At 33.0% G+C, this 72,089-nt stretch overlaps 3 protein-coding genes, 1 long non-coding RNA gene, 1 other non-coding gene and 1 pseudogene across 6 annotated transcripts; 4 read left to right on the top strand and 2 right to left on the bottom strand.

Moving 5' to 3' along the window:
* The first annotated feature begins 7,997 nt into the window (after window positions 1-7,997).
* On the top strand, window positions 7,998-8,969 carry LOC120118765. The gene is made up of 3 exons (XR_005515781.1): window positions 7,998-8,438; window positions 8,626-8,754; window positions 8,855-8,969. It is a non-coding gene; the product is annotated as an uncharacterized LOC120118765 (long non-coding RNA).
* Window positions 8,970-36,842: 27,873 nt separating this feature from the next.
* Window positions 36,843-39,069, top strand: LOC120118475 (reticulon-like protein B16). 2 transcript variants are annotated; one of them, XM_039138506.1, is made up of 5 exons: window positions 36,843-37,517; window positions 37,932-38,112; window positions 38,200-38,344; window positions 38,428-38,497; window positions 38,785-39,069. In XM_039138506.1, the coding sequence occupies exons 1-5, from the start codon at window positions 37,379-37,381 to the stop codon at window positions 38,937-38,939; spliced, it is 690 nt and encodes a 229-aa protein (XP_038994437.1). In that variant the 5' UTR covers window positions 36,843-37,378; the 3' UTR covers window positions 38,940-39,069. The 2 variants fall into 2 exon arrangements, with proteins under 2 accessions (XP_038994437.1, XP_038994438.1); XM_039138507.1 differs by having other exon boundaries at window positions 36,848-37,517; window positions 38,203-38,344.
* A 312-nt stretch (window positions 39,070-39,381) lies between these two features.
* On the bottom strand, window positions 39,382-39,786 carry LOC120118858 (expansin-A8-like). Its single transcript, XM_039138802.1, has 2 exons — window positions 39,727-39,786; window positions 39,382-39,675 (listed from the first exon to the last, which is right to left on the bottom strand). The coding sequence occupies exons 1-2, from the start codon at window positions 39,784-39,786 to the stop codon at window positions 39,382-39,384; spliced, it is 354 nt and encodes a 117-aa protein (XP_038994733.1).
* A 1,464-nt stretch (window positions 39,787-41,250) lies between these two features.
* Window positions 41,251-41,322, top strand: TRNAI-UAU. The gene has a single exon. It is a non-coding gene; the product is annotated as a tRNA-Ile (tRNA).
* Window positions 41,323-41,983: 661 nt separating this feature from the next.
* On the top strand, window positions 41,984-43,019 carry LOC120118857 (annotated as a pseudogene).
* Window positions 43,020-45,084: 2,065 nt separating this feature from the next.
* On the bottom strand, window positions 45,085-46,401 carry LOC120118856 (nuclear transport factor 2-like). Its single transcript, XM_039138801.1, has one exon. The coding sequence runs from the start codon at window positions 46,399-46,401 to the stop codon at window positions 45,085-45,087; it is 1,317 nt and encodes a 438-aa protein (XP_038994732.1).
* Window positions 46,402-72,089: the final 25,688 nt, after the last annotated feature.

The raw sequence follows: 72,089 nt of genomic DNA, 5'->3' as shown, positions 1-72,089 counted from the left end.
CAACAGTGGCCAAATAAAGTTATCATGGCTGGAATATATTTTTCAAGAGTTGAACGAAAATTATTTCAAGGATGAGGCAAAAGCATTTACCCATGCATATATATTACGAATCATAGGATGGATCTTTATGCCTGACAAATCTCATAACCAAGTTCATTGTATATGGTTTCTTCACCTCATTGATTTTGAAGTAGTTGGCTCATTGAGTTAGGGCTCCGCAGTTTTGGGACATTTGTTTAAAGAAATGTGGCGGATAACGAATTATAGTAAAACTGATGTTGGTGATTATCTCCTTCTTCTACAATCATGGCGTGGTATCTCATGCCTTTTTTTATGTCCGGTCGTGAATGAGTCATTTGTCTTTCCATTATTATTAGTAAAATTTCAATATTGAATTTATTTATAAATAATTTTTTGACTATAGAATGAAATATATTTTTTATATTAAATAGGTGGTCATCAACAAGAAAAAATCATCGTGATAGCCCTGATGAATTAAAAGATATTTGATTACTCGTTGATCAAAATTTTGGTTTTGAGGTACACTTTTAAAATTTAGTTTTTTATTTAATTATCTTTATATAATTTGAATTTTCTTTTAATTTTAATAAGAAATATATATTTTTGTTTTAGTTCCAATGGTTTTCTATTTGAACGATGAAATGAGGGCTTGTATCCCACCTCACTTGAGCGGGCAATTGGACGTATAACTGGTGGTTATGCACTTTATCTATTATGTTATTGTTGAATGACATCCGATTATCTGTGTGCTTTGTTAGTTTGATTTTACCCATTATATTTATGAAGCACCTATAAATCTTGACAATATGCAAAACATTGATAGACGAGGCAAAAAGATGTTAATTGGGTGGTAAAGCACAGAGGCTAGATAGTGATGTAGGAGAGTCAATATCAATGCATACCATCGATAGTATATTTTGGAAACTGGTTCCTCAGTTTCAGATGACTATATTGAATGATTCAGGGAAAATGAGAAGTCGTACATACTTTTTGAGGAAATATGGGGGCAATTCATCATTGCCGAAAAAATATTCATTGTCACAATATCATCGTCCCCCGACTCGTATAATACCAGTATCATGTGCGAGGTTTACTCTAAGCGATGATGTCGACCTTGCTAGTATGATTAAGACATACTACTCTCATTCTATATCTAACATGGATTTGTTTATAGAGTTAGATTATGTCGACCTTGTTGGTATGCTTGAGGATATTGCTTCCAGTTCAAATACTAAACCAATTAAGATAAATGATGAAGAAACAAAGATAGATGATAGAGGCCTAGAAACATGGTTCTAATTTATACATGAATGACAACAAGATAAAGCATGGAGAATTGAATAACTGAATAATACTTCTGATGAGTTTACTGATTATGAGGATTAAAACTTTCAGAGAATGATGGTTTGTTTATGATTTTATTTAATGTTTAAGGCTTGTGTAAGGTTTATTGTTTCATCTCCTTAACATAATGTGTAAGGTCTTTTGTTTTTATCTCCTTAATATAATGTGTAAGGTTCGTTATTTTTATCTCTTTATTATAATATGTGATATGATAATATATGATAAGTGTGAAACATTAAGGTAATGTGATATTAAAATCAATAAAAAAAACTATTTTATGTATTTTTATTTTATATTTTATCATATAAATATTATTAATGATTATATATATGTAACACCCCAAATTTTGGGCTAGCAGTTTCGGGTTTACCCGAGAGGCAAGTGGATCCCACAAAATTTATAATTCAAGTCGTTGGGCTTAATTGATTTGGTCTTGGGCCCAATTAGTCATAAAGATGGGTTTTTTCATAGTAGGAAGATTAGGAGGAACCAACAGTGTACTTACCCCATTTTTTAGATGAGACCTTTTATATTCTCTCATTTCATTTTTTCCTCTCATTTTCCATTTTCTTATTCTTCCTCCTCAAGCTCCTTTAGCCAATAAGGGTTCATTGAACCATTTCTTACCTTTTTCAAGTTTAATTCTCGTTCTTAACCCTTAAAACAACATAGATTTAACCATTCGAGCCATGGGTTATTAGTTTGCAAGAAAAAGTTGAGGGTTTTATCATCCAAGCCATGGTGGGGGTTAATTTCTAGCTAAAGGAGCTCAATTTTGGAATTTAATCAACAAGGTAGTGTTAAGAAAATGTTTTTATGACACCTAAGGACCCTAAATAACTCCCTAGAACTTCAGAATCAGTTTAGGAACTAACCCAAGTCATTAATGACGATTTTGGGTTTTTTTTAGTCTAAAATATTAAATTCAAAGTTTGAATATCAATACCGGGATTAACAGTATCGATACTGGTTAAATTGAGACTAAAATTAGCATTTCCATAGGGGAGTATCGATATTTCTAGGGTGATTATCGATATTGTCCATGTAGTATCGATACTCAGGGTAGCAATATTGATATTAATGCCCCAATTTCACAGCATAATGCATTTTTGGTACCGATATCCATAGGGGTATTGATACTTGACCCTAAGGTATCGATACTACCCACTTTAGATGAACAGATTCAACTGGATTAAGGTACGTAAGATCTTGGGATGGTCCACAAGGATAAATCTTAGTCCTAGAGGGGCATAGATGGCCAAAGAGGCCCAGAGACACTCATATGAGTTAGTTACAACCAATGTAACCATAGTAGGAGTAATGAGTCCAAGTATCTTCAGTTAGCATATAAAAAATATTTATAGATCAAGGATTAATGCACAGGGTGTACTGACGAGAGGTACAACCAAGTAATAAGATTATGAGATAGTAATGGTGTATACCGCAAGAACGACCGAGAGTGTTGGACGCACATTTATTCTTTTAATTCAAGGGTGAATTGAGGGAAAGTGTATGATTAGCGATTAGAGCATCGCTACCTAGAAACGAACCCGAGTCAAATACTAGACCAATCAAAACCCTAGTCAGTAATCAGTAAATGCAGTAATCGTCGTGAAGTTTCAAAACGAGTAAATACTTCCCCAGAGTCGGAGAATGACTAAAATATCCTTGAGAAGTGTATAACCAAATCAGTACAGATTGACATAAATAATAGATTGGTAATTCCTAGCATAACATTCTAGATTAGAGAAAGAGCAAGTTAACAACTAGGGTGAATAGTAAACGAGATCAGTAATAACTCAAAACAGATAGAAATAGTAACAGTAAAATCTAGAAACAATAATAGCTAGGATGTCATAAAACTAGTTTTTGAGTGACACTCAGGAAACAACAAGGACACCCGAGTTACTTTAGCAATAAGGCGATTGTTTTGTTGTTAGTATGTCCAGGTACGAGTTAGTGCCAATGCACTTATTTTTCCAGTTGGGCGTAGATGCCCTGAGACTCGATGGGGTAAGTTGATGGGGTGTAGGTTTCCAATGCAACTCTGGATCTCACCTCATATATCTTAGGGGCTAGATGTACGTTTTCGATGTAATTTCAGATCTCTCTCAGGTACCGAGGATATTCCAGCAAGATAAAGAGGTGCATGAGCACTGAGATACATCCCCTCAGCCTCACCATAATGTCTGCCATAGCTTCATATTTTTTGTTTTATATCATATATTAGTACATGGTAGGATAAAAGGGTGTGTGAGCTCCGAGATGCAGCCCCTAAGTTGCACTATAATGCCTACCTCGGCTAATGTATGAGTCACAACAAAGTCAATATTGTATTCAGATAATGCACAATAATCAATATTACATTTAGATAATGCATATCAGAGTTGCCACAACATTCAGATGATGCACAGTAGAACTGATATCGCATTTAGATATTGCGTAGTAGATGTAAACATTAAGGTTAGAGATCCTTTAGCAACATGCTCATGGCTAAACCCTTAGCAGAGTATTTAGGGAAGCATGAGATCCCTACTTCAGAGATAAAACAAATAAGCTTTAAGTAGGTAGCACTTGATCTAGATCATGCATGAACCTACTGCTTAGAGCCACATCTTTAGCATGCTTGCTTTTATGAAATTCTTATGATGCTTTAGATTAGGGATTATACTATTGTGCTTTGTAAGCTCTGTCTTTGGATGTTTTCCATTGGCATGTTAGTAGTATGAGCAGTTCGTGGAGCACCGTCGCAACAGGACTTCCAACATCTCCTTCAGAGTACTATATCGTAGTTTAGTGGGCATATGTATTCATAATACCTTAATTATGTATTCATATTATTAAACTCAGAGTTGTATTATTTTTATTTTAAATTATGTGTCATAGAGCTCTGGTTTTGTAAATTGATTTTTATGACAATATGTATGTTTTATTTATGGTACAATTCAGTATGTTTGAAAAGAAAACAAATAAGATTAGAAAATCAGGGTTGCCTCGGTAGTCCAATATGGCATTTTAGGCCCAATCGGGTGTAGGGTATTACAATATACATAATATATATAAACATCATTAAGGTTTATATTCTACGGTTTATGTATATATGGTTTATAAATTATGATTTTCATTTTAATGTTGAATGATTACATTTTATGTAGAACTTTTTTATGATTAATGATTTACAATTTACAAGGTTTAACGTCTACGATTAAGGGTTTATAATTTAATGTTTAGGGTTCATTATTTTTGATTTAAGGTTTCGTTCTTGTGATTAATTTTTCTAATTTTAACCTAACCGTAAACCATTATAACAAAAAAAAACCATAAATTATCTTAACCAAAAAACCCTAAATTGCAAAAAAAAAAAAACAGTGCTAAATAACTCATTCATACATGAACTATACCAAATTCTCAGTTTCATACATATTGTTTAAAAATTCTTGATTTCATACATGATGTTTTCTGCCGTTAATAGATTCACCACTTCCGTCACGGAAGGTCGCGTGGAACCCTACAACCATTGACATGTGGCACTTGAAAAAAAAGTAGTCACTAAAATGACATGTGTCGTGATCGTAGGGTTCTACGTCACATTTTGTGAAGTAAGTGGGTAAATCTGTTAGTGACAGAAAATATCATGTATGAAATCGATAATTTTTAAACAATATGTATGAAACTGAGAATTTGGTATAGTTCTTGTATGAATGGTGTATTTATCCCAAAACCCCAAAGTGCTCAACCAATCTAACCCTAAATCAAAGTCAAAGGTATAGCCCTTGCAGCGCGCTTTCAAAAGCGCTTCCCCTGCAACACGCCTTCCACCGTGGTCGCTAAATCAGCAAAAACCTTGGAAAACGCCCCCTGAAGCGCACCTTTTTTCCATATCAGAAAGGGTGATAGTTTGGTACATATTCGAGAAAAATATGTTAATTTGATACCTTTTATTTTTTGGGTGATTTTCGGATAAAATTACTTAAGTACAAATACTTCATATAACTTTGTGATGAGAATGTAGAGTGCTGAAATTAGAATAGGACTTCCCAAACGTAGGAGTGTTCAAAATTTTGGTTAACTGATAAAACCGATCGAAAAGAAAAAAAATTTCGGTTAATCGGTCGATTAATTTTAAGTTTAGTCAATTAATGATTAATGATTTTTTCAAAGTTCAATTATTAGTTAATTTGGTTTAAAATCGGTTAATTAACCAAAATTTTTAAATTTTTAATATTTTATTTATATTATTTATATATTAATAGCTTTAGGAGTGTTTAAATTTTGGTTTTCACCGAATTAATTAAAATTTTGATTAATTTAGTTAACCGATCAATTAACCAAAATTTGTTCGTTTCGATTAATTATTTTTTGAAAAAAAATTAATTTAATTAATGGTTAAAACAAAAAAATCAATTAATAAATTTTTTAAAGTTTGATTTAGTTGGTTAATCGAACCGATTAATTGAACATCCTATCCAAATGTAAACAAAAGGTAGCCTAGAGAATGGGACAGTGAAGAAAAGAAAATAAAAAGTATGTAAAGAGGACAAAATTACAACAGTGGAAGATTACGGAAGTGACAAATTCAAAGATAAATGCATCTTCATATCGATGCAATACTGAAATCGACATGAATTGAAATATCTACAAAAATTTTAAAATATCAAAGGAAGTAGCTGAGATTCTCTCAACAATGTAAACAACTCATTGATTTGTGCCCTCTGCTCAGCATCAAGAGTGTGATGTATACAGGGGAAAAAATTAGGATTACATTATGAGGGGTAAGTTATTTAATTTTAAAATAAATAGGGTGTAAAAAATAGCTAAATCATAAAAGTTAAGTGATCAAGGTTTAATTTCACTAATTTTAAAATTTAAAGATCTTAGGAAGTAATTAAACCAGACAAATTTAAGGTCTTGTTAATTTAAAAACTGATAGCCTCCTAAAAATAATTATATCAAAAAATTTTGAAAGAAAAAAAAATAATTGTAATAATTTCAAAATTATCAATGACTTAAAAAAATTATATCATCAAAGTTAGGGAAGACATTGTTCCTTCCACCTATAATATAGTTATGTCTCTGAAATTTTTAATTGAACCGAATAAAGTTCAGTTAATCGAAATTTTAATCAAATTAACAAAAATTTATAAATAATATACATTATATATTTAATATTTTTAGTTAATTCGATTAAAACCGAAGTTTAGACACTACTAAGACTATGTGATATATAAATAATATATAATATGTGATATTAATTTAATTAATTAATCAATTTCGAACTGAATTAAACAATAACCAAAATTTAAAAAATTCTTAATTGTTAATGTTGAAACGATTTTTCTTTAAAAGTGAGATTTTGAAAACCACACATTTTAATTCATTCTCTTTTGGTTAATTTTTAATTTAAAAAAAATATGATTTAAAAAAACCTCTCGTTTCGAAAAATTTAGGATTCTTTTTACGATAAATTAAACGGTTCGAAGAGTCGCCACCAATATTTGATTAGGGATAAAAATTAATTTTAATTAAAATGACAAATTGAGGTATGCGTTGCCAAAAATTATTTCGAGAGTCGGTTATGTGTGGGGAAGGATTAGCACCCCCACAGCGCCCTAAATCGGTACCTAGTCAATTAATTAACGTCTTTGCAATGAACTTTAAAAATTCAAACTTAATTTGATTTTTGATCTCATAAAACAAAGATGTGAATTTAATAATATTCAAAAGCACCCAAATAAATTAAATTAAAATTATCAAGTCGTTTTAGAAAGATAAAGAATGTTCGATTATTTAAAAATATCGAGACCAGATCTTAGATGAGTTGTAACAATCTTTTCTAGAAACAATTAAATAACCGAACATTTCCTTTTCTTTCATTTCCAAATTTTAAGTGATGAATCAATTTTTTAGGTTTCACTTTCGGGACACACCTTTAATTTAAAATCGTCAAAATGGCCCTCTAATGAGTTAAGACGAGCAACTCAAGAAAATTTTAAATTAAAAGGGTATTATCATTAGTCTGATTATGTATTTATAAGTCAAGTTATGCACATGAGGATCTCATACAAATTGTGCAAAAAGGATGTCATTCCAAAATTAATTAAACAAAATTAAAAAAATCATACAACGTGACATACAAAAAATTTATACATGTATTTTTTAATTAAAAAAATTATAAACCATGCATATTAACATATATTGTATACATGTGACTTAAATATAAAATATAAAAACATGATATGCTAAACTAAAAATTTTAAAAAGGTATGTATATACATATTAAAAAAATGACCAAATTTAAATGTACGTAAAATTAAACATATGAAATTGGAAATAAACTAGCGACTTAAACAAAAATACACATGAATCTAGAGGGTTTTATATACAATTTATCCTATTTGGTTTAAATTAAGATAATATGCCAAATAGCATAAATAATACATGCACATTTGAAACGAAACAAGAAAGGCACTGCTTTGTAAAAGAAAGCATAAATTGTGAGGGCCTAAACTCTAGTTTACCCAAATCATCATGGTGACTAAACTCTAATTTACCTGAAACTATTAATATAAAACCTAACTAAATAATTAAACCTAAACTAATCCTATGCAACCCCACCAGCCGCTCCTCATCTCTCAACCCCTTTCTCTGAAGCTCACATGAACGCACCGAGAGTCCCCATTGTTCCACGCTCGCCCGGCCACCATCAACAGTGGGTTTGACTCCGATCGCCCTAAAATCTCGCGTATTTCTTCTTCTAATCTAGATATGGTCCCTAAAAGCTTAGAAGCAAACCTTAATTCCCTTTTTTCTCTTTCAATGGACACTCTTAAAATCCTATCAATGCCGAAAATTAACCCTTCAACCCCAACTTCGACCACCACAACAACCTCCTCTGTCCATCGTCCACCGTAACCTAACCGCGAAACTCATTCCTCAACCACTTCAAAACCTATCGATCGAACCCAAAACCGAGCCTACATGCAAAACATAATATGGTTCGAAGGGACCTCGACTCTACTCTTTCCGATGACCTCAAGAGACCTCGACTCCGACAATGGACATCCACATTTAAGGTAAACGACCCCCACTTTTCTTAATACTCTGTTTTGATTTCAGAAAAAAAATGTGAGAAAAGGGTTGTTTGAGGTTCGAAAGAAAGTTAAAAAAAATTAGAAACTTCTTATGTTTGTACTGTTTAATTTTCCGAATATGAAAGAAAAACTCTAACATGGATCGTTTTTTTTTTGAATAATCGGGAAGGTCACATGGGTTCTGTTTGTAAATTCTCTCTCGATTTCCTCTACCTCAGATGACCCCGGACGAACAATCTTTATTCCAGACGACAAGACTCGACTCCCCTACCCCAATGGAGACCCGATGCAGAACTAGGTAAAGAAAAGCTAATTTCTATCCTTTCTCGTTCTTTACTGCTTGATTCAAAAAGTGTTATTTACTAAGACTAACATCGATCCCTTTTCTTTGACAACAGAACCCGACGGTGATGAAACAAAGTCAACGAGACTCCCTACTTTCGCATAATCCAAGTGAATTCCTAATCCCTCTCTATTTTCAGTTGAATAATAATAGCATAAAAAAACAGATTGGAAATAAAAAATAAATGGAAGAAAAATACCTCGAGAAAGTGTGTATTTTAATTGCTTTCTCTGTTTTTTTTTTTTGAATTCTGAGATTACACCTCGTTTTTCTTTTGTATTCCTTTACACTATGAGGTTGTTGATATCTAACAGGGTCCTCGGCTCCTAGTCCTTTTTTTTCTGAAATACTTTCCTTCGTTTATGGTTCTCTATCCGTTTCTTGTGTGTGTTCTCCGGTTCTTATCGTCGATCGTCCCCTTTTTTCTTTCTGGTGGTTTGCCGATATATCTCCCATCCTTTCCCCGCTTGTTAACCCCCCCCACTATCTAGTTATTTAACTGCTAAAAACCGACCTCAATTTTTCTTTCTCTTTTTTGCATGCAGCTGCTGATGACCATTGGGCTTGAGATAGACCTTCAATTGGTTTGGGTCAGGGAATAATAGGTCTTGTAACATAGCTTGGGATTTAGACCCAAATTAGGTATTATTTGTAATAGCATACAAAATAATAAAATAATAAAGGGGACAAAACGGGTGTCTACAGTTAATTGATAAAAAAATTAACCGAGAAAAACATCGGTTCAATTGATTAGTTCAATTAAAGTCAAACTTTGAACACCCCTATATATGGCCCACGTTATGGATGCCAATTTGGAAAACAGCACCTTTCATAGCATCGGTGGAATTGAAAATTTTTCAATATTTATTTTAGCATCTCCTTTACCAAATTCCCCAAGAGGTCCAAGCCCATCTGAAATGCCCAAACTTTTTATTTTACATGGCATTGCGAGGTGGCAGTATGATATCCAACATGGAGAAAAAATTATGAAAAATGCACTTCAAACTTGTAGTTGATTGAATACATTTAAATAATTAGATAATTCGATTGACAAAAATTCAAAAATAATAGTCAAAATGAAAATGATCTATAATTAAGTGGTCACTCGTATAATTTACCCATTCTATAATATTCACAACATATATTCTCACAATTTTTATGTGACATGACATAAACCATTAATGTAAAGAAAACGAATAAAATTACAAATATCATGATAAAATGAGCACAAGCCCAATCTCAAATAAAATTGAATTGAGGAAAAGTAATTAAAGAAGAATATAATTAATTAAGTCAATGAAGCAGAGCGTAAACTTGCATTTTTCTAACTGTTTGATGACTTTTAAATTAAATAGCAACTGAACTGAGTTTGTCAAATCCACTGCCACAGACAACGATTTCCTTCGATCAACCCACCTCCCCCTCTTTGATTCATCCAAACCCAACAACCTCTCACTAATGGCGTCCTCCAACAAAACCCAGAAATCTTCTCAACTTGTCTACTTCTTCTTCTCATCTATTTCTCTTTCCTCAGCTAGGCTTCCCAATGGTCATCAGTCAGCTACACGACCAACCTCGAACCTTGCCCTTCCTGTTGCCGTCGACTGCTCCAATAAACCGGAACTAGATCATAAATCGACAGCTCTCCCGTGTGACCATATGGTTCTGAGGTCGCCGACTCAAAAACTGGCCGGAAAGTATGGGCCAGTTTTTCTCAGCATGCTTCCCAAGGGCGGAAATGTGTCGTCGTCTGGACCTAGCAAAAGAAGCAACGACATCAAAACCTAGGTCAACCAAGGAAAATTAAATCCCATGTTTCTCCTTTTTTTGTTTTTCTCGAGTGTGTAAAGAATTATTACAGAATATAGGATTTTATAAACAGTTTCTTTTATCCATCTATATATATAATTGTGACATCAGAAGCCTTTGGAGCATCTGCTCCTCCAATGCCGTAAGCGAACGAGCTTGGTTTACGAATCCTTACAGGCTACTGTGCTCGGCTATCGTGTTACCCCAATTTTTTTCATGCTACTCTTACCATGGACTCGTTTACAGAACCTCGAGGCAAGCTACCAAAGAAGAGGTGATACAACGGTCGGTGTGTAAAAATCTGCATCATTTTAGTAATTATCTGATGTTTTTATATTAATGATGGGGTTTATGGTTTTAGTAATTGTCCTTGCAATACCTAGAATGTGTACCATTGTTCAAAACATTCAATTTAACAAATAAATTCCATTCTCATGTTATTTGATGCCTACACGACATATAGAAATAAAATATTTATCTATCATTCAATCCTTTGATACTTGCACAGCATATTACTAATAAAAACACATGCTACAAGAAACTAGTATTCCCAAACACTCGGCTTCTGGATTTAACAATGTGCTGAGCCCAATTGAGCTTCAACCAATAAGAAAGAAAAAATAGATTATTGATCGCTTTTGAGATTGTTTCTCTCGAAACAAGGGGTCGTCTCGCTTGAGACTAATTTACTCAAAACAAAGTTTTGTCTCTCTTGAGAAATTTTCTCTTGAAACAAATTTTGTCTCTCTTGAGACAGTTTCCCTCGAAACAAATTTTGTCTCTCTTGAGACAGTTTCCCTTGAAACAAAATCTTTGAATATGTTTTCATTTAAACAAATTTCGTCTCCCTTGAGACAGTTTCTTTTGGAACTAAGTTTTGTCTCTCTTGAGACAGTTTCTCTTGAAACAAATTTTGTCTCTCTTGATGCATTTTCCCTTGAAACAAAGTTTTGTCTCTTTAGAGACAATTTCTCTTGAAACAAAAAAAAACCCTTTGAGAATGTTTCTCTTGAAACACCAAACTTTCGAGTTCGATTACATTCAACTCAGAGGCAAATCAAATTTACAGCATAGTTTAAGGCGAGAAGGGTTATCTGTCAACAAAAACTGACGAGTTCGATTTCATTCAGCACGATGACAGCGATGAACTACTTTCTAGAAGAATTTTCAAGTCGAAATCTTTAAACCGAGAAGAAGACAAATGCCCAATTCCAGGAAGCCCAATCACATTTGAGAGGACCAGACAAAAACTGATTGTCTTTTTTCGTCTTTGCCCTATTCTTGTTAACACAAAAATGTGCAAAGAGGGACAGTTGCAGACACCTGTTTTTATCCGGGTTTACAAAAAATTATTATATTATATATATATTATTATTATTATTATTATTATTATTATTGTAGGTTTTTTGTTCAACCCTCATTTCCATTGACTTTTTCTCACCATTATCTCAACCCCGTTCATATCACCACCCACCTCTCCATAATTCTTGGCCCCATGTTTAACCACTTTCATAAATTTTAAAAGCCTACTCCTAAATATTAACAGGGACGAGGAATCATTGGAGGGGGAGAACAAAGCATCAAAAAGGAACCAAGAGGGAGGGGGACATGAGACTTGGGAAATCTGGCAATAAGATAATCCAACAGAGAAAGACAGATCTAAGAAACCAGAGATTCTGGGCAAAGGGAAAGTCACTCCGGTTCAAGTCGCATTCATCGTTGATCGCTATCTTTCCGAAAATAACTACTCCGAGACTCGTTCCACTTTCAGGAACGAAGTTTCTTCTCTCATCTCCAAATCCCTGGTTCGAGAGGCACCGACTCGGATGTTTATCGTTGCAAAATTTGCTCAAACAAGCTGACGACCCACTCCATGGCTTTCTAGTCCTCATCTTCAGACATCTTTCTCGACTCTTTTTGGAAAGGCTCATTCAGTTACCTATAGACGCGATTCTTCTTCTCCTTATGCGAAGCATTTTGCATTCAACTTGGCAAGAAGCGGTTGGAATGTTGTTGTAAGCAACCATCGTGGGCTGGGAGGTGTATCACCCACATCTAATTGCTTCTATAACGCTGGATGGACAGAAGATCTGCGGAAAATTATTGACCATATTCATTGTGAATATCCTGAAGCTCCTTTATTTGCTGTTGGAACTAGCATTGGCGCCAATATTTTGGTAAATTAATTTTTCCAGTCCTTTGGTTATTATGTTAATGGCCATCATAAAATTAGTTAAGTCTTGGAACTTGATTCTCATTTTCAAAAGTTTCATTGGAAGTGAATGCATTTAATCATAATTTCGCTAACCTAACTGCTCCAATTTTGAGCATCTATGCAGTTAAGCAGAATTGACATAAACTTTTACATTAATGTTAACCTTTTTGTTGGTGTGCTCCCAGTAGGTTCGATAAAAGAAATACTCTGCTTTTAAAACATTTAATTTGTTGAAAGCCTTTGCTCCATGCTTTTTAGTCTCTGCTTTTGTTTGTATTGTTTAATTTGTTGGGTTAAGCTTTGTGATTGATGGGTATTTGCCATGAGAGGAATTTGAAAGCATGTAACTTGCTCTTCGTTTTAGTACTCTTATTCCCTTGAATAGTTTTCAATTCTAAGCATGCGAGTATTACATTGAAAGCCAAGAGAACTGTCACTCCATTTTATTCATTTTTTTTATTTTTTTTATTTTTTCCCTTTAATTTATTTAATATTTATTTATTATTTCTTATCTAATATTTTCGATTAGGGATACTTTCAACTAATCAAAGATCAGTAATTCGAATCGAGTTTTTAATTTTTAATTTAATTTTTTAATTTTCGCAATTAAGACAACCGATAAATTAAATGGTACCGAAAGGTTAGTTCAAGGGTGCTAACCCTTCCTTGACTGTAACCGACTCCCGAATCCGACACATCTTTAGAAAGACGCAGATTAGGTAAGAAATAAGGTATCCGGTCAACCTATTTGTTTTAAAATAAATGATCGGTGGCGACTCCAAATCATTTTTCCTAAGTCGAAGCCCAATTCCGGACCCAACCGAAAGATGGTTCCGACACATCAATAAGACTGAACGTACATCATCTCGTATTCATCTTATTACTCTGTTTGTCATTGCCAACTAATAAAGTGCCTCTTAATTCTCTACATCAAGCTCAAGCACTTTCTTTCTCATACGCTCCACTTGCACAGTTCCAATTGATGACCTTCCATATGTTCTTCAGGTAATCCGGTCTAACATTCTTGTACTGCACCATAAAAACATAAATCATTATTAAAAAATGTACACCAAGAAATCAAAGGGACGAATATTCACAACACAGATGTGGTCTTTACAACAGAGCAATGAATAAGCTAAATTCTAGAATTTTTTTCAACCCCTTCCTTCTGTGCGTGGTAATTATATAGAAAGCAACCCTGATACTCTCTTAACAGGAAACAGGATATATGATACACTTATAAGCTTGTTTATGCAAATGAATAAAGTGAACACAATATCACTTTGAAACTCCTCCTCTTCACCCCAATCACCAGGATGTAAGAGGGCAAAATTTTCAGTTTATATATATATGTAACTAAAAACGGTAAAAATTCTTTAAATCAAACCAGATAAGCATTGAAGTAACAATGCTACTTTGGCATTGTCTGGATCTCCAATATAAATATACTCAAATCATTGAAGTAACAATGCTACTTTGGCATTGTCTGGATCTCCAATATACATATACTCACCTTTGATGTGTATATATATAACAGAAAAGTTCAAAAATTTACCTGTAAATAATATGCATGCTCCCAAACATCTATCCCAAGCAAAGGAACTAAATGTGGCCCTTTAGTCACAAGTGGATCCTGCAGCAAAGGTTTCATAATTATATTAACATATGTCAGAATCTTCTCAACTTGTAGCTTTTATGATTACAGCAACTCCTAAGAGGGAATCTAAACTTGATAAGACTCCAAGCTTACAGAAACAAAGTACAACTGATCTCTCTTAAAAAACTCACATCATTGACCTCTACAGTAATGGACAACACTTTTACATGGTGTATCTTCAAAAGGCCACAACTCATATACGATAATCTCAGTTATTAAGTCTACCACCAGAGCAGAATAAGCAGGGGCATAAAAATAAGTAGATTCACATCCAAGTGAACATGATTTCTACTATGGTTTAGGAGCATGTGGCTCAAATTTAGTAAAAAAAGGGATTTAAAATAAATGACGAATTGAAGAAATAAGGAGATTATGAAAAATTGAAGGAATAAATTAAAAAAAATATTGTTATCATAAAGAAGAATCGAAAGTACACATGTATTCTACTATGATTGAGAGCATCTGGTTCAAATTTGGTAAAAATAGACTTAAAATGAAGGAGGAATTGCAAAAATAATGAAATTAGGGACTAAATCGTAGAACTATCAAAGTATCAGGTCCAATTTTTTATTTTTGGAGTAACTCGAAAATTCAAAATTTCAATTTGACTCGAACTCGAAAACCGAATTTATAATTCAAGTTGACTCGAATAACTCCATAACTCGACTCGAATAACTCAAAATTGAAAAAATACGATTTTTCGAGTCGAGTAGAGTTTTGCTCACCCCTATGTATAAGACTTGATTAAAAGAAGATGTTAAATTATAACTATGACTACTTAATTATTGTTCATTTTCATTTTAACCATCAATATTTCAATTTTGTGAATCAAATCACTTAACTACTTAGATGATACAAATCAAGTCGCCTGTCGTTAACATTTGAAGGGAGTACAATCTACAAATGCCACAGTTAATAAAATTAGTATAATTATATATTTATTTTATAATATTTATATATTTTATCAATTTATTTTTTTTAAAATTTAATTCAATAAATTTAATCATCTAATTAAATGGTGACATGTGTGATTATCTATTTTGATAAAAAAAAACAAAGTTTAAATATATACGTTAGGAGGCATTAGGGTATTTAAAAACCCAAGTCTTGAGGAGGAGAATACACGTCTCAGCCACTAAGCCGTTAACATCAACAATTAGGTTATGTTTTACATGATTACATAAATCATAAGTTCATTTTTTTTAAAAAAATTAAAATATTTTTTGTATTTTTAAATTTGTTAACAATTTAATTTTTGTTTTTGGTATTTTTTATATTTACTTTTTAAAAAAGATTATATTTTAAATTTTGAATTACAATTTTTAAAAAAAATTATGTAAGTCCTTAAATTTTCAAAAAAATCAATTTGACTTTTGAACTTGACCAAAAAATCAATTTAGTCCATCTATTGTATCATTTGCCACCGTGGACCACCACATCAGCACTGTGAATTGTCATGTCTACATCGTAACGATCAACGTAAAAATTGTTTATCAAATGACCATATTAGATTTTTTTTTGAGTTTGACGATCACCTTGGGTGAAAAAATAGTTAGAGGTTCACGTTGGTGTTTTTTTGGAAAAATAGATTTTTTTTCGGGTACAAAGAAGAATGTAGCCTAAGGATTAGGAAATGGGTTGGCTTTGAACCACCTAGATCCATAGGAGATTACATGAACCAACCAAGCTTCTTAGAGTGGTATCTTCTTGTGGTGGTTTGTACTTGCTATGTGAACACTCTGAATGCCAAAAGGCTGAACATCCAAACTATAATAGAATTAAAAGAATATATCATTTGGTACCTGATGCTATGCTACCTAAATGCTTAGCTTAATTCCGAGTCTGTCCAAAGTAACCTTTGTTTTTATTAGAGCATCGTGCTTCGCACTTCCCCGAAAGACAAATTGTCTAAAATTCTGGATGTTTTGTTGTTTACGTTGTTCCCTTATGTTTTCATTTTCAGTGCAATGGATTCCACCTTCTACCGCTATACTTACAAGTTCCAGAAAACTAAGAACCTGAGTAAACTATGTTCGATATCGAAAAGGACAAAAACAATTTGAAAAGATTAAGGTCCCTCAATCAAATCTACATCTACCATGCATGTTTTATTATAAACTTAGGGAAGTAATTTGCTTGATAGGCTGTTTTTCTCCTCTTCATCATTTATGGTAAGTCCAATTTTCCACCATATCAAGCAAGCGATTATTTGTTCCACCTTTCTTTTGCCTTGGTATTTCACATTCCAATCAATTACTTCCTTGAAATATATCTGGACTTGGGGGTTAAAGGAGTTGCTCTGGCCTCTGCTTTGCAACACTTTAAAATAAATTTGGCCTTGTTACTTGTGAGTATAATTTTTCCACACAGAAAAAGCAATAAAACCTTGGGATGGTCAAATGGTAACCAGATTGTATCGAGATTGGCACTCACTAGTGTCACTCATGATTCCAACCGTAGCATCTATATGTTTAGAATGGTGATGCTTTGGGGCTTAATCAATAATCCAACGAAAAATATGGCTGCAATGGGGATTCTTATACAAACAACAACACTTTTATATGTCACACCCCAAATTTAGGGGGTCAAATTATTAGTTTTCGAAACTTATAGACATATTTAGAAAGTGAGGGAAATTCAGGGACCCAATCCTGAATTTACCCATTTTTGCTAGACAGAGAAAAATAAACCCCTTCCCCGGTGAAATCCCTTAAACCCAAAATATTTCCACCAATTTCCCCCAATTGAGCAACCCCGTCGCCGGCCCGATTCCCCACTGTTCGACCTCACCAGCCTGCGTCGCTACCCCCATTCGACTCCCTATCGGCCGGCGACCAAAGCCTGAACCTTATCATGCCGTGAAATGCCTCCCTCCGCCGTGAATCGAAGCCCAAATCACGGCCGAGAACCTCAGCCCGACTTTCGATTTTTCATGATTTTCAGTCACACCGATGGTTCGTTCGTCTCACCGCCGTTACCAACGTGTTTCCCGGTCGGTTCCAATCAAAACCCGACATGTGGGTCGCGTCAACGCTGTCGATTTCCATCCGTCACTGGCGTGGGTAAGTTATGAATATTTTCGATTATTTTAGCTTGGTTGGTTGATGTTTTTGGATTGATTGTTGGTTTGATTGTTGTTTAGCTGCCCAAGGAGTATTCGGCCGACCACCACGAGGCTGTCGCTTCTTCTCCTACCCTGGAAGCTTCTGAACCCCGAATCATTCAACCCGACCCACCTAATCCGACCCGACCGATCGCCTGGTCCGGTTTAGTTATTGAGTCAACTCAATGAGTTAACTCACTGAGACAACCCGTTGAACGTTGACTTTGATCGGTTTGACTGTTGACTTTGACTGACCTATTTTATGTTTTTCGACGTCCTGAGTCCGAATCCGAAGTCTGTTTTGCCAAATTCGCACCTTGTAAGCCGTTTTTCAATGTTTTATCTTTGAATTCAAGTTGATTTCTTATTTAAGTTCAGTTTCTGACGTAAATTTGATTGCTTTGTATCCGATGAATTATTGGACGTTGATTTCAAGTTTGAGAGTGATCGAATGGAAATTAAATGTTCGATCGGTGGAGCACGAAAATTAAGGTAATACTCTACTACCTTTTGCATACTTTCCGAAACACATTTATAATTGGTAAATGCGTGGATAGAAATAATTAGTCCATGAGATGTAGTTAATTATCATTGGACTCAAATTAAATTAGGAATAAAGACGAAACACTGTATAAGACTCAGACAGCTCGTAAAAGAAATTGGTAGACCGATCGGAAACAAATCTAAGTTTAGTGATTTAATCAATAAATCAATTAATCTCAGAACTCGACAATTCTGATTAATTTTGTTAGAGGTTAAATGTTGGGAATAATTGGATAAGAAACTACAAAAAATAACACTATGGGGTAAAATTACGAAAATACCATTATGAGGTAAAAATAACCAAAATACCCTCGAAGTGTAAATGGCTATATTATATGACCAAGTTGAACTAAGTGGAAGTAATGTATCTATCTGAATTGTGTAAATGACTGAATTACTCTGGAAACTCCGAAGTGACCGGGATAAACTTGACTACAAAATGATCTAAGTACTCTCAATGACATAGAATTAAGCGAATGACTTGGATAAGTCTGGAACCTTGATGAACTTATATGTTGTACGTCCATAAGGGTTTGAACCATGAAATCATCAAGTCAATATTTCAAAATACCGTTGCAATACATAAATGAAATAAATACCATTGGAATACTTGTTCGTCTCCCTAAGAACCATTCAGCGACGATCCTGATATTGATCAGTTCAACTAGTGCATTCAGTGTTAAAAAAATGAATAATAGTAAAGTATCACAGTACGAATGATTGACAAGTATCGTAGTGTTGGGATTTATAGTTCAAATGGGACTTGAAATCTTGATAATTCAAAATTATAAAATCTTGAAATCTCAAATAACTCTGAACGAATATATATGTCAAATTACCAGAAAAGGTACATAGGTTTGGATTGAAAATAATTTACCGAAATATCATCGAGTTGTGAAATATTAAAATAACTCTGATATTCAAATGACTGGAATACCTTTGAATCCCAAAAAGATTAAAATACTTGGAACTTCAAGAAGACTGAAGTAACTTCAAGTACGAAAATGATCTAAATACCTTCATGACCTAGAAATAAGTTAACGTTATTGGGCAATTCTAGAAACACCGAGAAAACCTAAGTATTGCATCGCCCCTAAAGGTTGTGGAGTATGATTCAAGTACGTTGGTCATCTTGGAGACTGTTGCAATTCATAAATAAAACAAATACCATCGGAATACATAGAGTTCATCAAGATCCGTTCTACGATGGTTCTGAAGATGTTTAGTTCGAGTTAACTCGATATTTTGATAGATTGACACAAATCGTAATGCCCTGAATCTTCGTTTCTCCCTTATTAGCTCAAATTACAAGAATTCTCCAAGGACTTAATGCCCAAAATGCCTCTGATTTCTTGAATAATGGAATCACTCCTGTCATATCTGAAAACACAAGTAACTCAGATGCAAAGGATTATGAATACCTTTTTGATTTCACAGTGCCTCCTAAAAATGTTCAAATACTATATGATCCTGATAAATCATGTTATGAATAATTGATGATCCCGTCAGCTAATAAACTCTTTCTATAGTGATTTTAACTTCCGGCATTCTATCGTTATACTGAAGATTTGTGTTTCCCTGCCCGATAAGATTATCATGTACCTTCGAATAATATCTGGAACCTCTAGTGTGTTCCCTGACCACACGAATGTTTTCTCTTATTTCTGTTCTGATCTCTGATCTTTGCTCTAATTTCTAATATCTCTGTTTACTAACTAAAATTATTTTTATACGGGGTACTCTGGGACTCTGGTATGACTAAAGACTCTGACAGCTTCAGTCCCTGCTGGTAATTCCTTGTATAGGTTCAACACCGACTGGGAATTCCTTATGGACCTAAGGCGACCCTTGGGTAGGCTCTACGGCCCCGAGAATATTTCTTGGGTAGGCTCTCAGGCCCCAAGGTGCTCCCTTAAGTTATGCAATTCTGGGAAGCTACATATGTCATTCAATTGGAGGGATTATCATGGTTTTTGAAAAATACGTTTTAAACTGATACTGTTTTAAAAACATTTGTACATTTTCACTGGTTTTGGGGGAACACACTAGACACCCTATTATGATTTCTTAAACCCAGTCATCCGAAACATTTCCTCTGAACTGAAAGCTTACTGTATTTTACTATCTGAGATATCAGTGGGACCTCAGCTGAGCATAAAAGTCTATAGATGTCTGAATTAATAAGGAAACATATGTTTATCTGTTATCTGCATGTTCTTCAGCATCAACTGGTATTTTTGTATTTCTAAGCTTTCCAAGGCTTACTCTGTTACTCACCTTTTCAAGTAAAAAGGATTGAACCAGTGCCACTATCGACATCAGTAAAGGAGTTCCACCGGAGTTGTTTGCGGAGTACGGTGCATGTGTTTAGGGGGCATGTAGCTTGTATTTCGTTTTTATATCCGAGTCTGAAATCTATTTACTTCTGAATATTGTTAAATATTATTTTTTATTTATAAATCATTTTATGATTTTACGTGTTTTAACAAAAATTTAAAATTTTTTGGGATTTTTACGGTGGGTAGCTTTGATGGGCCTAATATGACACTTCAGATCGGGTCACCCATATCGGTCTAAGGGGTTATATTTTTTCCTTATTCTCTAAATGCAAGTTCATCTATGCGTATTGGGCAAGAGTTAGGTGTTGAAGCTCCTGCTCAGGCAAAACAGACAACTGTTATAGGACTAATTATAGTTATGGTATACATACTACTAGCTTTCGCTTTCACGATTGTAGCAAAAGGCATGGAGAAAGTTGTATACACGAAGACCTCAGCTTTTGGCATTGGTATCGGTTGTCCTACCAAAATTAGGCTTTTGTGAGCTTGGAAACTGCCCTCAGACAGTAGCGTGCGGTATCCTGATAGACGCTGCTATGTATAATCTGTGTGCTTGCATAAATTTTAGTTCGTGTTTCCTTGTTGGTTTGCCTGTTTCTATTTTCCCAGCTATCAGATTGAAGATGAGTTTCTTGTTTTGTGGTTTGTGTTTACTGCAACACAAGCTACATACATATACATGTATGATGATTTGCACTCTAGTTTTCACTAATTTAAAGCACCAAGTTAAGAGGGCTAAGGAGCTGACTTAACCCACAAAAGACCACAACAACGATTTAGTGGCTGATCTTGTAAGTTGATTCTAGTTCACATCCAAATAAGACTAGAAAAGCTAGCTAAAAGCCAATCTTCTTGAATATTCAAAAGATATAAACTCCTTTTACTATTCAAACTTAAATAGATATTATTTTAATTTAAAATATTCAAAAGTATATAATTATCTTTTAATATTCAAAGTTAAATAGACAATAAATAACATTTTAATTTGACATGTTTAAAAATAATAATTATCATACTAATATTCAAATTAAAAAAATATATTTTAATTTGTAATATTCAAAAGGAATATGAACTTAATATAAATATTAAATCCATCAATGTAATTCACATGCTTTTCAACAATCCCCCACATGAATGAAATTGATGATTTTATTAAAAACATTTTGACAGATGTGATGATAGCCTCTACGATCAATAGTTGCATAGGATAGGTAGGTGCCCTCCTTTAAACTTTCCCTTGTGACAGTATATTTACTTTACTGGCTAAACAATATATATGATGTCCTTGAACTATTCTGTCATTTGTGTAAACGATAAAGGGGAATAATTTATGAAATTGGGTAATCGAATCAAATCAAAATTTATGAAAATTTGAAGGATACTAGATAAAGGATGGAAATAATATTTCCATATTTTGGAACAATTAAATTTGATGTGGATTGGTATAATTGAAGTTGATTTTTCAAGATTTAGCAAAAATATGGGGAATTTAGTGACTAAATTACAATTTTTGAAAATTGCAGGGCCAAAGTGAACTTAAATTTGTTTCATATTTGACTATGTAATATTGAAATGGAAGATATTCCAATGGCAAATTGTAATTATCAATATTCATTAATGGTAAATTTGGGATTTCTCATTAATTGAATTTTAAATTCAATTATACTAGATAAAAGCCATGTGTAATAGATGATAATTATAGAAAATTCAAGAAAATTGCTTCATCTTCTCATGTTGTCTGAAACTCCATAGTTACCCATGGTGAGGATTTTCTTTTGATTTTTGAAGTTACATGGTTGATTTTTGAATTAAGCTATTGGATAAAGAATTAACCATCTTGAAATTCTCTATCATTTGGTATAAAATTACATGGAAATCATGCTTAGATGTTGAGTTTCATAAATTGTGTGGTTGAAGAACATGTTTGATTTTGAAGAGTTGATGGATAATTTTTATGTTATTGATGTCATAGAATAATTCTAAAGCATGAGTGACGATTAAAATCAAGTGTAAAGGCATATATAATTTTTGGCCATGCTAGGTTTTGTGGATATTGGTTGGATTTTGATTGAAGTTGATGTTATGGATATTAGAATAACATGAATTTGATGTTAGGAAGTTGAATTCATACTTGAAATTGAGTGAAAAGATTATCCTAATTACTTAGGGAAATTCAACCGTAGGGGAAAATATTAGGAAAAATGTTGAAATTTTTCCTATGGTCTAGAATTAATATTAGATGTGTTCTACATGCTTTGGAGATTGAATTGGATCAATATGGAACCTTGAAATAGGAAAAAAATCATTTTGCAAGTTTTGAAAATTATGAGACATTGATGAGAAATTTTGCAAGTATGGGTATTCAATGTTAATATTTAATTATCGAATGTTGAATTTTAAGTTAGAATGTTGATTTGAGACCAAAGTGCAAATTTGGTGAAATTCCATAGTGGAATTTGAATGGTCATGGAATTTAAGGACTTAATTGTAAGTTTTCAAATGTGAAGGCAATAGTTGAGTATGTTACTATAATGCTGGAATTTATTACTTGAATGCTGAATTTTAAGTTTGAGTATTTATTTGGGATCAAATTACAAGTTTGGTAAAGTTAATGTTTGAATTCGAAAAGGCTAGGAAAATTGAGGATGAAATTACAAGTTTTTAAATGTTAAAGTATTGGATTGAGTATATTATTTATATGCTGTAAATTTTAGTATTTGATAGGAAGTAAGTACAATGGTGAAGGACCATTGCGAGTTAAATGGAAAAGTTGATGTGAATTCTAAAGAGAATTCATAAATTGTGATTTAAATTAAAAGTTTAATAAAGTTGAAGGATAGATGATGGAACTGAAAAGTTATGAAATTGATAGTTGTCATTGGAAAATGTTGAATTATGTTTCGATATAACAAATTTTAAGGCAAAATGTTTTTGGACTTGAATTGAATTTATTCAAAGTTTTAAAAAGGTTTCAAAAATAATTCAAAGTTCATTAAATTCGGATTTGAGCAAAAATGCTAAAGGGTGTCAAAGTGTATCCATACACCCTGCAGTGTATCCATGCACTCTGCAGTGTATCCATGCACAGTGTATCCATGCACCCTGTAGTGCATCCATGCACATGTGACTGCTCAAACACCGAATGCAATTAGTGTACCAATGCACCACGAGTGTACCGATGCACAGTGTATCGATGCCTGCAGTGTATCCATGCACCCTGGCTACAACGGCTAGTAACGGCTAGTTTATTTAAATTTAATGAAGGGGTATCGATGCACCTTGATAGTGTATCGATGCACCCTGTTATGGACATCCTATTATTGTAGAAAAATCATCCCCAAATGGATCCAAAACATCCCCAACGGCTAGATACGACTTCAAACACATTCCAAGCTATAAAAACAAGCTGATGACACTTGAAGAAGTAAGAGAACAACTATCCAAGCATTCAAACACAAGAGAAGATTTTTTCATTCTTATTTTCATTCTATCTTGTAAATATTGTTCTAGTGAGCTTAATTATTGTAAACACATACCTTTGAGAGGTTTATTTGTTTACTTCTTTTATCCTTTTGTAAAGGGGAAAGGTTTTAGCTAAGCCCGTGTAAAAGCTAGGGAAAGGTTCTAGTTTATCCCATGAAAAACTAGGGAGTTTGTAAAGGTTATCTCTTTTTCCTTAAAAAGAAAGAAAAAATTAGTGAATTTGTTGGAAAATCATTGGTGAGGAGCTAAGGTAGTGGATGTAGACTTGGTTGAGAAGTAGAACCACTATAAATCGCTGTGCAATTCTCTATCTTTCAATCTCCTTACTTCCTAAACATAAAAACCGTTCTGACCCTCTTTACAAACTATTCCGGTTATCGATTCGAGCTTCCGAAAATCCCAACAATTGATATCAGAGCCTAACTCGTTAGAAGGCTTAATATCCTTGAGACTATACTTGAAGAAGCTCTACCAATTCCCGACACAACCGACAAAGAAATGGCTTCAACCTCCAATGCTTATTACCTTAAAGATATACCTATTATGGATTCGCGATCGGTCAACAAGCCACCCTTCTTTTATGAAACAAATTATGCTCATTGGAAGAGTAATATCATTTACTTTATTCAAGCCTATGATATAGGAGCTTGGAACTCAATCATGAATGGTTACTCATCTCCACCCGATAATTACAACGATTGGAGTAAAGAAGAGTAGAAAATTTTCCAGCTTAATTCTAAGACTATACATATTCTCTTATGTGCTTTAGGCCCAAATGAATATGGAAGAATCTTATCTTTTTACAGTGCCAAAGAGATTTGGGATAAGCTCCAAGTCACTCATGAAGGAACCGACAAAGTGAGGGAATCAAAGAAAAGTATTCTCAACCATAGCTACGAGAACTTCAAGATGAAACCCGATGAAGACATCAAAGCTATGACAGATAGATTTTCTGTGATTGTCAATGGTATCAAGGGATATGGAGAAGTAATCCCTAATGAGAAGCATTTGAGGAAGATGATCTACTCTCTTCTAAAGGAGTGATAATCGAAGAAGACGACCATTATCGAAGTAAGAAACCTAAAGTCTCTCACTCTCGATGAGCTAATTGGTACCCTTCTCACTCATGAGATGATGGTGAAGGAAGATAAAGAAAGGGAAGAGAAGAAAAATAAGAAGAAGAAGAAGAAGGAGGAGGAGGAGGAGAAGGTAGGTATTGCCTTAAAATCTACCAATGAAAGCTATCATGATTTAAGTGATGAGGTGGATGAAGACGATGATGAACAAAAAGATGAGATGGTCAAGCTCTTAAAAGAGTTAAAGAGATTCATGACTTCCAAGGAAGTAAAACATGAATCAACCGTTAAGAAGAGTCCCTCGGTGTGCTTCAATTGTCAAAGAAATGGACATGTCAAGTATGAATGTCCTCTTCTAAAGAAAAAGGGGAAGAATGCATTTGTTGCATCTTGGAGCGATGAAGATGATTCCAATGATGAAGATGAAATAGTCAACCTATGCCTCATGGTCACTCAAGAAGAATTCGAGGTATCTTCTAACTCAAATGAATTTAATTCATTTACTTTTGATGAGTTATAAGATGCTTATAATAGGTTGTATTTGGGATTTGAGACCATGAATTCCAAATATAAGAAATTAATTTCAAAACTCAAAATTGAAAATAAATCGATTTTGAAAGCTAGAGTTGATTTTGAAAATCAAAATGAAATTTTGAAAAATAATTTAGAGCTTTCAAAAATCAAAATAAATGATTTAGAAAAGAAAAATTTTGAGTTAGGAGTTAAGCTTGAAAGCTTAACAAAAGAAAAAGAATTAATTTCTAAAAACAACCTATTATGTTTAAAAATGGAAAAATGCTCACATTGTCATTTTCATGGTCATTTAGAACATGCTTGTCCTATAAAGAAAAGAAAATCTTTTAAAATTAGACAAGTATGGGTTCCGGAAGGAACAAGGGGCATTGAAACTAACGTTCAAGGATCCAAAGCAATTTGGATACCAAAATCTACTTAAATGTCTCTTGTAGGTGTGTGGGAGCAATGATGATGAAAGTGGTGATATTCAAGATGCTCTAGCCACACATGAAAAGGAATGGGTAACCTCTAAGCTTAATGTTTTTAATTTTAGTTATTTTGTTGCTAATTTGATTTTAAGCATGCATAAGTTTTGTTTTTAAATGATTATACATTATTGTTTTAATCTCATATATGTTAAAAAGGTTTTATGATGAACATTTTAAAGTTTTAATGATTTTTCAAAAAAATTTGTCCATCATAATAAAATTTTGGTCAAAATTGGTTTTAAATGCAAATGATATATCTCTAACAATTGATATCAACTTTTCAAATACTTTGATTTTATAAATTTTAAATTTTGACCTAAATCTAAATGTTTATCCATGTGGTTTAAATGAAAATGATATCTCTCTAACAATTGATATCAAATTTTTTTTTCAAATGCATAACATTTTTATAAAACTTTACGCATATGTACTTAATTTCAACTATTGGTATTGCATAAAGTATTTTAGACTTGGATATATTGAATTTCATGTGCTACTAACATATTTGTTATTCTTTGTTGAAATTCAATTTTAGGTGTCAAGATGTTAAAAGCTTAATTTTGTTTGGAATGCATTTATTAAGGGGAAGCTTTGATTTTTCAAATGATTTTTAAATGTTAAATTTACCACTTACTCTCCAAAGTTATTTTGAACTTAAAAGATTGAATTATTTTTTATATAACAAAAAGGGGGAGAAGTTTGGTTTGAAAAATTCAATTTCTTAATGAAAAAGGAGGAGCTTAACATTTTCATATATTTTCTAACAATTGGTAACAATGTATCTTTTTAATAATCCTTTTGTTAACAATTTGTATCTTTTTCATTAAACATTTTATTAAGGGGGAGTTTTACGAAAAACATATTTTTTCAAATGTTTTGTTATATCAAAAAGGGGGAGATTGTTGAATTATGTTTCGATATAACAAATTTTAAGGCAAAATGTTTTTGGACTTGAATTGAATTTATACAAAGTTTTAAAAAGGTTTCAAAAATAATTTAAAGTCCATTAAATTCGGTTTTGAGCCTAAATGCTAAAGGGTGTCAAAGTGTATCCATACACCCTGCAGTGTATCCATACACACTGCAGTGTATCCATGCACCATGCAGTGTATCCATACACCTGTGACTACTCAAACACCGAATGCAATTAGTGTACCGATGCACCCCAAGTGTACCGATGCACCCCAAGTGTACCGATGCACAGTGTATCGATGCAACCTGCAGTGCATCCATGCACCTTGGTTGCAACGGCTAGTAACGACTAGTTTATTTGAATTTAATGAAGGTGTACCGATGCACCTTGATAGTGTACCGATGCACCCTGTTATGGGCAGCCTATTATTGCAGAAAAATCATCCCCAAACGGCTCCAAAACATCCCCAATGGCTAGATACGAATTCAAACACATTCCAAGCTATAAATACAAGCTGAGAATACTTGAAGAAGTAAGAGAACAACTATCCAAGCATTCAAACACAAGAGAAGAGTTTTTCATTCTTATTTTCGTTCTCTCTTGTAAATATTGTTCTAGTGAGCTTAATTCTTGTAAACACCTACCTTTGAGAGGTTTATTTGTTTACTTCTTTTATCATTTTGTAAAGGGGAAAAGTTCTAGCTAAACCCGTGTAAAAGCTAGGGAAAGGTTCTAGTTTATCCCGTGAAAAACTAGGGAGTTTGTAAAGGTTATCTCTTTGTCCTAAAAAAGAAAGAACAAATTAGTGAATTTGTTGGAAAATCCTTGGTGAGGAGCTAAGGTAGTGGATGTAGACTTAGTTGAGAAGTCGAACCACTATAAAACCACTGTGCAATTCTCCATCTTTCAATCTCCTTACTCCCTAAACACAAAAATCATTCTGACCCTCTTTGCAAACCATTCTAGTTTTCGATTCGAGCTTCCGAAAATCCCAACAAAAAAGTTGAAGATATTATGGAATAGTGATTTGGTTTTATGTCGATTAAGTATCGATTTTATTTTATAGAATTTTATATTATTGAGTTTGAACTATGTTAGTATAATACTAACATATAGTTTGAATATTGTGTTATTTATGTGATGTCGTATAGGCTACGACAAACCTTGTGATCCTAGCTATTCGAAAGTGAAAGGCAAAGCACCTGAGTAAAAATGATATCATAGAAAAGGTTTGGTAGTGAGACAAATATGAGTGCATTTTATTTATTTAATTATTCTGATTGAGGATGACTTGTAATTAGTCAACATCGTATTATTTAAAGTATGATTTAATTCTGATTATGGAATATTTCCATAATGCTTATATACAAGTTTTATGAATTATTTTAAGGTATGAACTTCCCAAGTTATGATTTTTATAATGATGAGTTGGAAATGATTCTGATTTGAAATGTTAAAATGAAACAAATTTTAATGGTTTTGATGTAAATAATGCTTCATAAGTTTAATATGACATCATTAACTCGTATTTCGAGATATATACGAGTTATGGGTGTTACAAGAATATTTGTAAGAAAGTTACAAAGCCATTCTTCTTCTTGTCTAAATTTGTCTAGAGCTAAAAACTTAGATTCCATTATGGATCTAGTTATAATCATTTGTCTTGAGGATTTCTAAGACACAACTCCTCCTCCTAAAGTGAGTACATATCTACTTATATATTTGGTATCTTGAATATCATATATCCAACTAGCATCGAAGTATTCTTCAAAGACAACAAAATCTCTGGAATAATACAACCCATACTCGTGAGTATATCTAAGATATCTTGATATCCTTGTTATCGATTTCAAGTGGGTTTCACCTGGATTGCTCATGAATTTGCTTAGACTACTCATAGTAAAAGCGATGTCTGGTCTCGAGTAGCTCATGAGATATATTAAGTTATCTATGACCCTTGCATATTCCACCTGGTGAACACTTCCACCTTGATTTTTAGACAAATGTGAATAAGATTTTATTAGAGTTGTGGCTATTCCATAATCATCCTTGTTAGATTTCTCAATAATCTTGTCCATATAGGGTGACTGAGTTAGTATGAAGCCTTGAGATTACCTTTTAATTTGGATTCTCGGAATCTTATCGGCCAATCCCATATATTTCATGTCAAATTTTGAATTTAACATGTCTTTGGTATGTTTTACCATTTCATTATTACTTCCAACAATGAGTATGTCATCAACATACAAACACAGAATAACATATCCAATGTTTGTAGTTTTGACATATACACACTTATTCACACTCATTTATGTTGAAGTCGTTTGTTATCATGACAATATCGAACCTCTCATGCCATTATTTTAGTGCTCGTTTAAGTCCATACAATGACTTCACCAACCTACAAACTTTCATTTCTTGACCTAGAACTATATGACCCTCAAGTTGTTCCATGTAAATTTCTTCATCAAGGTCTCCATTTAGAAAAGCTATTTTAACATCCATTTGATGTATTTATAGGTTTTGCAAAGTGACAATTGTGAGTATCATTCTTATGGATGTTATTCTTGATACAAGAGAGTATGTATCAAAGTAGTAAATGTCTTTCTTTTATCAGTATCCTTTTATTACCAATGTAGCCTTGTACTTATTAATTATTCCATATACTTTCATTTTTCATATAAATATTCATTTAGAATTTAGTGGTTTAATCCTCATAAGAAGATCCATTTTTTCCCAAGTATGGTTCTGCGTAATGGAATATATTTCCCTCTTAATGGCTTTCTTTTATATGGTCTCTTGCTCATTTTCTCCTTCTTGGCTCTATTTCAGTTTCAGCCTCTTGTTGATAATCTAGATTATCTTCATTGTTAGTCTCTAAAGTTCATTTTATTGAGCTATTTTCAAAGAAAAATACGTTCTTCGATTCCATTATTGTGTTCTTGTGAATCTCATGATTCTTTGATTCGAACACAAGAAATCGATACACATTGTTATGTTTTACATAGAAAATGAAAAAGTAATCCACAATTTTAAGACCTATTTTCATTTTCTTTGGTAATGAGATAATTACTTTGACAAGACGCTCCCACATTTTCAAATGTTTATGGGAAGGTTTTCAACTTTTTAATAATTTGTATGGTGTCTTGTCTTTTCCTTTCGAGATACCTTATTTAAAAGGTAATTAGTTGAAAAGATAACTTCTCCCACATGTCCTGTGATAACTCAGAACCGTCGAACAAGACTGTAACACCCATAGTTATATATGTCTCGAAATATGAGCTAAAGATGTCACATCAACTTTGTTAACTTTTACTGAACATAAATGTTTAAAATTTTATTTTTTTAAAACCAATCCTAATTTAACTTTAAAACTATTTTTCTTATTAGAAATAAAATTATAGATTAATATTTTATTATAGAAAAAATACCTATTTTCAAATAATGATTAAACAACTTTAAATGCATTTCATATACTATTTAGAAATGCTCGAGTTTCCAATCCAATTAAATATGTGAATATATATATATATATATATATATTATACTTATGCAAAATATCGATAAAACTATGCTAGTCTAAATAAAATAGTCCTAGTTTACTATTACAGACCATTTAAATAAAACTGATAAGCAGACCGACAACATAAATACACACCATTACTAGTTAAAATGTAACATCGAATATGTTTTACTGATACTTATATTATAGATGATCTCCAAAAGATGCTTGGGAGGCCACTCATTGCACGATTGTATTCCTATCAGAACCTACACATGAAAATCATCACGTGTGAAGTATAACTTACTGAGGCAATAATAGTTAAAGGTGAGACAAAATATATAAAATATCATAAATATATTAAAACATTTAAAATAATTCAAATGAAATCATAAAACATTCAAACCGAATATCTAATGCTTTTCTCTTCATCATAAACCTGAAAATAATTATCTCATGATTTTCTAAAAAATCATCACAGTCAAATTTCAAACAGAATAATCAATTAATATTCCTTTACATTCAAACAAATTTCAGAACTTTTATATTTTCTTTTTACAGCTCAAAGTATATTCAAGAGAATGCAATGTATGTTAGTCAGACGAGTGTGCGTAATAAGCACTTCAGTGCTTTTATCAGAATCAGAATGTGTAGTTCAGTGCAATCATATCATTCGCACCAACAATGCTATACACACTATATCAATGTACCAATAAGAATTAGATCCACTTCACCTCATGGCATTCCAATTGTACCTATGACTCTCAATGCAACATACAATGGCTTTTATTTCGATTCACAATTCAATTAATAAGTATCATGTCAATACCAAAATTATTATCAAAATACAATCGCAAAATATAACATGGACAGTTCATACCCGAAATCATTTCATAAAACTTAGTAAAATATTATGGAAATAATTCCATAATTAAAACATGAACTATAACTTTTAAAATAAAATCATATAAGGTTGACTTATCGCAAGTCGTCATCGATCAGAATAATTAAATAAATAAATTGCACTCACATTTGCCTCAGTACAAAACTTGTATGCAATAATCCTAATCACGAGCTTTGTCATCTCCTTTCGGATCGTTCAGATCTCTAGGTTTATCGTGGTCTGACAATACCAAATAATAACACAAAGTGTTCGAAGTGCATATTAGTATCGTACTAGCATAAGCTGATTTTAACATTATAAAAATCTATAAAATAAAAATCGAGATTAAATCGATATTAAACTAAATCATATCTCCATTATAATTTCCAACTTCTCAAAATACTCATCCAAATCCATGAATATTTATTTTCATCCTTAACCCTTCGTCTTTTGCTAATTACATAAATAAGCCACAAATTATGAATTCTTTTTAGAATTCACCTCAACATTTCCATTTAATTCATAATGGTCTTCACCATTATGATCATTGCACATTAATTACTAAAATTCCAGCAATTTAATAAAATACCCAAATCAATACTTCAACATTCAATACATTCTAATTTCAACCCAAACTTTCCTAAACTTTCTATTTTCACTCCTAACTTTATAAATTTGTAATTTTCTCCCAACTCAATGATTAAACTTAAAATTCAGCACATTAATAATATTTCCAGCATTGAAATACCCTGTTCAAAACAGTACCAACACTTTTGCAAAATCATAAACAAGTCCCCAAGGTTTTGGGACATTTCGAATTCCACCATCACAATTTAACCAAATTGTGATTTGAGTCCAATTAACTTTCCAACTTAAAATTTCCAGCATATACTTATTAAAAATCAACATTAAGTACCTTAAATTGCACATTAATACATTTAAGTCTCACAATTCTCATAACTTGCAAACTAGCTCTTTTTCTAGTTCAAGCTTCCAAATTGATTCAAATCAACCTCCAAATCACATGGAACATTTCTAATATTCATTCTAGACCATAGGAAATATTTCAATAACTTTTTCCCAACATTTTTCACTATGGCCGAATACTTCATGCTGTCTAGGGAGAACTTTTTGTTCAATTTCAAGCATGAATTCAACCTCATATGATCAAATTCATGCATTTCCAATCATCACAACATCAAATTAAATAATAATCCAGTCATCCCCATAAATCCTAGGTATGGTCGAACCTCATACAAGCATAAATAAATAATTTCAATCATCACAAATGCCTTAGAATTAATCTCCAACCTTAAAAACATAAAACTCTTTAATCAATTCTTTAAAATCATCAAACCCTACATAAACCCTAATCACTAAATCTCAATACACAAGCATCTTTACCATGAGATATTGGTACCAATTGATAGAGAATTTCTTGTAGAATAATTCTCTATTTCACAACTTAGTCCAAAAATCATTCAAATTGCTTTTAAAATCAAAACAAAGTTTTCTCACCTTGAACAATGGAGGTTTCGGCCTTGTGGAAGAGAGAAGCTGAAAATTGTAAAAATTTCTTGATTATTCTAGTATATTTTAATCATACACTTGGCTTAAAAACTAAAATAATTGAATTTTAATTCAATTATTAAGAAATTTTATTTTTTTCCATTAATGAAATTTAAAAATTACCAATTGACATTTCCCTATTCTCCATTAAAATATTCCTTGGTCAAAGATGAATCGAATTGACTTTGGCCATCCAATTTTCAAAAATTCCATTTTAGTTATCCGATTTCGATGCGAACTTTATCGCTTTATAACTTTTAACACAAATCTCATACCGAAAATCCAATTACCGTGAAAATTCTTGTTTTAGGCCAAACTTTTCATTTACATGCTAAAATATATAAATTTTAAAATCACATTTTTGTTACTTGAACTTTTATATAGTTTATACTTTAGCCACTAAACTTTCAAAACTTACATTTTAGTCACTAGACAAATTTTGGGGTATTACAAAGGCATTAATCATTTCTTTTAGAGTTCAATTTTTCTACTTTACTACTCCATTTGATTGAAGAGAATACGGTGGTGTTACTTCGTGAATAATACCATGTTGTGAACAAAATTCACCGAATGATTCAACATAGTCACCACCATGATCACTTATTACCATCTTAATCTTTTTATTAAGTTGATTTTTGACTTCCTACTTATATAGTATAAAATTATCCATAATTTCATATTTTCTCTTAAACAAATACATAGAATTACTTTATGTTATCGTTGATGAATAAAATATTTATTCTTCCTCTCAATTGAAAAAAATTTAAGTCACAAAGTGAATTAAATTAAGCAGTTTGATATTTCTTTCAACAATTTGAAAAGACGACCTTGTTAACTTTGCCTCAACAAATGTTTCACATTTATGATTATAATTAATATGAAACAAAGGAATGTGTTCTAAGTTAATTAATCTCCGCAGAGCATTATAATTAACATTTCCAAGACTACCATGTCATAAATTAAATGACTCAAGCATATAAACAGAAGAAGAAACTTTATTCTTATTCATACTTTTGGCATTTAGAAAGATAGCATTAAGTTTCCACATATCATTTAATACATATCCTCTACTCACAAACATTTTCCCTTTAGACAAAATCAACTTTTGGGATTCAAACACCATTTTAAAGTTGTGAACATTTGTGAGTGTTCCAGAAAAAATGTTTTCCAATATGTCAGCTACATACAACACATTTTACAACTTGAGTTCTTTGTCAAAAGTAATCTTCAAGACTACAATATTGTTTCCCTTGATTTCAAAAGTCACAACATTTACCATGTAAAACTTCTTCCCATTGTTGCAAGGTGTTAATTTAGAAAAAAGAGTCATTGTCGCAACAAACATGACACATAGCTCCAGTATCAAGCCATTATTCTCTTGGATTGGAGATAACCAGGTTGACTTTAGAGATCACATCACATAGATTTATATCATCCACATCCTTAGTCACTCTTTCCACAACATTAGCCTCGTGAACTTTGACTTTCCTTTGATGTTGCACTCAGAGGATTTGTGCCCCATCTTTCCACAGTTAAATCATTTCCCTTGGAATTTCTCCTTATTGGAAATTCTACCTTTAGGTCCTAGCTTCGACCTTTTTTAGGTTATTTTTCCTTCTGAAGTCCCTAACTTCTACCATGTTTGTCTTAGCCTCTTTGAAGGTTTCTTTATTGAGATTTTTGGCATTAACTCTATCGTTCTCTTCTACTCAAAGTCTAAGAACCAGTTCTTCTAAGGTCATTTCCTTCCTTTTGTGATTCAGATAATTCTTGAAGTTACTCCATTTACGAGATAATTTCTCAATAATGGAGACTACCTGAAAGAATTTGCCTATGATCATTCTTTCAGCAAGAATTCCATTAATAATTAGTCGGATATCCTTCACTTGTTTTATTATTGGTTTAGATTCAACCATAGTAAAATTCAAAAACTTGGCAACTAAAACTTTTTAGCTCTGACATCTTTAGCTTAGTATTTGTGGTCCAATGCCTCCCATAATTTCTTAGTTGTTTCATGACCAACATGTACTAGATACAGGAAATCTTGTAGGTTATTCAAAACTACATTCTTACATATATAATCTGTGTACTTCCAAGCTTCATCAACATTGAAAGTAGTAACATTGTCTACTTCTTCTCTTCTTTCTTTAAGAATGAGAGAATCTTCCTTTAAGAACTTTGAAAGTTTCATTGTGGTCAAATAGAAAAATTTATTTTGTTACCTCATCTTGAAATTCTCTCCGCAGAATTTTGCCAACTTTTCATTGTGGTTAACTGCCACCGTCAATTGACTCGCATTTAGATTTGGATTCTGAACTGGTACCACCATTTTAGCATCCAAATTGGATAAATTGGTAGAGTTTTCTGCCTCCATTTTCTGTAAAAGAAACAGAATCAGAATTAGAAATAATTCAAATATACAAAAATTAATTATTGTTTATTTTAGATTGTGTTATTGGACATAATCAATAATCTGAAACAAAATTAGTAACCAAAGTTACTTTCATGACTATTTCTGTTAAATAGATTTGTACACTTTGAGATTTTAGCAAACCCGTTAAGACAATAAGATAAATCCTGAAACAAATTTAGGGTATGCTTGTTTTACGTAAAACATTTTCCAGAAAACGTTTTCCTCATTTTTTCAGTGTTTGGTTGGAGGAAAACTAGTTGGTCAACATAAAACATTTTTCTGATCAATAGAATTTCCTTTGTGTTTTCTGAAAAATGAGTTACGATGTGATTTTCTATCAGTTATTTTCGGAACTTTTCACTTCAAAGAATAAATACTCAAATAATTTTATTATATGAATTTAATATTAATATAATATTTTAATATCATTTAATCAAAATATTAATTATTAAAATATTTAAAAAATATTTATTAATATTTTTAATAATATAATATTATTTTTTAATATTATAAAAGTAATATAATCGATTATATTATATTAATATAAGATATTATATTTTAATAATATATAATAAATTATTAATAAAAAATATATTATTTATTAATTTCATAAAATTTATAATATTTTTATTTCAATATAATATACTAATCTTAATATTTTTGTTAATATTTGTAATATATAATTTCTAAAAATTCATCAAGTAGTGGAAAATAGTTTACACAATCTCTTCCAAACACCGTAAAACGTTTTACAGAAAATATAATTCATTTTAAGGAAAATATTTTTTGGAAATTGTTTTCAGTCCCCTCAATTTTCAAATCATCTCGGATTAAGAAAGGTAGAAGAGTAATAAATTTATCTTAAACATTATTATTCAATATAACAATCCGATACGAAATTTTCAGTCACTCCTTGGTGCTCGAGATTATTTGGTCGCCTGTCTCCTAAGACACAACAATTAGATGATTAGCTACAGTAGCACAATAGCAGAAATCAAAAACTATTATTGCCTTCGTCTATAAACGAAAAACTAAGAAGGAGAAAAAATATTTCTTTCAAGAAAATAAAAGTTCTTGAATTCTGATATATGAAAAAAATCTATCAGGTTAGCTCAATATTTATAGAGGATTTTCAAGAGAATTTAGCTTCAACCATATATATTTTAATATCCAAATTTAAACAGATAACAATATATTTTAATTTAAAATATTCAAAGATATAAACTTCTTTTACTATTTAAAGTTAAATATATATTATTTTAATTTAAAATATTCAAAAGATATAAACCTTTTTTACTATTCAAATTGAGATAAATATTATTTTAATTTAAAATATTTAAAAAATATATAATTATCTTTTAATATTCAAAGTTAAATAGATAATATATATATTTTTAATTTGACATATTTAAAAAATAATTATCTTACTAATATTCAAATTAAAGAATATAAATTTAATATATTTTAATTTATAATATTAAAAAATATAAATTTAATATAAATATTAAATCCATAAATATAATTCAACTTTCTTTCCAACGATTTAAGAAAGGTAACCTTAAAAGTTGCAAATGAGCATTAGAGGAAAGACAACAATAATCAGACGGATATAACATTGGTGGCCTCAAACAATGTAAAAATGATTGTTGAGACAGGGACAGGGACAGGGACAGGGACAGGGAAGAATCAAATATAAAATAAACCAACAAATTCAATTGGTGAATTTCCGAACCGTTAATAAAGCAAACCGCCGATGAGAGAAACTAATTTCAAGATGTTTCGGAATTTTACTGCCCTTTGAAACAAATATACAGTGTTGACTAAATCAAATGGGATAGAGATGAAAAGAGAGAAACGAACTTTCTTTTCTTCCCAAACAAAACAATTTGAAAAGTAGGGTTTTTTCTTCTTTACCTACGCCGGTCAATTCTGGTGAGACAACTGCGACCCGGTAATTTGGTTAATAGAGGGAAAGCTTGGTGCAAGAGTCGAAATTCTTAGTTTTTCATTTTTGGGTACAAGTTAAAAGCTGAAAAAAGGGAGTCGATTTGCATTGCATCATTGCAATTGATGGAGAATTCGGGTAACGATGATGGGGAAGAGACGAGAAATCACACAATATCTTCCATTTCTTCAGTAGCATCCTCCGATGGGTACCGTTTGTTTGGTCGTCAAGGTTCTCTTCGCCAATTTTTGGGCGGTGGCAAAGGTAACAAAATGCTTTCTTTCACATCCAGTATTCTCTTTCAATCAAACCAACCTTTTTTTCTCAACTTAGTTGTGTTTCATTTAGTGTTTTATTCCAATTTGTGGATGGACATATAGAAGAAACTGAATCAAGTTCTCCCTGACGGGACACTGCTATCCTTGGAAGCCAAGTTTCCATTTTACCTCTGCTCACTCCGCATGTATTTTCATTCACTATTTATCTGTTTTTATAGGTGAAAATGTATGGGTTTTAAGAATTATCTCCTAACATTCTCTTATTAATAATCAATAACGAGTATGGTTCCAGGGAAATCTTGTTGCGTGGTATGATATTGTTGCTCTAAGTTTACCCTTAAGATACTGGTGCGTTTGTTTTGTGTGATAAGTTAACTAATGTAGGTTCTCATGTTCCTAGCGGCTGATATACTTTTGTGGAAGCGGCGGAGTGTTTCTTTCGGCATCATTGTCATCGCTACGGTTGCTTGGCTCATAATTGAGAAGTCTGGATTATCCTTGTTGCTTATTTGTTTGGATATTTTGCTTATACTAATTGTGGTGTTGTTCATCCATGCCAACTATGCTGCTTACAGAAATAGGTATATGACTAATGCCTCTTTTATTTGTTTATTTTCCTTTTGAACACTGAATCTGTTTTCAACAATGGTGTCTGTTTATTATTTAAGCGGACAAATAGAAACATTTCCGGAACTCGAATTGTCGGAGGAAATGATTAGCACTGTCGCAGCATCATTTCGTGTTAAAATCAATAATGTGCTTCTTTTGGCTCATGATATTACTATTGGCCAAGATTTTCATCTTTTCTTCAAGGTCGGTTCATGTAACTTTGTACTTCAACAAAGGGAAACAAAATCAACGTTCAAGCTCACTCCTTTTTATCGCTCATTTGGCAGGTTGTGATTTGTCTGTGGCTCTTGTCTGCCATTGGTAGCTATTGCTCTTTCTTCACACTTGCCTATGTTGGTAAGCAAGTTCATCACCTTATGGACACACAGAAATATATATTGATTTGGTTGGGGTGGGGGGCGGGGTTCACTGGGCATACCTTTGTTCGACATTTACACCTGAGGCCGAGTAAGATAGATTATTAATTCGTGTATCTAAAATTTCTAAACCTGATATCAAGCTCCAGTCACAAATCAATTGCAAAATGAGAAGCATCTGTCAATGTATTTTCGCTCATTATATGTGTAAGGAATCTTAAATTATGCTCTAGTTTAAATGTTGTGTTTTTCATGTTCCGATGGCAGGAACTGTCTTATCTGTTACTCTTCCAGCCTTCTATGGAAAATATGAACAACATGTGGATAAATACTGTGGAATGATGCATCGAAAATTTTCCCAGCACTATAGGATAGTGGATGAAAGTGTGATGAGAAGAATCCCGTTGTTTATGCAAAGATAAAAACATCCAGGTCTCGCAGTTTACATAGAGACTGAACATGCTTGACTCTTGGTGTGTCACTGATTGATACAATGTCGACGATATTTCACATCTTTTGTTCTCTGTTATGTTAACTACATGTTTCACCGTCAGTTGAGTAGCAATGTCTGGTAAATGGTGTTCGTCTATATTTGTTAGTTTGATATTTTCATTCATTTCATAGCATGGCTCTGATGAATTAAAACAAAAGCCAAACAAATGGAAATATCCTTGATCATGAATCAATTAAAGTGATAAAGGCCTAGCGGGTGCCCAATTAATCACCTCAGCAGTTGACAGCCATATGTGGCTGGCTGAATCTCTCCTTGCTCTTAACTCTCCCTCTTATACCTTCCCCTGACTCAAACAATGGCTATTACATATTCAAGCGTCTATTTCCAAGATCCTTTGTTGTCCTGAAACTCTAAAACTGACCACCCTCAAATGTTTGACCAAACTGCCAATTTCCAGGTGCCACGTTGTAGTTGGTCAGAGTCCTGTCATCGCTTGTGGTGACTTGGAACGACAGACTTTGACCGTTGAGGTAAGAGTTGCTCTGCCAGTTTTGGCCCCAATTCCTCGACATTGATTGCCATCCTGTTTTGGAACCCTTGATTGATACTGAATGGACATCTCCAGCACCACCAACATTTGTAATGAGGACCAAGTTGAAGTAAGAATGACCATTGATTGTAAACCTGATTCCTCCTTTCTTTACCTATGATACTCTGTTTAGACCAACATGAATTTGTTATTCACGAGGCCAGACCATCATGCTGTCAAACACATTGTAAAATTGCTGGTCGTGGTGAATTAAGGACACCACCATTATCTTTCAACATTAAAGACCATCCTATATTAAAAAACATCATGTTTTTCTACTGCAATGGGCAGCTTGTTGGGTCAACTTTTGCTTGCTTAAGCTAAAACTTAATTGGAAACAACTTTTATTAATTTAAATTAAATTTTAATACTACATTATATTTGCAAAATATTAATTATTTAAACATCAGTTTACTGTATCATACGTGTTTGATGTCTTCAAGGGAATGGAGCTTGTGAGTAGACATGAGACTTTGGAAAGGAGGTGAGCTGGACTTCAAAAATACTAGAATCCTTAGATTTTTTTTAGCCAACTAGTGTGGACATAAGTGGTTAGGATTCATGAATTTTAGCTTGTAAGGTTAAATTACCACTGTCACTCTTGGTGTACAATCTATAAATCTAAATTAAGTCTTATATATGCCCTGATCCTAGATTGAGAGCCACCTGTGACCTCAACTTTTTGTAATAAAATATATATATATATATATATATATATATATATATATACTATGAAAATCAGATTCCAAGGAATATAGAATGAATGATTTTTTATCATCAGCGTACGTGGGGGTGATTATTTTTTCAAACACAAAGGTTTGTACTTTTCGACGATGATTAGTTGAGGGTTGAATGGATTAAATAGGTTAATAGTTTGGGGTTTAGATTAGATTAGACATAAAGGAGGTCCCTAACATGTTAGGAAGCACATGCAAGCTCTCCGGGGATGGTGGTCCCTGAGCCCTTATCTTCTTCATGCGTGCTTCATTTTCTTTTCAATTTCATTGCTTTTCATGCTCTAATGTCATACACAAACAATAAGATCAATAAAAGCATCCATATATATAACATCAGATATTGACCACATGATGTTGATTAATTCTTTCATTTGCTCTTTTTGTTTGTTTTTTCTTAAAAAATGAGAAACGTAACTTTCTAATACTGTTTATATTTAGCATATCTTTAATTTGTCTATTTGACAAAATTAAAGCAAGCACAAGAACAAAATATAAAAGGATAAATAAAGTATTTAATCATCTATTTATTCCCATGATTTCGTTTTTATCACCCAATAATTTTTTTTTAAATTATACTTTTTTTCACGTACCGTTTTTAAAATAAACATAACTATTGATGTAATAATATTTTTTTTTCAATAATTATATAACATTATCTTACGGTGACACAAATATTAATATTTTTATTTTATGACTTAAACTAATGGTATATTATATTTATAATCACTGAATTGTCTCGAGATTTTATTACTTACAACTTATTTAGATATATATTTATTCTAATTATAAGTATACTCGCAACATAAAAAAGTATATGGAAAAGTCGAGTTTGGTGAAAAGCAAATATATAACGTAAAAACAAAATAAATAAACCCCCGCACCCGAGTGGCGAAGGGGTTCTTAAATTGTTAAAAACGTTAATATAAATTTAATTTTAAGATATGGTCGAAAGAGCCTCTATAGCTCAGTGGTAGAGCGTCAGTCTTATAAACTGAAGGTCTGTATTTAGATCTTGCATGGGGGCATTAATCAATTATTTTGTGTTCTTTGTTAGTAGTTTATTTTTAATTTGACAAATGGAAGAGGAGCACTGGAACAGTAATAAACTAATGAAAATTTTTCATTGGAGCGATTAAGATTTATTCACTTAATTTATACAAAAAAAAAAAAGAAAAGAAACTTGAATCACAGGGTTTACAGTAATTTGATCCATTTGCTTGGTTCGGATTTTTCTTTCATTTTTCCTAAAATTTCTTTATACGAATAGGATTAAGATTTGTGACCATAAAACTCTGCGCCCAGTACCATGGGGACAAACACAAACCAAAGCTTGAAATAAGATCCACAAAAGGTCATGTGGATTGTTTCTGTGTTTGGTGCCAATAAGAGTGCCCTTCTCAAGGGACTCTCTCTCTTAGTCCCACTTTCAAAACAGTCCTCGTATCATCTTCAATGGGTAACGGGACCATGAACTCAACAATCCTTTTCCTGACACAGCAGCCACAAAAAAAGACCCACCTGTGGGGGACTTCCAAGTTCCTACGTGGATCAATTCTAACTAAAATGTTCAACCCCGTGTCATGTGCATTTAATCAGAAGCTCAGCTTGTAGGGCAGCTTCACCCCTTGTAAGATAGCAAGTTAGTATTTGGGCTGAGGGCATTGGAGTATTTGGGTTTGGGAAGTGATGAGAGGAATACCACGGAGAGCACTGTGAGTAACATACTATATTTCCTTAATCCTACAATCCTTCTCCTGTCCAGAATTCCTATATTCTTGACATTGAATGTCCAACTGCAGGTAAATCTAATAATAACAGAATACTGCATGCAGGGCTGGCCCAATACATGTGCCAGATGGGCGACGGCCCAGGGCAGCATGTAGGGGCGACAGCCCAGGGCAACATATAGGGGCATCAGTTTTACTAAGTTCCCTGTAGCCACAAAGGTAATTTCAGGTATTGTTGTGCCTCTATACTCATCCCTAAATCAACGCAGACGAGTCCCTCCGAGAAGAATACGACTGAAAACGGCCGTAAAAGCGTTGAGCCCCGGCCTAGGCGCGGCCACCGGCTCGTCTCTCGGGCTGTACTCGACGAAGCAGTTTGTGCTCACCGCTCAAAACGTGGACCTGGTTCTGGAGGATGTGAGGCCTTACTTGATCTTCGATGGTGGAAACGACAACGTTTTGTTCGTCGAAGACGGTCGTCTCTCTCAAACTCCTAGGTCACTCTTTTTTATCTTCGTTTCATGATTTAATTATCCATGTGCTTTTGGCTAATGTAGAGTTGATCGAGTTTCAGGAGCATGTGAGAGCTGCCCTAGCTTAACAACCACCATGAAAATGGGGATAAAAAGGGTTTTGAAAGAAAAATTTGGGATGCAGTCAAGGAAATCCGACAAGTGTACGACGATTTAGTGAAGGAAACAACCGTCGAGGTGAATTTTCTATACCAAACTTGAGATTCGTCGAAAATAACAAAACAAAGATTATTCATCTAAATTGAAATTTGTTTGGAATTCGCGAGTAAACAGGCAGTGAATCGTCATCTTGATATACTGAGACCGGCTATCAAGAATTACGGTGGGAGCGTTGAAGTATTTTCCATTGATGGCGGGGAATGCGTTGTGAACTACACAGGTCCCGAATCGATTGGATCGAGAATCAAAGTCGCCATTAAAGAGAAGTTCCCAGATATCACCAATGTTTTATTAACCTCATAAAGCTTCATTCTTTATATCAGAAGCTAAAATGTTTTGATCTTTTTATATGCATTCTTGCCTATATTCATATATCACTGCCTGTTAAATGACAATTTGATTGTTCCATGTTGGTTGCGCTTGGCAGGGTTTGATAGGATTACTTGTCAAGCTTTCTTCTGGGTCTTTTGTAGCTTTTAGCTAATTTTTTTATGAGCTAAAACATAAGCAGCACGCTGAAATATGTTTTGTCTACTTATGACCTCTCTCATGGAATATCTTCTCCACACTTGGTTGATGGCAATTGCAATAAGGTTTGCATCTTACAGTGGACTTATCTGAATGGATTTTCATTTTGGTTTGTAATGGCTGAGTGTTTATTTTGAGTCTACCCTTGTAGCGAACAAAAATTTTTATTCGGATAAGGGCATAAAATTATTATCTCGCCCAGGGCATTAAAACTCATTGGACCGGCCCTGACTGCATGCATGGAATAACAGGCTTTGAGCTGCTTAAGAAAATCAAGGTGCCAAGAATGAATTCTTTAACGTAAAATTTACGGTAAACTACAAGGATGGTCCCTCTTTTTTTTGATTTGTTCTGTGTTGGTCACTGGTTAAGAAAAAGTTTGGTTATGGTCACTTGCATTACATTTTTGGGTTATAACATATTGATCACTCTGACATTAGATTATTGACATAACACGTTTAAAAAATTAAAACCCTAAACATTTAAAAATTAATTTTTTTTCATCTTTCCTTAAACAAAAAGTTTAAAATTCTTTTTAGAAAATGACCTGAAATATGAAAGTAATAAACAAATTACGTAACAACAAAACTACCAACAAAGTGTACATAAGTGACTAAAACAGAACAGACAAAAAACAAAAAGAACCATCCGTGCAATTTATCCAAAACATTAAGATCCCATTCCGAGGAATAGTTGTGATCATTGCGAATATTTTTTGAAAAACAGGAATCGCCAGTACCGATGGAGGTTCCTGTTGTAATCATGTCATCAGAAAACATTCCGACTCGAATCAGCCGGTGAGTCTCCCGGAGACGTTTTCTCTACAAATTTTTACTTTGCGTTTCAGCATTTAATTCAATGGTAAGTGCAGAAATAAATAATGTTTTAATTTTTATTGTTAGATCTTAATGTTAAGATAGTGTATACAACAGGTGCTTAGATGTTCATGCTGGAGCCGCTGAAACAGTCGGATGTTAAGCAATTGAAATGCCATTTGATGGAATGCAGAAGATGAAATTGTCGTTTTGAGGAGAAAATTAGTTAATCAGTGTCATATTTTAATTAAAATTATTTTTCAGATACAATTTAACCCTGTTTTTAAATAGAATTATTTTTAATTATATTCCACATTTTTATAAGTATTTTTCATTTAAATATGTTTGTGTTCTTATTTCATATTTTATGTACAGATATTTGTAGTGTCAATGAATCAAATAATATTTGTCTATTTAAAAAAACTATTACCTATTTATAATATATTTATAAAACAAATAATATAAAGATGATATATTTATATTTTATAAATAATATTTTATTTATAATTTTTATTGTCAATGATGAATTATATTATGTCTCATCGATTATATAATATATATATATATATATATTCAATTTTTATAAAATAAATTAATATATTCCATTATATTGTAGAATTTATCTTGGGAAAAAACAAAACAAAATAACTAAAAGAAAATATAATAAATGGATAATTTATTCACTTAAAACTTTATAAGTTCAAGTAATTGAAACCCAAATTAACACAACTAAATATTTCTTTTTTCCTTTTAAGAATCACGAAAGTATTATTATCCTTATAATATAATAATATATCTTATAAAACATCTCAATGGGGTATTATTATTTGACATTATAAGGTAGGAAAAGCATCGTGCTATAATTAAATAATTATATATAACTACTTCATATTCATAAATAAATAACCTAAATCAACATGAAAAAAAAATATAGATATATGATTCATATAACAAAGAACTATTGAGCATTTATTTCCCTAACAATTCTCCTTGTCATTCCTAAAGCTATGAAAATACTAGAGATTTTAATAACTACGCTTCTCTTTGATATTTAACTTCCGGTCGCCAATTTTGATAAATGAAGCTTGAACTGCAACTTTTGCTGAACTTGAAGATTCAAATTGAATGAACGCATATGATCTGTATAACCTATCAAGTTTAATTTTAACGCCATTGGGTTTAATTCGACCAAATTTCTTGAAAGCTTGGTGAAGTTGTTCAGATTTTGAACCAGCAGCTAAGTTCCCAACGAATATAGATGTTGCATCAGCTTTAACATCCGCCGTGTTCCTATTCTTATTCTCTCCTTCAACTCCACTTTTCTTCGGCTCTTTTCTTACTGGTGGCGGCTTGAACTGAGCATCGTTTTCATTTAAAACTTGCACCCCCGACGAGAAACTCTTCTTAGGAATATGATTGATTGGCACACGATATGTGGAATTCGAAATAATAGCCGGAAAATCCTCCATGCAAAAGGACGGTCCAACATGGTGGGTTGAGTTCGAAACAATGGATGAAATACCTTCGATTGGAGTAGTTTCCACTTCATGTTTTGAAGTTGGAACGACTATGGGAACATCTTTACTGTGAAAAGTTGACACGTCTTCGATAGGGAGAGTCGTCTCATCACGTGGTGCTAGACTAACAACAGTGGTTGAAACATCGACGGGAAGATCAGTTGACGCATCACTTTGAACAACAATCGAAACATCTTCGAATGGAAGAGTTGGCACATCTTGATGTGGACTCAAAACAACACTTGAAACATCTTCAACATGAACAGCTGGCGTATCATCTTGTATTGAACTTGAAACAACAGGGATATCATGACTTGACGAACTCGAAGCAGCCTTTGAAACATGGATTATCGAAAATTCCTCCTCAAGAGAAAGATCGGTGGTTGAACTCGAAGTCGAAACACGAGGAGTTATCCATTCTTTCTCATCGAGAAATTTCAAAATATCATTGGAGATAAAGTAGTCATGAATTGCTTCCATGGGTGTTAGGATGAAGGATTGATAAAACTTGATGATCTGTTCATTGTTTGTAGTGAAAGAACCGGTAACCACGACAAAGACACCCTGATTTGCCGCCGGTTGAGAATCACAGGAAACGATATGTAATTGCCTACCATCAAAAGAGGAAAGATGTTCTTTAATATCTTGAATGGTTGTGAAGGTGGTCATGGTCTCATCAGGTCCCGGGCGGCTAACCATGCTAGAATCTTGATAAAACTTGTAAATCTCTTCCGGGGAATTGCAGAGCACCAAATAGTATCGGTCCACAAACGCAGCACCCACTTCTTGTGGCGTTGAACAGACACCTGACTTTGCGTCACCCATGGCCATGAATCAACACTGAAGCAGACAGGAAATTAAGAAACCCAAAAGGAAAGCTAAAACCAGAGAAAACAAAGGTTTTGAGATAACACGATTTACAAAGACAAAGAGAGGTTATAGTATGTATATATATATAAAACATATCAAGTCCAAAGAGGATTGAGATTTCCAGAACTTGATAGACATGGAATTCTAATCCAGTTCGGTGTCTTTTAATTACGATTTCTAGTCGTAGGAGAATACTTGCACAGTTGCACTTTTTGTAGGAAGATTACTTTTCTCTCATCATATATATAATACTTCGACATGTAACTAATTAATTAATTATTTTCTTTGAGATTAAAAAATAATAAAATAGATGGACCGTTAATTTTCAGACATTAACTGCACAACACAACTGAACCAAGATATCATTGAATCATTCAAAATTGGAAAATTCTATAGGTTAAACGTTAATTATAAATTAGTTGAAAATTTAAATATAAATTATGTAAATAAAAGGTAAACTAAATCAGTGACCACCTAATTATTATCCTTTTTTATTTTGACCATATTTTTGAAATTTTATCAATCATGTCACTCAATTATTTACATGCATTCAATTAAGTCACTTGTCATTAATATTTAATGAAAAAACTGATGTGATAATTATTTTGATGTAATAAGACGTTTTTCCCGAAATATCATCGGTGATCGGTATATTTACCGATCTAACACTGGTCAGATTATATTTCCCGATCTAACACCCGCAGCAGTAAAGCGCGCCCCCTGCACCGCGGTATACGCTAACTGGGTTACACGTGGCTATAGCACGCCCCCTGCTCCGCGCTATACCTATTTATCTGACACGTGGGGTATAGCGCGGTGCAGGGGGGGCGCTATAGCTTTAATTACCCGGTCGTTCACACCCCTCCCTTCCCTATAAATACCTCATCCTCAATCACTTTCATCACACCAAATTCTCTCAAATTCTCTCAAATACTCTCTCGTTTAAGGTATATTTTATAATATTTTTAATATTATGTATTTAATTTATTTAAGTATTTTACTTTATTTAATATTTTACTAATATAAATTTTTTACAGATATATAATGGAAGGCGGTCTACTTCGCTTAGATGGAAATCATATATCTCGACACTTTACTGATACGGTAACATTTTAACGTTTTAATTTAATTTAAATTATTAGTAATAATTTGTTGATTTATTTAATGCATGATTATTAGATTAAGAATTAATTTTTGTAATTATTTATTTTTAGGAGAAGGACCGTATATTATATCCTTTTATTAGGAATCTTAAGTTAGTGATACCTAGCCGTATCTTGCCGTATTTAGTAGAGGCTGGATTTGGTTACATAGGTAGATATCAGGGTCACTGTAAGATAGAACCATACCTTATTTCTACCTTAGTAGAGCGGTGGAGGCCGGAGACCCACACATTCCATCTTCCGTGCGGAGAGTGCATGATTTCGCTTGAGGATGTTTCTATGCACCTGGGGCTTCCGGTGGATGGAGATATGATATCAGGGATAGCTTCCGGTTCTTGGACTACTTTGTGCCGGAAAATCTAGGACGTGTCCCGAAAATTTTTATCGGAGGTAGGATACCGTTAAATTGGTTAGATGCCAATTTTCGGGAGTTGAGCGCAGACGCCTCTGAGGATGAGGTTAAGATGTATGCACGGGCATGCATATTGCAGTTGATAGGAGGGTTGCTGATGCCAAACAAATCGCGCAACCTAGTTCACTGCATGTGGTTGCGACATCTTAGCGACTTTCGTCTCGCCGGATCATTCAGTTGGGGCTCGGCAGTTTTGGCTTTGCTGTATAGGGAGATGTGTGGAGCCATTGACTACAGGCGTAATGCTATCGGCGAATGTCTCCTACTACTGTAGTCTTGGGCATGGTATCGATTGCCCTTTTTATGTTCCGTTGTGAAGAACCCATTTGTATTTCCACTACTTCTGAGGTAATTATAAAACTGATTTTGTATATTAATAATTTTATACATCGTATAATAAATTTTTTCCTTGAATAGGTGGTTTACTGATAGGAAAAATCATCAGGAGCTACCTGATGATTTAGAAAAAATCAGGGTGCTAATCGATCAGAAGGCTGACACACAGGTATGAATTTTAATGTTTAAAAATTGATTTTAGATTATAGTTATATAATTAGATTATTATTTTGATAAAAAGTATATATTATTTGTTTTAGTTTGAATGGGTATTCTACTGATGATGTAGGGGCGGTTATCCCACCTGAGTTGAGGGTCCATCAGATGTTTGGATGGCGATGGTCCCTCTGATATGTTATGCGACCATCGAGTGACACTCCACTGATCGCGTGCTCCGGCAGTTTGGTTGTTTTCAACCAATTCCAGATTCACCGCGCAATATGGACGAGTTGCATAGCTTAGATAAACGCGACAAGACAGATACAGATTGGCTGGTGAGGCATCATGAGTGGGTCGTGTTGTGGGAGAATTGACATCGGCGCCTTCCCCGTAGAGAGCCCATTTCATGCCTTCTAGAGAAGCTTGTTACAGACATTACATTTGATGTAGCAATTTTTTGTCTGTAGATCTGCAACTAATCTAGGGTAATAGACATGACCGCCTTGCATCCAGGTTTGAGCTTGTCCTCCGAGCTTCGTAAAAAGCGCCCCCAAACGAAAATATGTAGTTTTTACCAAAACCGCTACAGGTAAGTGACGTGCACCCTTTAAGGTTGAATTGATTGTCTCAGCCAAGTTGGTCGTCATGTGTCCATATCGATATCCACCATCATATGCGTTCGTCCACATTTCTTTATCGATGAGGCTAATGTAATCGTATCCTTCCTCGTTCTTCGCCCGCAAATCTTGAAGCATTGATTCAAACGTTCGAGGAAGAAGTTCGTAACCTGATCAAAAATGTATAACTTACTAACCTGATCAAAAGAATAGAAAGAAAACAAACTACATCAGTTTCACTTACCTATGCGCACAAGTAATTGACGCTCATCATTCTTCTTGTATCTTCCATGGTAGTTCGCAATAATGTGTCGGAGACAATACCTATGTTGGAAAAAGGGTGGTTGCCGCATTGGACCCAAAGACTCCATTACTGCTTTGATCCCAGCTCCGCGATAAAAAATGACACAGATTTTTTCCCTCGTGATAACATGTGCACGTAAATTTCGGAGGAAAAAAGCCCAAGAATATGTATCTTCTCCTTCGACAAGAGCAAAAGCAACTGGAAGAATGTTGCGATTTCCATTTTGGACAACTGCCAATAATAAAACTTGCTTGTATTTTCCATACAAGAAAGTCCCGTCGATCTGGACCACAGACTTGCGGTATTTGACAGCGTTAACGCACTGTGGGTAAGTCCAAAAAACCCGGTAGAATTGGCATCAATCGCGGAGAACTCGATCATTATGGTATGCATAGGAGGTTTCGAAGTCCACAATTATCCCAGGATTCAACCTCCGCACCAGCCTAAACCAGCATGGAAGTTTGTTGTAAGATGCATCTCATTTGCCATGAAGTTTGACAATGGCATTTTGTTTTGCCAACCAAGATTTTTTATAGGAGACAGTGTACCCATACTGCGATTGTATAGCTGAAATCAACACTGCAACAGCTATATGAGAGCTTGCTTTTACCATGGGCATGATGGCTTGGCATATCACTTCAGAGTCCAAGTTGGGATGATCTTGGTTAACCCCTCCAGCACAACATGTGTGATGACCGTTGTATATTGTTAGTTCCCATATGTTGTTTTTCCTCTTCATTTTCGATACGCGAACCATCCATTTGCATCCGTTTTTGCGTCGGGCACAGTAGCATACATATTTTTCGGTCGTCAATCGGTTTACTCTGGACTGAACAGAATTACGGATATTATAATTTTTTATAGCCATCACCACTTCTTCTTTGCTTGAAAACTCCATGCCTAAAGATAACTCACAATTATTTATTAATGAGTAATATCCATAGTCACCGAGATGAGGTATATCCGCAAATTATGGCCCGTACATTGCACCATAATCAGCTTCATGCATGTGTGCAGGAGGGTCAGTTTGTGCCACATTTCCTGGAACTTCAACATCATCGGAGTTGAATTGCGGTGATTCTGGGTGAATGAATAGTCCAGTCTCAGCACCATCCGCACCAGGCTCACGAAGCGGTTCTTCTGGTGGAGATGATGGTTCCTCCATGCTCTCCACATTTAGGTCGAAGAACATACTACTTGCACGCCTTCCCCTTGAACTGGAAGGCATATCGACATTGAGATCGAAAAAGCTCGCAGTCGAATGCCTCCTCCTGGAGCTTGAAGCCATCGTGTCAAATAGAAACTGCACAGATGGTTGCGTCGATGGCATATCCATATGGTCAAAGAAATTTGCAGATGAATGCCTTCCCCTTGAACTGGACGCGATGTTGCCATACTGATTGTTCATGGACCCATCTCGGTACATATCGTAAGGAGTTGCAGATGAATGTCTCCCCATTATGGCATTAAAATCATCACACATTACTGTAGTCGGGCTGTCAACTTGATCAACTTGTTCATCCAGCCCATAGTGGGAGCTTAATGATTGACCCCGAACAGCACGCACTTGAACAAAATGTGCATACATCACAATAGCGGCGTCTGAATAATTACTTTGAGCTTCAACCATCATTTCAACATCATCATTTTTCGAAAGTTCGAATGCTGTATAAGTTAATGACAACAATGATGTTGGAAATTTGTACTGCAACGACGACATTCTTCTACTACTTCCAACATGAATCTTCCTCGAAATCTTCGTTATCAGCTCCTCAAGAGTTATGTTTCTCTTGAATGATATTTTAACACGCTCATTTGATACAAAAAAATGCCGGTTTCATCTTCTCGAATTTCACCATCATAATAAACAATAGCTGAAAGTCGCGCCATTCTTTGAGTTTAAAAGTGTGGCAATATTATATCTGCAAAAAAATAACTGAAACAAACCTGATTAAATAAATTATATATGAACGAAAATATAACACAATAAATTTTTACACATCAACGTAAATAATTTAAATAATATAATTTTATATTATTACCTGCACCGTAAAACTATTTCGACGTATACTCTCGCTTTTCAAGTTTACAAATATAAAAATTAATTGAAAATAATTAGTATAATATTTTTTCAAATAATCATAATAAATAGTAAGTATAATAAAAAAAATTATAACAAAATTACCTTATAACGAAAAATCGCACGAACTTCTAAACTAAATATTAGAAGATTGCCAAAATTATTGACTCGTTGACGGAATTGTTGTATTAATTTATAAGTTGAGAGGAGTGATGTGAGGAACATAACCGGGGGAGAAGGGTATATATAGCCATACAAGGCGCGATACCTACATCGCGGTATATGTAATTATAGTATAGCGCGGATCAGGGTCCGCGCTAAATATAATTGTCTAAATACACAGATATAGCGCGGTTCAGGGGGCGCGCTATACCCTACGTGGCGCCAAATCAGCATATAGCGCGGTACAGGGGGCGCTATACCCCACGTGGCACCAAATCAGCGTATAGCGCGGGTCAGGGGGCGCGCTTTACTGCTACGGGTGTTAGATCGGGAAATATAATCTGACCGGTGTTAAATCGGTAAATATACCGATCACCGGTGATATTTCGGGAAAAACATCATGTAATAATTAATTAATAATTTAAATGCGATTTAACTTAAAATTTTATATATATATATATATATATATATATATATAAACATAAACATGATTTTAGTTATGATAATATCAAAAAAGGAGATTGAAAATTTTAGTAACTTAATAAATATTGAAACTAACAAAACTTTATAAACATAAAAATTAAATTTAATACATTACAATAAAATTAACTAAATAAATTTACGTTAATATCTATTATGTAATGTATGTATGTATAATTAATTAATATGTAATGTACGAATGATATATTATGAATTGATATGTATGTATAATATATAATGTATAATGATATATATGAATTGATATCTATGTATAATGTATGTATATAAAATGCATGTATGTATGCATAATGTAACACCCTAGACTAATACGACACACAGTCGTCCGATCCGGATGCCAAACGGAACCACCCGAGTGGTTGACCAGCTTTTTCTCTTCTAGATTTGTTATCTTTTGCCATAATTACCGAGCTCCTATGACCGTCTTCAGATATGATACCACTTTTCTTTTTTGCATGGCCAATGTGAACGAGCTCCACAACATTCTCCAAGTGATGGGTTGCTGATGTAAATCGATCCTAGTCATTAATTGAGAGGGAGCTCAACTATAAATAGAGAGCCTCTCATCTTGATTTATATTCATCTATTCATCCATTCATTCACTCGTCTATTCTCTTGGGAGAGAGTAATAAAATTTTGAGGCATTTACTCTAGTTTTTTGTTCTTTATTCTCTTATTCTTGTTGCCTCTCTTGGTGGCTAGGAGTAGTCACACTTGTGTTTGCACTTTCACACTATAGTCCAACCTTAGTGGCTTGGAGTAGCCACGTTGGTGTTAAAGCTTTTGCATCCTAGAAGACTTGAGGGCTTGGTTCCAACCTCAGTGAGTTTGCATGCTCACTAAGCTTGGGTAAGGCTTACTTAGTCGTAGAGAAGACCTAGAAGTGTCAAGAAGCGTCTAAGGCCGCACGTCCTGTCAAACCTTAACTCTGATATTATGAAAGTTTGGGCTTGAAGGTTATGAGGGCATGACAAGTGCTCTACTTCTCTGACTTTAAAGCAACCTTTTTATAAAACCAACCATAAAATAATTTAATAAAAACTTGTTACATCGGAGAGCTCTCAAAATAAATAAATACTTTTAAAAAATATACATACTCACTCATAACTAACTTTATAGCTTAATGCATTACAACTGGGTTTATTAATATACGTGCACTTTAAGAAACTAGATGTCGTACTTTGCTTTGCACTAGATCTAGAACTCAGTCACTCTACTTGAACTGGTTGATCTACTAACCTGCCAACGAAAACATCCGAGGGCTGAGCTAACTAACTCAGTGCCACACTAACAGCTAAATCATACTATTTGTTCATCACTGAAAGGTTTAAGCTATCAAGTCTATTAATTTGATCTACTGTTATATGGTCTACTGATATGCTCTGCTTTAGTGAGTATACAAGTATACTCACTCTCTACTTTATGGTAAACATCATAGTGCGGCTGAGGTGCAGCATCTCGGAGCTCACACATCACTCTAGTCTATTGAGAATGTGGCCCTTGGAATCTCTGTATCTGACAACACACTCTCGATTAGCCCACTCCTTGAGTGTCGGACCTTTCGGCCAAGCTAGTAAGCTTAAAGTGCCTTGTGCATTCCCTAATGATATCTGGATTGAATCTATACTTTTGAAACTGCTAGCTTTTCTAAAGAAACTCGGGTGTCTTGGTCGTTTCCCGAGCATTCAAACACGGTAAATCTTATTTCACCTAACTTTATTCTCGTTTCTACATTTGAGTTAAGCAATACTATTGTTCTCACTTGTAGTTTTATTTAAGAGTAATTATAAACTTTTGGGAAAACCTCATCTATTTTTAAAACTCTCTTGAACTAAATCCCAAACTGAACCCTTAGTATCAATATTGGCCTTATAGTATCGATACCTTCACTTACCTCTACACTTCCTCTTGCTTTAAGCTCGGACTATACCCTTGGTATAGATACTGACCTTACAGTATCGATAATCTACCTAAGGTATCAATAACCTTACATCTACTTCATCTATTGCATCCCAACTTTAAACACCTTCTATAACACTTATTCTAGTGTTTTAAGCGTATTTGAACCCATTTATGGTCATACTATGAGTCTAGGGCCTCCCAGACAACGTTTTTGGCCAATTTTGGCATTTTGGGCATGGGTTTCGAAACCTCTAAGAGGGTTTTAAAACTTCTCTGGCAGAATGTCATTCTGGACAAGGGGTTTCAAAACCAGCCCAAGGGTTTCGAAACCAATGTTGCAGATTTCACTTTTTTATCTGAGAAAACTCTCCAAAACACTTTCAAAACTATCATTAGGTCCCCAATTTCCTACCATGAGGTTTCCCATTAATTATTAAGTCTTATGTGATATTAAGGGGCATAAATAAGGCTTTTGAACATGTTATATCCATTACAAAGAATCTACCATTAAACTATACTCAACAAGCTCCAATCATAATTCTCAAGCTAAAATCTTAACTTTCTTGCTAAAACTCATTTCTAATGATTTAAAACTGATATGAGGAAGCTATAAGTGTCTTTCTTGGCCTTCTTGGTTGCTAAACTCCTCTTGTATCGACTAGGATTCACCTTACCTTCATCATTTGCTTTGAAACTCTTTTTCACCTCTTTAATTCAACCAAGCAAGGAAATGGATTACTATATAACTAGAGGTTAGATTAAGCTTAAATACAACTCCTACAACTCAAATCTACCCAAAAACAAGCTTAAAAAACTTGATTTCTCTCAACTCCCAAAAACTCATTTTCTAAAAATCTTACCCAAAATTAAAGATTAAAGGCTTGAATGAAAGCTTGAGGGGTGAGGATTAAGGTTCTTGCATTGGTTTCTTCAAACTAGGTTTGGGATTCAAGAAATTTCTATCCTTTTGTTTTCTCTTGAGAATGAAGAAGAAAGAAGAAGAGAAGACGAAATATGGGAGATACTTTTGGTAGAAATTTCTCGTGAAATCTAGCTAAATAAGGGGGTTTATGACCTTTAAAACCAACTATGGGTAAACTATATTTTTTGTCCTTCTCCTTTTTACCTCAACTTAAAACCATCACTTACCCTTAATTATTGGGCCTTACTTAAGCCAAATACCTATATAATTTGGTCCAACTATCTTGGGAAGTCTAATTGGCTTGACTTAAAGGTCTTGGATTGACCCAAACTAATGACCCAGGTTGTAACACCCCCAACCCATATCCGACCCGGATCCGAGTCCGAGGTGTCACATTGACTTTTCAAAACATTTACTTGTATAAAATAGTGAGTAATTTAAAATTTTTATAACATATAACTTATTCAAAACATTTACAGAACTATTCAGACCTTATACAATATATTATTTTGAATACATGCCAACTAGAACTTTATATATTAAAATCCATATTATTCACCTTTATTCTGATCCGACCTTCGGTAAGGAGAACTGACATGTCTTGCTCCACATTGTTTTTTTTACTCTTCTCACTTCTGTAACCTATGTGCGAAACAATCACACGCTAAGTCAATGACTTAGTGAGGCATTACATTTATAAAAGAACTCTAATTATTTAAACATGTAGGAACACATCATCTCATTATGTCATACCAAAACAATTTAACATTTCATACAATGTAATATACACATATACATATCTCACACTATTTCCATTACTAACCTTATTCCACTATCCATAGTCTTATCATTTATGTCTCATAATCATATACTCATATGTTCATTCTTTTAAGCCACATATGATTCAATTAATCAAGCAATATACACAACATCTCATATATCATATAATACAATTCATATCACAAAAGCATATACTTTACATGTAATATATATTTATTGTTATCTCTTTGTTAGCCCATGTACATCTGTGAGAACTGTAGATATGTGAGTCTATTGAGGTTGTACACTATGCTGTCACCACAGCTCGTATGGGGTCCCACTAGGGGCTATGAAATTTGTCCCGAAGGACCACTATGAAATATCACGAAGGATCACTGTATGTCCCGAAGGACCGCGTAGACCCTCGACTCTTGGCATGCCAACTATACCTATAGCTCTCGTATCATATAACTTAGGCATTTTCACTTATATCATTCCACATATACACTTTCATATCACATGTCATATAAGCTCATAGCTTCTTTCACATATACATGTAGTCACATAGCTTCTTTTCATATTCTCATAGGATCACATAGCTCATATCTTATAATTTGTTTTCTCATGTTCACATATATCATGTCATATGGCTCATATCTTTCTCATGCAATCACATAGTTCGGTTTCACATATGTTCATATATATACATCACATAACACATATTTCTTATATCATTACATACAAAAGCATATTAACACATATAATCATGCATACATATAATTCATGTCATCCATATATGTATAATCATATATTCATGCGTTCTAACATAGGAAATAGACTTGTCGCAAGTCTTGTTTCCATTTAGCACCATAAACTAACTAGTATGCACTCACATTGGCCTCATTACGTTCCAATCCACTTTTATGATTTTCCTGTCTTTCGATCGAATCTTAACTTGATAAATGTTCCGGAACTTGTTCGTGCTCGATATCTATATAATCATACATTGATACATATCAGTATCCAATTGATATATTCTAATATATCATTTCTTAGACCAAAAGAAAGGTATAATTCTATTTTCCCCTTGAAGTGCATCGATACATTCTACAGTGTATCGATGCACTCTTTAACATGTGCATCGATGCACTACCCATGCATCGATACACAAATCACCTTCGATGTTTTCATTTTAACGGGGTGCATCGATGCACTCCTTATGCATCGATGCACTAATTGCATTCGATGTTCATTTATTTGAGAGTGCATCGATGCACATTGAAGATGCATCGATGCACACAACCCAGAAATTCCATTTTGAGCCCGAAAATTCTTACTTTGTCCTCAAATTCTACTTATTAACCCCTTCTTATACCATAAAACTTATCTATACATACGTAAACCTTCTTATAACATTATAACACTTCACTATCCCTCATAATTCACCATAATTCTTGAATCAAAGAATTTCATCAAATTTTCCATGTGTTCTTAATTCAACTATATCACCTCTAACTTCTTAACTAACCCTTTGACAAGTCAAATTTAACGTCCAACTTCAATTACTAACTCTTTTCCAAGATTTCAATTTGAAACCTCTTATTTTCAATCTCTCATAACTTGATAATATTGGAGTTTTTAATCCATCTTAAGCTTTCCTTAATCTTTTCCATCACTCTAAGAATCAAAACCAACTTTAAAACAAAAGAATTAATCAACTTGGAACCGACCCTCGACTCTTGGCATGCCAACTATACCTATAGCTCTCGTATCATATAACATGGGCATTTTCACTTATATCATTCCACATATACACTTTCATATCACATGTCATATAAGCTCATAGCTTCTTTCATATATACATGTAGTCACATAGCTGCTTTTCATATTCTCATAGGACCACATAGCTCATATCTTATAATTTGTTTTCTCATGTTCACATATATCATGTCATATGTGTAACATCCCCAACCCGTATCCGACCCGGATCCGAGTCCGAAGTGTCACATTGACTTTTCAAAACCTTTACTTGTATAAAATAGTGAGTAATTTAAAATTTATTATTACATATAACTTATTCAAAACCTTTACCAAACTATTCAAAGCCTATACAATGTATTATTTTGAATACATGTCAACTAGAATTTTATATATTAAAATACATATTATTCACCTTTCTTCTGATCTGACCTTTGGTAAAGAGAACTGAAATGTCTTGCTCTACATTGCTCTTTACTCTTCTCACTTCTGTAACCTACGTGTGAAACAATCACACGCTAAGTCTATGACTTAGTGAGGCATTAAACACATTAAAATAATTCTAACTACTTAATCATGCCTGAACATATCATATCATATCATGTCATGCTATCACACAAAATAATATATCATTTCATTTAATCAAATGTAAACATCATTCATCATATCAATCATATAATACAATTCATATCACAAAAGCATAGACTTTACATGTAATATATTTTTTATGGTTATCTCTTTATTAGCCCATGTACATATGTGAGAACTGTAGATATGTGAGTCTATTGAGGTTGTGCACTATGCTGTCACCACAGCTCGTATGGGGTCCCACTAGGGGCTATGAATTTTGTCCCAAAGAACCTATGTACTTTATTTGTCCCGAAGGACCACTCCTTAAGAACCATATACATATTTCAATGGATCACATATGTGTTTCACAAGACCCTGTAAATGTTCCAAAGAATATATATATGTCCCGAAGGACCACGTAGAACCCTCGACTCTTGGCATGCCAACTATACCTCTAGCTCTCTTTACACATAACATGGGCATTTTCACTTATATCATTTCACATATACATTTTCATATCACCTGTTCATATAAGCTCATAGCTTTTTTCACATATACATGTAGACATATAGCTTCTTTTCATATAATTCATATCACTTTTCATATAATTCACATGTTCACATATCTCTTTTCATATTCTCATAGGATCGCATAGCTCATATATACATCACATAGCACATACTTCTCATAAACATATAAAAACATAGATCCTCATCACATCACATAAATCATATCACATAGAAAAGAACATAACAATACATATTCACATACTAACGGCTACCAACTATACTTATTTTTATGCATTCATAAATTCAGAACATGAAAATAGACTTATCGCAAGTCTAATTTTCATATAATCATATACTATAATCATATGCACTCACCTGGCCTCACTAGTCAATACCGTTTTTATGATTTTCTTTCTTTCGATCGAATCTTGACTTGATAATCACTCTGGAACTTGTTCATGTACGATATCTACATAATTATACATTAATACATATCAGTATCCCATTGATATACTCTAATCTATCATTTCATTTCTTAGACCAAAAGTAATGTCTATTTTAATTTCCCCTTGAAGTGCATCGATGCATCCTACCGTGTATCGATGCATCCCTTAACGTGTTCATCGATGCACTCCTTATGCATCGATGCATTAATTGCATTCGATGTTTCCATTTTTAAAAGGTGCATTGATGCACGTCCTGTGCATCGATATACTTTGAACAATTCTGGAAATTTACTCTTGATGCATCGGTGCACATTGAATGTACATCGATGCACATAGCCCATAATTCATTTTTTAAGCCCGAAAATCTACTCATTTCAACTCAAATGCTTCATTTTTAATCCCCTTTCATGATCTCAACTCATATACACATGTTTAAACTCATTTACGTTCATTCACCTCTTCTTGAACCTTAATATTCTTTCCTCTTTATTAATTTCCAGAATCATACCAGATTTTCAACATGTTTTAAAACTCAATTTATCACTTTATATCTCTTAATTTAACCCTTGACAAGTCAAATTCAACTTCAAAATCTATTAACTCCTTCTATTTCACTAATTCACTTAAAAACTCTTCATATTTAATCTTTCATAACTCATCCATTTTGAAGTTTTAACCTACTTTAATCTCTAAATAATCTTTCTTAGCATCCCAAGAATCAAAACTAAACTTAAAACTCAAGAATTAACCAACTGAAATTAAACTTACCTTTTCCATGGATCTTACGGGAAGAGAAGAGGAAGGAGATAACCCAAGCTCCAGGCTTTTCTTTTCTTCTCACCCTTTCCATGTGTTTTATAACCTTAAAAGAAAGATAAAAATATTTCTGGTCAAATGACCCTTTTACCCTTTATTTCTTTTAATAATTACTAAATAACCTTCATCATATATTTCCAATAATCATTGAACTATTTTATTATTCTACTTTAGTCACCACATTCTAAAACTTTATAATTTAGTCACTAACCCGGTATTGCGGATGTTACAAATCTCCCCTCCTTTTTATGAAAATTCGTCCTCGAATTTTCACTGAACATCTTGATAAAAACATATCTTCTATTGTTCTCATGTTACCTCCTTTCTTAATATTTCCTTCCTTTATTTCTTCAACCATCTTTTTTTCCCTTTATACTTTTATCTACTATCACTGATCATATAAACAGTAACTAGTAACTTTAATCCCTTTCTGTCTTTTCTCTCATTTCATTATACATTTTCCTTTTACCATTTCTACGACTTCATTTAACATCACTAATCATATAGAAAGTAACATCCATTTTCAACACTTAACCTCATAAATCCATCTTTAATTGTATTATAACAATAAACAACTCGTTTTCCAACATCATTTGACCGCGAACACAACATTAGATCTTCTTTAAATATAATTAACATACATTTTTAAAGAATCTTTTCACATCACCTTGCACACTTTTCTTACTTCTATATCAAAATTGTCATCTACACTTCCATATAACCTTTATCGTATCTGATCCTTTAACTCATCCCTTTAATTTCTTTATTCCATTATTCCTTTATTTATTCCTTATACCCAAATCATATTTTCCTTTCATGTTCACATACTCTTGTCTTATCACCTATACTCATCTCTATGTACCAATCTTCATGGCATCCTCATAACTTTGATAACCTATTTACTTATACAAAACTCCATTCTTTATCATTTCTTATACTTGTATTTTCCTTCCTTAAGGTTCCATACAAATACTTATCATTTTTTCTACATCATAACTATCTGATAAGAATACACAACTATATTCAGTTTCACATCATAATTGATTAACTTAACTCTATCTTTTCCTCTAATTTTATAACTTTATCACCTTTACTCTGACAGCTAGTCAATAACATCTGTCCAATCTATGGCACAAGTCCTATTCAACCAATCATATACATTCTTTCCAATCGAAATTATCTCAAAATTAGTTTATTTAACTTATCAAGTTCACCTTTATTCTCATACATCCTGTAATTTCTGTTGCTCAAACTCAACATTCTGACTTTATTTGTCTTATAATCTGATCATCGATATACTCATTCTTAAACTCTTCTTATCAATCATTAACTTTACTCAAATATGCAAATCCAACTTTACTCAAATATGCAAATCCTTACTTCCTTTTCCTTTACTATACCACATTACTATGATCCAAATATACAACTGTATCCAGATCCATTTCATATTTGGTTATCATTTTCTGACAATATCTTATAATCCTATAATTCCAGTACATTTTTATCACATACTCTAGTTAGCCAACGCTAACTCTTTCCATCTTAAATGCAAACCCTTATCATAAACATACTCTTGTTTATGCTCAATGCTATCACTTCGTTTCAAACTCATAAGCTCTGACTTTATACATCTTATCCGTTTGTCACTGATACACTTATCCTTGAGTTCTTCTATAAGTATTCACCACGTCATTCGATCTTTTTAACGTTCTTATGGTGACACTTTTTCACCATATTCTATCTTATCCACATATTAACAAATCTAATCCATATCGCTTTTCCGATTCAAAACAATAAAGATCTTCTTTCACTATTCTAATATGATTTCGACTTTCGGAAATCAACATTTAATCTTATAAGACATTTTCTGAGGTTTCCGCTCTTCATCCTGCCTGGCCAGGGCAAGTGAATTGCTATCACCATCAGATTTGTCAGCTATCGATTTATTATACTTTGACAATTTCTATAATCAATTCCTACTACATCATACAAATCTTATTCTATTAGCAAGACAATATACTCCTTACACTATCAGATCAGAAATTTTCACTTTTAGTTGGCATATACACTTTTTTAAACCTCATTGGACTTTGTTTTAAGCCTAGAATCGGCTAAACCTTAGCCCTGATACCATTAAATGTAACACCCCCAACCCGTATCCGACCCGGATCCGAGTCCAAAGTGTCACATTGACTTTTCAAAACCTTTACTTGTATAAAATAGTGAGTAATTTAAAATTTATTATTACATATAACTTATTCAAAACCTTTACCGAACTATTCAGAGCTTATACAATGTATTATTTTGAGTACATGCCAACTAGAACTTTATATATTAAAATACATATTATTCACCTTTCTTCTGATTTGACCTTTGGTAAGGAGAACTGACCTGTCTTGCTCCACATTGCTCTTTACTCTTCTCACTTCGGTATCCTACGTGTGAAACAATCACACGCTAAGTCTATGACTTAGTGAGGCATTAAACACATTAAAATAATTCTAACTACTTAATCATGCCTGTACATATCATATCACATCATGCTATCACAAGAAATAATATATCATTTCATTTAATCAAATGTACCCATCATTCATCATATCAATCATATAATACAATTCATATCACAAAAGCATATACTTTACATGTAATATATTTTTATTGTTATCTCTTTGCTAGCCCATGTACATATGTGAGAACTGTAGATATGTGAGTCTATTGAGGTTGTGCACTATGCTGTCACCACAGCTCGTATGGGGTCCCACTAGGGGCTATGAATTTTGTCCCGAAGGACCTATGTACTGTATTTCTCCCGAAGGACCACTCCTTAAGAACCATATACATATTTCAATTGATCACATATGTGTCCCACAAGACCCTGTAAATGTTCCAAAGAATACATATATGTCCCGAAGGACCACGTAGAACCCTCGACTCTTGGCATGCCAACTATACCTCTAGCTCTCTTTACACATAACATGGGCATTTTCACTTATATCATTTCACATATACATTTTCATATCACTTGTTCATATAAGCTCATAGTTTTTTTCACATATACATGTATACATAAAGCTTCTTTTCATATAATTCATATCACTTTTCATATAATTCACATGTTCACATATCTCTTTTCATATTCTCATAGGATCGCATAGCTCATATATACATCACATAGCACATACTTCTCATAGACATATAAAAACATAGATCCTCATCACATCACATAAATCATATCACATAGAAAAGAACATAACAATACATATTCACATACTAACGGCTACCAACTATACTTATTTTTATGCATTCATAAATTCAGAACATGAAAATAGACTTATCGTAAGTCTAATTTTCATATAATCATATACTATAATCATATGCACTCACCTGGCCTCACTAGTCAATACCGTTTTTATGATTTCATTTCTTTCGATCGAATCTTGACTTGATAATCACTCCGGAACTTGTTCATGTTCGATATCTACATAATTATACATTAATACATATCAATATCCCATTGATATACTCTAATCTATCATTTCATTTCTTAGACCAAAAGTAATGTCTATTTCAATTTCCCCTTCAAGTGCATCAATGCATCCTACCGTGTATCGATGCATCCCTTAACGTGTGCATCGATGCACTCCTTATGCATCGATGCATTAATTGCATTCGATGTTTCCATTTTTAAGAGGTGCATCGATGCACTTCCTGTGCATCAATGCACTTCCTGTGCATCGATACACTCTGAACAATTCTGGAAATTTACTCTTGATGCATCGGTGCACATTGAATGTGCATTGATGCACATAGCCCAGAATTCATTTTTTAAGCCCGAAAATCTACTCAATTCAACTCAAATGCTTCATCTTTCATCCCCTTTCATGATCTCAGCTCATATACACATGTTTAAACTCATTTATGTTCATTCACATCTTCTTGAACCTTAATATTTTTTCCTCTTTATTAACTTCCAGAATCATACCAAATTTTCAACATGTTTTAAAACTCATTTTATCACTTCATATCTCTTAATTTAACCCTTGACAAGTCAAATTCAACTTCAAAATTTATTAACTCCTTCTATTTCACTAATTCACTTAAAAACTCTTCATATTTAATCCTTCATAACTCATCCATTTTGAAGTTTCAACCTACTTTAATCTCTAAATAATCTTTCTTAGCATCCCAAGAATCAAAACTAAACTTAAAACTCAAGAATTAACCAACTGAAATTAAACTTACCTTTGCCATGGAGCTTACAGGAAGAGAAGAGGAATTAGATAACCCAAGCTCCAGGCTTTTCTTTTCTTCTCACCCTTTCCATGTGTTTTTTAACCTTAAAGGAAAGATAAAAATCTTTCTGGTCAAATGATTACCCTTTATTTCCTTTAATAATTACTAAATAACCTTTATCATATATTTCCAATAATCATTAAACTATTTCATTCTTCTACTTTAGTCACCACATTCTAAAACTTTACAATTTAGTCATTAACCCGGTATTACGGATGTTACAAATCTCCCCTCCTTTTTATGAAAATTCGTCCTCGAATTTTCATTGAACATCTTGATAAAAACATATCTTCTATTGTTCTCATGTTACCTCCTTTCTTAATCTTTCATTCCTTTATATCTTCAACCACCTTTTTTTCCCTTTATACATTTATCTACTGTCACTGATCATATAAACAGTAACTAGTAACTTTAATCCCTTTCTTTCCTTTCTCTCCTTTCATTATACATTTTCCTTTGACCATTTCTACGACTTCATAAAACATCACTAATCATGTAGACAGTAACATACATTTTCATCACTTAACCTCATAAAGCCCTCTTTAATTGTATTATAACAATAACCAACTCGTTTTCCAACATCATTTGACCGCGAACACAACATTAGATCTTCTTTAAATATAATTAACATACACTTTTAAAGAATCTTTTCACATCACCTTGCACACTTTTCTTACTCCTGTATCAAAATTGTCATCTACACTTCCATATAACCTTTGTCATATCTGATCCTTTAACTCATCCCTTTTATTTCTTTATTCCATTATTCCTTTATTTATTCCTTATACCCAAATCATATCTTTCCTTTCATGTTCACATACTCTTGTCTTATCACCTATACTCATCTCTATGTACCAATCTTCATGACATCCTCATAACTTTGATAACCCATTTACTTATACAAAACTTCATTCTTTATCATTTCTTATACTTGTATTTTCCTTCCTTAAGGTTGCATGAAAATACTTATCTTCTTTTCTACATCATAGCTATCTGATCAGAATACACAACTATATTCAGTTTCACATCATAATTGATTAACTCAACTCTATCTTTTCCTCCAATTTTATAACTCTATCACCTTTACTTTGACAGCTAGTCAATAAAATCTGTCCAATCTAGGGCACAAGCCCTATTCAACCAATCATATACATTCTTTCCAATCGAAATTATCTCAAAATTAGTTTATTTAACTTATCAATTTCACCTCTATTCTCATACATCTTGTAATTTTTGTTGCTCAAACACAACATTCTGACTTCCTTTGTCTTATAATCTGATCATCGATATACTCATTGTTAAACTCTTCTTATAAATCATCAACTTTACTCAAATATGCAAATCTTTACTTCTTTTTCCTTTACTATACCACATTACTATGATCCAAATATACAACTGTATCCAGATCCATTTCATATTTGGTTATCATTTCCTGACAATATCTTATAATCTTATAATTCCAGTACATTTTTATCACATACTCTGGTTAGCCAACCCTAACTCTTTCCATCTTAAATGCAAACCCTTATCATAAACATACTGTTGTTTATGCTCAGTGCTATCACTTTGTTTCAAACTCATAAGCTCTGACTTTATACATCTTATACGCTTGTCACTGATGCACTTATCCTTGAGTTCTTCTATAAGTACTCACCACGTCATTCGATCTTTTTAACGTTTTTATGGTGACACTTGTTCACCATATTCTATCTTATCCACATACTAACAAAACTAATCCATATCGCTTTTTCGATTCAAAACAATAAAGATCTTCTTTCACTATTCTAATATGATTTCAACTTTCTAAAATCAACCTTTAATCTTATAAGACATTTTCTGAGGTTTCCGCTCTTCATCCTGCCTGGCCAAGGCAGGTGAATTGCTATCATCATCAGATTTGTCAGCTATCGATTTACTTTACTTTAACAATTTCTATAATCAATTCCTACTACATCATACAAATCTTATTCTATTAGCAAGACAACATACTCCTTACACTATCATATCAGAAATTTTCACTTTTAGTTGGCATGTACACTTTTTTAAACCTCATTGGACTTTGGTTTAAGCCTAGAATCGGCTAAACCTTAGCTCTGATACCATTAAATGTAACACCCCTAACCCGTATCCGACCCGGATCCGAGTCCGAAGTGTCACATTGACTTTTCAAAACCTTTACTTGTATAAAATAGTGAGTAATTTAAAATTTATTGTTACATATAACTTATTCAAAACCTTTACCGAACTATTCAGAGCTTATACAATTTATTATTTTAAATACATGCCAACTAGAACTTTATATATATTAAAATACATATTATTCACCTTTCTTCTGATCTGACCTTTGGTAAGGAGAACTGACTTGTCTTGCTCCACATTGCTCTTTACTCTTCTCACTTCGGTAACCTACGTGTGAAACAATCACACGCTAAGTCTATGACTTAGTGAGGCATTAAACACATTAAAATAATTCTAACTACTTAATCATGCCTGAACATATCATATCATATCATGTCATGCTATCACACAAAATAATATATCATTTCATTTAATCAAATGTACACATCATTCATCATATCAATCATATAATACAATTCATATCACAAAAGCATATACTTTACATGTAATATATTTTTATTGTTATCTCTTTGTTAGCCCATGTACATCTGTGAAAACTGTAGATATGTGAGTCTATTGAGGTTGTGCACTATGCTGTCACCACAGCTCGTATGAGGTCCCACTAGGGGCTATGAATTTTATCCCGAAGGACCTATGTACTGTATTTGTCCCGAATGACCACTCCTTAAGAATCATATACATTTTCAATGGATTACATATGTTTCTCACAAGACCCTATAAATGTTCCAAAGAATACATATATGTCCCGAAAGACCACGTAGAACCCTCGACTCTTGGCATTTTAACTATACCTCTAGCTCTCTTTACACATATCATGGGCATTTTCACTTATATCATTTCACATATACATTTTCATATCACCTGTTCATATAAGCTCATAGTTTTTTTCACATATAAATGTAGACATATAGCTTCTTTTCATATAATTCATATCACTTTTCATATAATTCACATGTTCACATATCTCTTTTCATATTCTCATAGGATCACATAGCTCATATATACATCACATAGCACATACTTCTCATAGACATATAAAAAAATAGATCCTCATCACATCACATAAATCATATCACATAGAAAAGAACATAACAATACATATTCACACACCAACGGCTACAAACTATACTTATTTTTATGCATTCACAAATTCAGAACATGAAAATAGACTTATCGCAAGTCTAATTTTCATATAATCATATACTATAATCATATGCACTCACCTGGCCTCACTAGTCAATACCGTTTTTATGATTTCCTTTTTTTCGATTGAATCTTGACTTGATATTCACTCCGGAACTTGTTCATGTTCGATATCTACATAATTATACATTAATACATATCAGTATCCCATTGATGTACTCTAATCTATTATTTCTTAGACCAAAAGTAATGTCTATTTCAATTTCCCCTTGAAGTGCATCGATGCATCCTACCGTGTATTAATGCATCCCTTAACGTGTGTATCGATGCACTCCTTATGCATCGATGCACTCCTTATGCATCGATGCATTAATTGCATTCGATGTTTCCATTTTTAAGAGGTGCATCGATGCACTTCCTGTGCATCGATACACTCTGAACAATTCTGGAAATTTACTCTTGATGCATCGGTGCACATTGAATGTGCATCGATGAATATATCCCAGAATTCATTTTTTAAGCCTGAAAATCTACTCAATTCAACTCAAATGCTTCATCTCTCATCCCCTTTCATGATCTCAACTCATATACACATGTTTAAACTCATTTATGTTCATTCACCTCTTCTTGAACCTTAATATTCTTTCCTCTTTATTAACTTCCAGAATCATACAAGATTTTCAACAAGTTTTAAAACTCATTTTATCACTTCATATCTCTTAATTTAACCCTTGACAAGTCAAATTCAACTTCAAAATCTATTAACTCCTTCTATATCACTAATTCACTTAAAAACTCTTCATATTTAATCCTTCATAACTCATCCATTTTTAAGTTTCAACCTACTTTAATCTCTAAATAATCTTTTTTAACATCCCAAGAATCAAAACTAAACTTAAAACTAAAGAATTAACCAACTGAAATTAAACTTACCTTTTCCATGGAGCTTACGGGAAGAGAAGAGGAAGGAGATAACCCAAGCTTCAGGCTTTTCTTTTCTTCTCACCCTTTCCACGTGTTTTATAACCTTAAAGGAAAGATAAAAATCTTTCTGGTCAAATGACACTTTTACCCTTTATTTCCTTTAATAATTACTAAATAACTTTCATCATATATTTCCAATAATCAATGAACTATTTCATTCTTCTACTTTAGTCACCATAATCTAAAACTTTACAATTATACATTTATTTACTGTCACTGATCATATAAACAATAACTAGTAACTTTAATCCCTTTCTGTCTTTTCTCTCCTTCCATTATACATTTCCCTTTGACCATTTCTACGAGTTCATATAACATCACTAATCATGTAGACAGTAACATCCATTTTCATCACTTAACCTCATAAATCCCTCTTTAATTGTATTATAACAATAACCAACTCATTTTCCAACATCATTTGATCGCCAACACAACATTAGATCTTCTTTAAATATAATTAACATACACTTTTAAAGAATCTTTTCACATCACCTTGCACACTTTTCTTACTTCTATATCAAAATTGTCATCTACATTTCCATATAATCTTTATCGTATCTGATCCTTTAACTCATCCCTTTTATTTTTTTATTCCATTATTCCTTTATTTATTCCTTATACCCAAATCATATCTTTTCTTTCATGTTCACATACTCTTGCCTTATCACCTATACTCATCTCTATGTACCAATCTTCATGGCATCCTCATAACTTTGATAACCCATTTACTTATACAAAACTTCATTCTTTATCATTTCTTATACTTGTATTTTCCTTCCTTAAGGTTCCATGAAAATACTTATCTTCTTTTCTACATCATAGCTATCTGATCAGAATACACAACTATATTCAGTTTCACATCATAATTGATTAACTCAACTCTATCTTTTCCTCCAATTTTATAACTCTATCACCTTTACTCTGACAGCTAGTCAATAAAATATGTCCAATCTAGGGCACAATCCCTATTCAACCAATCATATACATTCTTTCCAATCAAAATTATCTCAAAATTAGTTTATTTAACTTATCAATTTCACCTCTATTCTCATACATCCTGTAATTTATGTTGCTCAAACTCAACATTCTGACTTCCTTTGTCTTATAATCTGATCATCGATATACTCATTCTTAAACTCTTCTTATCAAACATCAACTTTACTCAAATATGCAAATCCTTACTTCCTTTTCCTTTACTATACCACATTACTATGATCCAAATATAGAACTGTATCCAGATCCATTTCATATTTGGTTATCATTTCCTGACAATATCTTATAATCTTATAATTCCAGTATATTTTTATCACATACTCTAGTTAGCCAACGCTAACTCTTTCCATCTTAACTGCAAACCCTTATCATAAACATACTCTTATTTATGCTCAATGCTATCACTTCGTTTCAAACTCATAAGCTCTGACTTTATACATCTTATACGCTTGTCACTGATGCACTTATCCTTGAGTTATTCTATAAGTACTCACCACGTCAATCGATCTTTTTAACGCTCTTATGGTGACACTTGTTCACCATATTCTATCTTATCCACATACTAACAAAACTAATCCATACCGCTTTTCCGATTCAAAACAATAAAGATTTTCTTTCACTATTCTAATATGATTTCAACTTTCTGAAATCAACCTTTAATCTTATAAGACATTTTCTGAGGTTTCCGCTCTTCATCCGGCTTGGCTAGGGCAGGTGAATTACTATCACCATCAGATTTGTCAGCTATCGAATTATTATACTTTGACAATTTCTATAATCAATTCCTATTACATCATACAAATCTTATTCTATTAGCAAGACAACATACTCCTTACACTATCATATCAAAAATTTTCACTTTTAGTTGGCATGTACACTTTTTTAAACCTCATTGAACTTTGGTTTAAGCCTAGAATCGTCTAAACCTTAGCTTTGATACCATTAAATGTAACACCCCCAACCCGTATCCGACCCGGATCCGAGTCTGAAGTGTCACATTGACTTTTCAAAACCTTTATTTGTATAAAATAGTGAGTAATTTAAAATTTATTATTACATATAACTTATTCAAAACCTTTACCGAACTATTCAGAGCTTATACAATGTATTATTTTGAATACATGCCAACTAGAACTTTATATATTAAAATACATATTATTCACCTTTCTTCTAATCTGACCTTTGGTAAGGAGAACTGGCATGTCTTGCTCCACGTTGCTCTTTACTCTTCTCACTTCGGTAACCTACGTGTGAAACAATCACACGCTAAGTCTATGACTTAGTGAGGCATTAAACACATTAAAATAATTCTAACTACTTAATCATGCCTGAACATATCATATCATGTCATGCTATAACACAAAATAATATATCATTTCATTTAATCAAATGTACACATCATTCATCATATCAATCATATAATACAATTCTTATCACAAAAGCATATACTTTACATGTAATATATTTTTATTGTTATCTCTTTGTTATCCCATGTACATCTGTGAGAACTGTAAATATGTGAGTCTATTGAGGTTGTGCACTATGCTGTCACCACAGCTCGTATGGGGTCCCACTAAGGGCTATGAATTTTGTCCCGAAGGACCTATGTACTGTATTTGTCCCGAAGGACCACTCCTTAAGAACCATATACATATTTCAATGGACACATATGTGTCTCACAAGACCCTATAAATGTTCCAAAGAATACATATATGTCCCGAAGGACCACGTAGAACCCTCGACTCTTGCCATGCCAACTATACCTCTAGCTCTCTTTACACATAACATGGGCATTTTCACTTATATCATTTCACATATACATTTTCATATCACCTATTCATATAAGCTCATAGTTTTTTTCACATATACATGTAGACATATAGCTTCTTTTCATATAATTCATATCATTTTTCATATAATTCACATGTTCACATATCTCTTTTCATATTCTCATAGGATCACATAGCTCATATATACATCACATAGCCCATACATCTCATAGACATATAAAAATATAGATCCTCATCACATCACATAAATCATATCACATAGAAAAGAACATAACAATACATATTCACATACTAACGGCTACAAACTATACTTAATTTTATGCATTCATAAATTCAGAACATGAAAATAGACTTATTGCAAGTCTAATTTTCATATAATCATATACTATAATCATATGCACTCACCTGGCTTCACTAGTCAATACCGTTTTTATGATTTCCTTTCTTTCGATCGAATCTTGACTTAATAATCACTCCAAAATTTGTTCATGTTCGATATCTACATAATTATACATTAATCATATCAGTATCCCATTGATATACTCTAATCTATCATTTCATTTCTTAGACCAAAAGTAATGTCTATTTCAATTTCCCCTTGAAGTTCATCGATGCATCCTACCGTTTATCGATGCATCCCTTAATGTAGATACACTCTGAACAATTCTGGAAATTTACTCTTGATGCATCGGTGCACATTGAATGTGCATTGATGCACTTAGCCCAGAATTCATTTTTAAGCCCGAAAATCTAATCAATTCAACTCAAATGCTTCATCTTTCATCCCCTTTCATGATCTCAACTCATATACACATGTTTAAACTCATTTATGTTCATTCACCTCTTCTTGAACCTTAATATTCTTTCCTCTTTATTAACTTCCAG

Source organism: Hibiscus syriacus, unplaced genomic scaffold (genome assembly GCF_006381635.1).
Source record: "Hibiscus syriacus cultivar Baekdansim isolate YM2019G1 unplaced genomic scaffold, ASM638163v2 tig00110328_pilon, whole genome shotgun sequence".
Classification (NCBI taxonomy): domain Eukaryota; kingdom Viridiplantae; phylum Streptophyta; class Magnoliopsida; order Malvales; family Malvaceae; genus Hibiscus; species Hibiscus syriacus.
This window is presented reverse-complemented; position numbering and strand designations above follow the sequence as displayed.

What these genes read in the sequence shown, in the direction of transcription:
- LOC120118475 (XM_039138506.1), top strand. Translation starts at nt 37,379, where the DNA reads ATGGAGAATTCGGGTAACGATGATGGGGAAGAGACGAGAAATCACACA. An exon ending in ATTTTTGGGCGGTGGCAAAG is followed by an intron (nt 37,518 to 37,931) that starts GTAACAAAATGC and finishes TCATGTTCCTAG; the next exon opens with CGGCTGATATACTTTTGTGG. An exon ending in ATTTTCATCTTTTCTTCAAG is followed by an intron (nt 38,345 to 38,427) that starts GTCGGTTCATGT and finishes CTCATTTGGCAG; the next exon opens with GTTGTGATTTGTCTGTGGCT.
- LOC120118858 (XM_039138802.1), bottom strand. Translation starts at nt 39,786, where the DNA reads ATGGTGGTGTCCTTAATTCACCACGACCAGCAATTTTACAATGTGTTT. An exon ending in ATGTGTTTGACAGCATGATG is followed by an intron (nt 39,676 to 39,726) that starts GTCTGGCCTCGT and finishes AGAGTATCATAG; the next exon opens with GTAAAGAAAGGAGGAATCAG.
- LOC120118856 (XM_039138801.1), bottom strand. Translation starts at nt 46,401, where the DNA reads ATGGGTGACGCAAAGTCAGGTGTCTGTTCAACGCCACAAGAAGTGGGT.